The 58,835-nt window shown below is 32.7% G+C and overlaps 4 protein-coding genes and 1 pseudogene across 6 annotated transcripts in view; 4 read left to right on the top strand and 1 right to left on the bottom strand.

The window, feature by feature from the left end:
* The first annotated feature begins 384 nt into the window (after nt 1-384).
* On the top strand, nt 385-1,183 carry LOC132302371 (calcium-binding protein CML38-like). Its single transcript, XM_059799207.1, has one exon. It carries the CDS (start codon nt 543-545, stop codon nt 975-977), a length of 435 nt encoding a protein of 144 aa, XP_059655190.1. The 5' UTR covers nt 385-542; the 3' UTR covers nt 978-1,183.
* A 22,996-nt stretch (nt 1,184-24,179) lies between these two features.
* On the top strand, nt 24,180-27,289 carry LOC132304158 (uncharacterized). The gene is made up of 5 exons (XM_059801721.1): nt 24,180-24,398; nt 24,711-24,759; nt 24,852-24,958; nt 26,295-26,329; nt 26,969-27,289. The coding sequence occupies exons 2-5, from the start codon at nt 24,757-24,759 to the stop codon at nt 27,034-27,036; spliced, it is 213 nt and encodes a 70-aa protein (XP_059657704.1). The 5' UTR covers nt 24,180-24,398; nt 24,711-24,756; the 3' UTR covers nt 27,037-27,289.
* Nucleotides 27,290-36,209: 8,920 nt separating this feature from the next.
* On the top strand, nt 36,210-38,633 carry LOC132305461 (uncharacterized; annotated as a pseudogene).
* On the bottom strand, nt 38,349-44,340 carry LOC132304157 (F-box/kelch-repeat protein At1g67480). Of its 3 annotated transcripts, none has more exons than XM_059801718.1 (5): nt 44,103-44,340; nt 42,830-42,913; nt 41,840-42,728; nt 39,987-40,617; nt 38,349-38,472 (listed from the first exon to the last, which is right to left on the bottom strand). In XM_059801718.1, the coding sequence occupies exons 3-4, from the start codon at nt 42,367-42,369 to the stop codon at nt 39,990-39,992; spliced, it is 1,158 nt and encodes a 385-aa protein (XP_059657701.1). In that variant the 5' UTR covers nt 42,370-42,728; nt 42,830-42,913; nt 44,103-44,340; the 3' UTR covers nt 38,349-38,472; nt 39,987-39,989. The 3 variants fall into 3 exon arrangements, with proteins under 3 accessions (XP_059657701.1, XP_059657702.1, XP_059657700.1); XM_059801719.1 differs by having other exon boundaries at nt 38,376-38,468; XM_059801717.1 differs by lacking the exon at nt 38,349-38,472 and having other exon boundaries at nt 39,798-40,617; nt 44,103-44,339.
* Nucleotides 44,341-57,428: 13,088 nt separating this feature from the next.
* The window catches only part of LOC132304156 (small ribosomal subunit biogenesis GTPase RsgA 1, mitochondrial), a 3,950-nt gene continuing 2,543 nt past the window's right edge, over nt 57,429-58,835 (top strand). Inside the window, exons 1-2 of the mRNA XM_059801716.1 lie at nt 57,429-58,262; nt 58,618-58,835. The exon at nt 58,618-58,835 is cut by the window's right edge and continues 4 nt beyond it. Coding sequence (XP_059657699.1) covers nt 57,555-58,262; nt 58,618-58,835 — 926 coding nt within the window. The 5' untranslated portion in view covers nt 57,429-57,554. The remainder of the gene's footprint in view (nt 58,263-58,617) is intronic.

The raw sequence follows: 58,835 nt of genomic DNA, 5'->3' as shown, positions 1-58,835 counted from the left end.
TATGATAATTATGTTAATTCTCACAATTTTTTAAAATATATCCGGTAGTAACATATTAAAACACTCAAAAATATAATAATAAAAAAATAAAATAAATATTTTATTTTTCATTGACAAGAAACTCACAAACCTGCTTATATCTAGTGTTTGATTACCTGAGCCAAAACTATGTTTCCAATTCTTAGAATCTAGACAAAACATGACTTGTGGCTTCCTAGCAACTAGCAAAGCAAGTCCACATTTTCAACTTGTCATCGACCTAGCAATTTCTCATCTATTTATTCCATTCAGTGTATTTATAGTCTGCCCATGAAAAAAACGCAAAACCGTGGCAAAGACGAACTTTACAATTCAAACCGGCCGACACGCGTCCTAATTACACATATATAGACACGCACACACAATCCTCATACAAACTAACTCCTTAGCCAACCAAGCAGACACCAATACATCGATCGTGTCTCATTTTTCACTAAAACCTACTTCTTTTTTTCTTGCATTTTTTTTTTGTAAGTAAATTCGTTCAATTATTTTTTTTTACCATGAACAAAAGCATTAGTGAATATGAGCGTATGTTTAATTATTTTGATGAAAATGGTGATGGAAAATTGTCACCTTTGGAGCTGCAATGTCGCGTCGGGGCGATAGACGAGGGGTTGCAGGTGGAGGAGTTGCAGCTGGTGGTTGAATCTCTGGACTCGGACGGAGATGGGTTGCTGGGGTTGGATGAGTTTGTTGGTTTGATGGAGAGCAGTACTGAGGATGAAGAAGAGAAAGTGAAGGACTTGAGGGAGGCTTTTGGAATATATGAAATGGACGATTGTGAATGCATCACACCTAAGAGCCTAAAGGGGATGCTTAGTAGATTGGGCGAGTCAAGGACGGTTGATGAATGTGTCACCATGATTAATCATTTTGATCTTAATGGTGATGGTGTGCTTAGCTTTGATGAGTTCAAGGTTATGATGCTAACATGAGTTTTGTATGTGTTTGTGTGTGTGTGTGTTTATTTGTTAGAATCAATATGTGCGGCTTTCTTAGTTGGTTTATAGATGAATGTAATGTGGTTGTATTTGAAATACAACACATATTGGATGGTAATCTATATAGGTCTCTGAAATTCAATAATACTAATTGGGTTTAATTACTCTGTTTTGTATATTGAAATATATAATAAATGAGATTCCCCCTTCTCGTTTCTTTTAAGATAAAATTTTATATGTTTTCACGGGCATAGCGACGTTAGTAAGGATTCAGGAGGTAAGACGTTCTTGAAGTCTCGCTTTCGAACCGCACTCCTAATTTAAATGGTACATATGTTGTGGGGTCGAAACACATGCTCTAAGAAAAAAAAATAATAATTAAAATAAAAGATAAATTTTTATATGATCTAAAATTATTTGGCCCGGTTAATTATAATATGCAAATATATTTGTTAACTTTACTTTTATTTTACATACTCATCGTGTTGTGAATTGGCGTGAAGCATGTAATGCTGAACCAGAAGGAAGAAAAGTAAAAAAATTAGTGAAAGGTTTTATTTCCAAACTTCATTTATATTTTGTTGAAGATAGGGTAAGTTAATTTTACAAAGAAAATTTGAAATTAGGGGTGCACAAAGAATCGACGGAACCTTTAAGAATTGGAATCTGTGTTTCGGTTTCCATTCCAATTTTTAGAAACCGATGAGAATGATTTTGATTTCGGTTCCAAATTTCGGAACTGGAACCGAAACTGTAATTATTGTATAATAATTATATATATATATATATATATATATATATATATATATATATATATATCTTTGTAGGCATTAATAGGCATATATATTATAATTATAGGCATTAATAGGCATATATATTAGTAATTTTATAATTACTAATAGGCATATATATTAGTAATTTTATAATTATAATATATATATATATATATATATATATATATATATATAATAAACCTTTCTTCTTTTAAAAGATTAATCTCCATTCTGAGATCAGGGAGATTAGCAGGACGTGAATTCTGTCCTTGGTGTTCTAATCTGCTTAGAACTTCTTTCATGCTGTAATGATTTTCTGCTCTCAGAAAATCTGGATTATCAGTATCCTCATTAGTTCGTGCTAAAGCAGAACCTATTTCAAAGACTTTCATCTTGAGTTGAGGATCTTGAATGTGATCAATAAGATCCAATAAGGATTGTTGAGTTGAAGTCAAAACATTTAAGCTTAACCCATTCATTTCCACAATTGCCTTATAATAATCATCATGAGAGGGATTACAGGAGCATTTTGGATTTCCAACTTCTGCTTCAGAGGAAGAAGAAGACTGTAATTCCATAACAACATCCCCATAATCAGCTGATGATTCTGATTCAGAAGAACTAGTATTAAGTAACAATTTACTTAATTGAAGTCTTAGTTCATCTTCTATGTGAAGACTACTAAGTTTCTCCTTAGTTCTGCACTTATTTGCATAGTGGCCTATGCTTCCACATTTGAAACATTTAGCCTCAGCTTTGGGTTTTCCTTTACCCTTTGCTTTAGGAATATATTTCCTTTTAGGCTTAGTATACTGTCGAGAATTATCCTTTTCCTTTGAATAATTCTTTCTTTTGGAATACTTCCTTTTATAAGATTTTTCAACCTTATTTCTTTTCCTAGGTTTAGGATAAGATAAGGGAGTCTGGTAGGCAAATTGATCACAAAATTCACCTACTTCCTTTCTACCAGTTAATCTTTTAAAAGAAGAAATTCGTCAGTTAAAGTCTCGTCAGACTAAGATGGAACTGAAAATTACTCTTTTGAAAGCAACATCTGTAACTGAAACTTCATCATTCCAGATTGAAGTCCCTCAATCCGAAAGCAAGAATTATCTTCAACTCTTGAATCAAGTTACTTACCAAAAATGGTATATATCTATCAATTTGGTAATTAATCAAGAGTACACCATCACTAATGCTATTGCCTTAGTTGATAGTGGTGCAGATATGAACTGTATACAGGAAGGATTGGTTCCTACTCAATATTTTGAGAAAAGCCCTTTGTGCCTTCTGTCGGCAGGATAAGAGGAATCTTTGTGCTTTTAACTGGGACTGTAACTTCAGATTATTACAGAGAGCTAAACCTTCTTGGATTACAATATTAACTAATCCATCATAGGTATAGTTTCTGTAAGGGATAGAGATACCATTATGCATATCTCTAAGCTTTTTCCTGATTCTTTCAGCAAAAAAGGTTGGTAAACCATCCACAAATTTTGCTTTCCAATGTTCATGATTTGCATCATTGAGTTGGAGAACCTTTGCTAAGAATACATCTTTATACCACCGGAAATGAGTTAAAGATGGACATCTTAGATTCTGTAGGAGTTCATGATTCCTTTCACTATTAGCACCTTCTGGGCTAACAAAATGTTGGATAATAGTGGTGATGAGGGTGTAAACCGCATCGGGAGCAGGACCTGGTTGTTGGGTAGCTTCATTTTTCACTATCTTGGTAGCAGAAAAGATTTCAGCTTTCTGAATGTCAGTGAGAACATTATCCCACCATCCTTTAAGGATTCCTGTAAAACCAGCAACGACAAATTTAGCAATGGTTGGGTCAGTATTGTTATTAATTTTACAGACTTGGCTATACATCAACATTTGATGAATAACCTCGTAAATCTGATAATCAGATTTGCCATCTATATTCCATTCATAAATGGTCTTGCCATGAAAAGATTTCTGTGTATGAAAATAATTTTCTTCATACAAGATATCTTGAGGTGTAGGTCTGGGATAATAATATCTACTCGGAGCAGGGGCTGTATTGGAGTGGATATTCTTATCATAGACAATTCCGTTTAACTCAGGTAGCTGAGTGAAATCAGTTTGGAAAACCTCAATATGAGGTAACACATCATCAGAATCAGAACCTATGTCAGATTCATCATGGGATAAAGTCTGAATTTTAAGTCCTTGAATTTTCTGAGTAAGAAGAGTAAGAAATTCTTCATTCTTCTTAGGATGTGTAAGATTGAAGCCTTTAACTTCAATTGCAGGTTTGACCAATGCTTTGTATAAGGAAGCTTCTGGAGGAGAAGTCTTATCAGTAATACACTTAGTATTAATTGTATTTAATACAATGTCTATTCCTGTTTCAATTCTCCCAAGCTGGGACCCTACCGTTTGCAGACAGACATTAGTATAATTGTTTTGCCTGTAAATATGAGAAATGTCTTTTTTAGTAGCATTACAGGACGGATCAATTATTTTAGGTTGGCTATAAGCCTTGGTTTCCACTTTTGCACCACTGTCAGTGTCAATTCTTTTCAGAATTAAATGTTCAGTGGGATGATGGACAGAGTGATAAACCTTATCTTCAGTTGTAGTCCATGGTTTGAGAAAATCATCCAATATGTTTATGTTAACTAAAGAATGATTTGTCATAAAGAACCAAGAAACAAAAGGTATAACCATTTTGCGTTCTTGTATAAAGTCATAAAATTGATTTTTAAAAAGCTGTAATTGATTTTGGTCAAAAACTTTAAAATACCAATTTCTGAATTCTTTATATTGATCCTGTTGAAATTCAGTATTAATGGCAATTCTATCTGGGACAAAATCCATTAAAAACTAATATTCATGAGGGTCATTTATGTCTGTAGGATCATCAAATTGATCCTTGACAGATTCATTTCCGATTCCCATTTCGGATGGAGTTGGGCTGAATTCAATTCCAAATTGGCGACGAGACATACCTATTGGTGCTTTCTCGTAGACTCCTCTTGGAATTTGATTCTGAGATTGCTGTATTCCTTTCAGCTTGAGGTGATTGGAACCAACTACTTCAGAAGGGAGATCTTCCTTTCTGTAATCCGACGAGATCGAATGGCGAGAAGGAAGACAAAAAACATGATAAGGAAGATGACTTCCTTTAGATGATGTAGATCTGGGTAGATCTAATGATTTTCTGAAATTCAGAAAAACATCACCATCCTGGTCCTGAATAACACAGTCCAAGCTATGATTAGCAATTGGCTTTGCCGGAACTGCATTAGAAATTGTCCAATGTTCAGGAAATGTTATTTCACTCGAAGGAATCATCCTTTTTGTGGCAACATTTGATGTGAACATATTGGTGTCCCATAACGTTGTTACTCCTTGAGAGTCTTTGCGTATGGCATTTGGACACATAGTATCAAGTACTTTGTAATGGATGCGATAAATAACACTTATCACTTCCGATCCAGGTAAATAATCATACCCATAGGTCTGAACACGAAGACTAACTGCCTCAAGGATGTTTTTATCTGTTAAAGATAAGTTCAGACTAGGATAGACATTAAAATAAACCGGTCCATGACATAGACTGGTTTCCAGTGCACCCATCAAAGAAGGGTGAAATTTCAGACATCGAGCATCCCTAAGGGTTACTTGAATACAAACATCCATACCTAGCAAGGTTAAAGGTTTAAAAGCAATTTGAATTAAACCTATATGGATGTACTTATATTTGTGCATGTGCCTTTGAAGGTCACGGGAAGACAACAATCTAATTATTGTGTCTTGGGTACTTAATTGCATAGTCTGTTCCATGGTCTTAACAGTCCATAGATCAGTCAGATTAAGCATTCCGATTTTGTAAATGCTCTTAGCACTTACTGGAGGGATAGTCCATCTGTTCAATTTATTTTGAACATTGGTCCATTCCACTAATTCAGTATTTTTTACCAATTCTGAATCCTGGTTTTCCTGTACTCCTGAAGAGGAGGAAGAAGATGGTTTTAGCATGTCTGTTAATTATTGTTAATGCTTTAAGGTCTGTATAGTATAAATATTATAAAATTATATAATGAATAGTAAGTTACTATTCTGTCGTCGTTCTGCTTAAGAGAGATTCTATTACTCGTCTGTCAACGATTTACTGGAAACAATACCCTGTGCAGCAATTTAATGCAAAAAGCGGGCTAAACATTCCAACGCGACTTTTGGACGACCCATAATTGAATCAGGGATAAACATAAGTTAGACAGAATAGTAGTCGTATTGTTCATTACATAATTACGATAATAATCATGCTACTAGTACCGAAGAAGCATTAACAATAAAAAGTTAAGCCAGCATGGCTCTGATACCAATTTCTGAATTCTTTATATTGATCCTGTTGAAATTCAGTATTAATGGCAATTCTATCTGGGACAAAATCCATTAAAAACTAATATTCATGAGGGTCATTTATGTCTGTAGGATCATCAAATTGATCTTTGACAGATTCATTTCCGATTCCCATTTCGGATGGAGTTGGGCTGAATTCAATTCCAAATTGGCGACGAGACATACCTATTGGTGCTTTCTCGTAGACTCCTCTTGGAATTTGATTATGAGATTGCTGTATTCCTTTCAGCTTGAGGTGATTGGAACCAACTAATTCAGGAGGGAGATCTTCCTTTCTATAATCCGACGAGATCGAATGGCGAGAAGGAGGACAAGAAACATGATAAGGAAGATGACTTCCTTTAGATGATGTAAATCTGGGTAGATCTAATGATTTTCTGAAATTCAGAAAAACATCACCATCCTGGTCCTGAATAACACAGTTCAAGCTATGATTAGCAATTGGCTTTGCCGGAACTGCATTAGAAATTGTCCAATGTTCAGGAAATGTTATTTCACTCGAAGGAATCATCCTTTTTGTGGCAACATTTGATGTGAACATATTGGTGTCCCATAACGCTGTTACTCCTTGAGAGTCTTTGCGTATGGCATTTGGACACATAGTATCAAGTACTTTGTAATGGATGCGATAAATAACACTTATCACTTCCGATCCAGGTAAATAATCATACCCATAGGTCTGAACACGAAGACTAACTGCCTCAAGGATGTTTTTATCTGTTAAAGATAAGTTCAGACTAGGATAGACATTAAAATAAACCGGTCCATGACATAGACTGGTTTCCAGTGCACCCATCAAAGAAGGGTGAAATTTCAGACATCGAGCATCCCTAAGGGTTGCTTGAACTGTAATTGGATTATCAACTATATTGTGACAAGAGGAATTAATGGGCATTGATGCAGACATGCCTACGCCATGGTCAACTATAGTTATAATGGGACCAAGGGAGGAGCTGGATATGGCCAGGCCCAGGCAGCCGGAGGGCCATGGGGCCCTGAAGTTTTTAAAGGTGCATAAGTCCAAACATGGCTCCCCCAAAATTTTCGAAGTCTCTAGTCTTATTAATCGTTTACACCGAATAGCTTTAGTTTCTCAAAGTCATTTACAAATATACCGTATATGGTTAACCTTAATTAATTAAATAATTAAAGTTACTAAGAGTGCACACGGTTTGATTCGGTACAATTTTTACATAATTGAAATTAAAATGAACAATACTTTGCTATTCACGAGTGAGTAGTTTCACCCTACTCACTCCTTAAGTGTTTCAATAATAAAATAACACGTCAATTTTAACAACAAAATCGTCAAAATAATAAATAAATAAAAAAAGAAAAATATTGGATGGACCCGTTTTAATTACCTTCCTCTCTTCTCTCTCTCTTTCATGCTTCCCAGACCCGCGCCCTCAATGAAAGGTATAGGTCTGCTTCCTGGCCTTCTAAAGAAAGATCATCAATTCATTCATGGTAGTCAAGAGAAGTGCCCATAGAGGGGGGATAAACACCTTACAGATAGCTTGACTAAAGAAACCCTTTCCACCTTCAATCGTAGCCAATCTAAACCAGAGTCAACCAATCATTCTCTCTCTTTCATCACGATCGTGGTGTACCGGTTTTCAATCCCATGACAAAAATGAACCAATCGACGAAAAAATAATCAATTCAAGAAAGCAATCCCAAACGGGGGAGCAACCAATATTTTTTCTTTTTCTTTTTTTTTGATAATTTTGTTGTTAAAATTGACGTGTTATTTTCTTTTTCTTTTTTTGATAATTATGTTGTTAAAATTGACGTGTTATTTTGTTATTGAAACACATAAGGAGTGACTAGAATGAAGCTATTCGCCGGTGAGTAACTAAGCATTGTCCAATTAAAATCATTAAGTTCCTAAAAATTAGAATCAGAACCGTTAAAACATGGAACCCGAACCGAACTGATTCCACGGTTCTGATTCCCCTTTTTTTTTCTTAATAATTTTTATTTATTTTTATTTTTATTATTATTATTATTATTTTAGCAATACCTTGACTAAGACAATTCCTTAGGTTATATTTACATCCAAACAAGCATCAATAGACACACACACACATAATATGATAAATATAGGCATATATATAAGTAATTATATAATTTTAAAAAATATAATATATATAATTATTATATGGACTGGAAACGTTAGAAATCAGAACCGGAACCAAAGCACCAGTTGCAGTTCTGATTCTGGTTCCAAATCCTAATGGTTCCACCGGTTCTTTGTGCACTCTAAATGTAAGTTTTTTATTTGTTGTGAAACCAAGCCACTTGAAGTCTCAAACCACAAATTCTGAAAAACAAAATAAGCAAAAAAAATTTTGAAGTGTGAAAGTTCAATATTTATTACTTTTAATTTTCATTTCTCTTAAATTTATTGGTAAAAAGTAACTTTTAGTATGAAATGTCAATAATGTCTTACATTATAATATATGTATTTTGCATAAAGAAAAAATAAAATTGTTATTTAACAAAATTAAGTCAACACATGGGTGTGGGGTAGGGATGTCTTTGAGCAAACAAATAAAAATAAAGCTAAAGTTAAAAGTAGTAAATTTAGATAGGTTTGAGGTATAACTTGAGTTCAACCCGACATATAAAAAGTTTAACCCAAGTTCAACTCTAAACCTACCACAGCCCTAATTATTCAACCCGAGCCCAATCAATCCTTCTAATTTTAAACTCAGGCTTAAATTTCGAATTCGAAACTCGAGTTAATTTAAGTTACCCATATGACCAATTTGATTAAATTACTCTTAAAGAGAAAAAAGTTTTACAAACTTATTGCAAATTTTTAATAAAAATAAATTAAGATTTAACAAAGAAAGTTTAAAAGAAAAAGTTGATTATAATTTAAAGAATATATATAATGCATTTAAATTTAATATATATATATATATATATATATATATAAATATCAATTATCAGTCATTTATCATGGGTGCTTATGGTATAAGAGCCATCAAGTGGTGATTAAGCCCATTTAACCTTTCTACATTTCTTTTTCTGGACTTGGATCCCGTTTAGGCTAGGTGTGCCGCTTTGGGTTAGTCGGACGGACGGTCATTTAGGTAAGGTTCAATGAGTTTTTTCAACCGTAGCATGTCTTCGGCATCGTCAGCTCCTCTTGGAGGAAGAGTGATAGTTAACCAAGAAGAACAACATATTGATAGTGGTCAGAATGATCAATAGGATACTTGGAATATACCCTAGGTTCCCATTTGGGATATTTACAAATCTTCGATTTTCAACCTCAAAATAGGATACTCCATCAAAACTGTTGAACAAACTACTTCTCTCAAAAACCATTTTGAAGTCATCCAACTTTTGCAAAAAAAGAGCCATAGTAGAACACAAAAAGAAGTACAAATTCCTACATATAGGGCTTGTCCAAGTTGCAGTTAAACCTCTTACCTCAAGGGGACTTAACACTGCTATCATGCTTACTTTAAGGGATTGTAGGCATCTCGATTTTGAAACCTCTTTGTTAGGAGTTTGCCAAACTAGTCTTTTTGATGGCCCACAATACTTCAATTGTTTTCCAAATTATTCAGTAGCCCTTGATGATCTAACAATCCTCTATACTTTAACCCTTAATGTCTCAAGTAGTGGTTATATAACGATGGAAGGAGCCATACCCTTCAATGTTGTCTATAGAATCCACTACAAAGTCTATACAACCCAAGTCAGCCCCCATGCTTTTTGTGAGTCTCCCAAAGGAGAAACCCTTCTTCTTCATGCTAGTGACGAAAATTCACAAACTTATGTTCGAAAAACCATCACTTGGAATGAAGACACCTTTCCGGGAGAGTGGACTCTCGAGCATGCAGCTCCTCCTTCAAAGATCGAGAATAAAAGTTTGGAACAAATATCTCAATTTTCTGATGGAACGGTAAAGGTTAGATTTAATTCTAACAGGCCCAATAGACTTACTATCCAAGAAATAGAAAGACCTAGATCCTCTTTTTCTCATGCTACTCATACAAACTATTCAAAAGCCCTTTCCCAAAAATCATTTTCAGGAACGCCTACAAGGTATCCAAACCTCGTTGGTGTCAAAAACAAAGAAATTTCTAACCCAGTTTATCAGGACAATGTTAGCATACAAACTGAGGAAGAAGACATCCATCTTCTTCGCAGCACTCCTTTACCTACCCAAATTAGTTCTCAAAACAAAGGTCTACAAAACCCTCCCCTAAACGAAGATCATCATGATTCCCCTCCATCCCCAAATGATTCTCAATTTGAAGATCCCGATCATCAGATTCATCAGCTCTACATGATAGAAAAGGTTTATGAGATCGATAAAGACTTTTTACGCAAAGATTTCTACTTTGCGATCAATGATTCCAAAAGACAATGGTATTTCCAAACCTTTTCTGCTCAAAAAACCATCCTTATTAGAGAAAAGTGGTATACTTTCTGCATACAACACAAGTTCTCAGCCCCTTTCTTCACATGGTTTGAAAAATATTGTCTTGACAACAATATTGATTTTCCTTTCTCCACAATCAAATCCTTAAATGTCACAACCAAATCCAACATTACCTGGCAAACATCACGTGGTGAGGCTCTTGAAGCCATCCATCCCCCAGCCGAGGTAATCGAATTCAAGACAAAGGCGTCAGGAACAGTCACACTTATTGCTTCTCCTTTCAAGACAAAGGTAGTCGCCAACGACAATACCACATCCACGACCCGTGATGTCCGAAGCATCATGGAACAAAATAACTGTGATACCCCTCGGATCTGAGACACGGGTTGATCAGGCCCAGGCTCAAACCCGAAGGAAATATCAAACAATTAATATATAACCGAACATAGAATACAAGATGAAATAAATAATAACAATAAGCTGGAAGAATACTAATTGAAATCCTTAAAATATAATTAATGAAATCTGTTAAATCCAAACTCCAAAACTCCATAAGTTACAACTCGGGAATCCATCTAGTGGACCCCTTATTATAAAAAAAATCTCAATTGAAACTAAAATATCTGAAATAGAAACTTAAGGTAAATATAGAAAAGATTCCTACGTAGTCGGATGAATGAATGTATGTATTTGCTCTGCACGTCCAAACTCTAACCCTGTAACTGACGAACACTTGAAAAATAAGAGAGCGGGTCAGGCCCACATGCAAGTCCTATTCTACTACGATCCAAACAGTAATCCGATACGCAGATACATCATAGGAAGACTCAACAATATCTAGAGTAGTCCATATGTATATATATAGTACACACTATAGGACGCTCACTAGTCCAGTAGGTCTGTCTCAGCCTGAGTAGAGATACCATGCAAATCGCACAATAATGTGGTCATGTGTACCTAGACCTACCAGAGAACAATACATATGTCCAGTTATCCATCCTAGGCGATATACGCGCCCTAACCATGGTCCTGAGACTCAAGCTCATACCATGGTACCATATAATAAATATATAAAGTCCGTACTCCTCCTAATACAAAATACCATCCATTTGTGTAGTGGTCTAGTATATGTATAATCATCCGTCTTGAAACCATATTAAGTCATCCAACTATTTTGTTGACATAACACAAGTAGGTAATGGATTTAACCTATATGATTAATCCATACCTTAATCCAAATTAAGTAAGACTTAGGGTTTGATCCAGTCCATACCTAGTATGTCACCGTCCCATACCGGTACATACAATCCTCCTGTTTACACGGTTAACCAAATAGTGATAAGTGCAAATCAACTATACTCCAGAATAAGCACACATACAAATCTAATAAGTGTATGATCAAATTATACATCCAGTACGTGATCTAGAAGTCACATTCTAGTCCTTTAAAATGTTAGAGTAAAATACAGCATCTCCCTCCTCTAAAACAGTACCATAACTTGATGCAATAAATAGTATAGTTATACATCAATTAATTTCCATTTAAGCATATCTATTTTTCCAGAACATATAATACATGCTTATACAACAGTTTAACCATGAACAACAGTTTAAAATATACTATAAACCAAAGTGCTTTATAGAAACAGTAAACAATGTCAAGATATAATTCAACCTTCCACATGTAGTGTATTAATTAACTGTAGGTTATTTTATGCTTCAAAATTAATACTAACATGCTTCCCAATCCTTTTACATCTCTAGAATAAATTTTATAAACCATCCACAGCCCTTGGAACCACTCAGAAACCTTCCTACAAGCCAAACTGAACCCAAAACCACGTAAAAACCAAAATCAAAGGTTGGAGCCGCCTCCTTCCACATTGGAGCCGCCTCCACTGCATGTGGAGCCGCCTCCAATGCATGTGGAGCAGGCTCAACCTCTTTTGGAGGCGGCTCCACCCTTGGGGTGAGCCGGCTCTACTCCACTGTGAGCCGTTGCGCGTAATCTGACCATCTTCTTCGCCTCCGGTGAAGTTCAGAGGCTTTGTACAATTTTTATAACTTATTCTAGAGTTCAATTGATGTTCCAGAGTTAATTATAAGCATGATCACATCCCACATACATGAAAGATTTTCAGGTTTAAACATTAACGCAAACAGACTTTCAAGTGAGAACTACTTCCAACCAACGACAGAATTATGCAACGATTTAAAAATTGATACAAACATAATTTCAAGATGAATTATGATATTTATTTAATCCATTTGAACGTTGGTTTAATCCCTGGAGTCATCCTAAACATGCACAGATCACGAATTAAAGGGAAAGAGAAGAATAGTGACTTGCCTGTGAGTTTCAGATTTGAAACTCCTAACTGTCATCTCCTAAATTTTTCGACGAAGTTTCTGACTGTTGTTCCACCTTCGTCACTCTAGGTTTAGTCTCAGTTGTGATACCCCCACATTTCCACGTGTAGGCTGGCCAGGCCCACACCCGAAAACATGGGAATATCAAAACAATATAGTACTTAAACGAACACAGAATACAAGAGGAATAAAAAAAAATGATTAAATCGCTGAATGGAATTCTATTAATAAAATTAAATCTCTTTTACAAAAATATTTCCATGAGTTTCAAATTCTGAAAATATTATACAACTCGGAAATCCCATAAGTTAAGGACCCCTAAACCAAAATCTTATAAACCACCAGTTTATACAAAACATTTAACAATAATTAACTATACTAATTAAATGTAAATAAGATGAGTAGATGAATGACAGTCTCCTAGCTGCGGATCCTCAACCTCGAGACTGGAACTTCTAATAACTTGAAAAATAAATCGTGGGTTAGACCCACGAGCAAGTTCCCTCTACCAAGCCTCTGAAAACCAATAAATAAAGCATCGCTAACCAAAATCATCCTAATTAAAGTTTTAACCTTTAATATAAGATGATACAAATTTATATAAATAATTATATATAAATAAAATAATCCTATCTATTAATAGGTTCACTAAATTTGTTGAAACCAATCACCAACGATTAATTATCAATCATACCTAGACTAAATCCATCATTTATATTTATTTTCCAAAACCAATAATGATTATAAGTATTTACATCACACCGCTAGGCTTTGACAAATCATCCATGTCACCACTAGTATTATTTTGTTAATATGTATAAAGTAATACACTATCCTGAAAGTATTAGACTATTCTAATTTAAGAATATCTAATTAATCCTAATCCAACCTATACATGCAATACTTATAGATGATATACTTTAATCATCTAACACATAACAATAATACACTTTGGCAAATCAACCATGCTCTTATAAATATATTTATTTATATACTGGCAACTCAACCATGCCTCCTTTAAGTATATTCATGTATAACTTTGGCAAATCAACCATGCCCCTCTAAGTATATTTATTTATACCTTTGACAATTAAACCATGTCTAATTCATACATAAACATCTCATGCACATTATAAGCATATTACCATTTAATAATTAGTCTATCCAAATATATTAAATAAGAATAACTAATATTAATTATCTTAAATAATATATACCTATACACATATACTATATAATATATATGTATAATACCTTCCATTTATATATATACATATATATAAATACTCTCTTCCATACTAATCATAATTAAATCAAAACTCCATGTGTACACATATATACATATATATAAATATATATACACATATATATGCCACCCTCCATAACAATATAATACAATATTATATTTACTCCAAATAATTACTACTAATCCTCGTAGTAACACTCTATGGTTCTTAGAATACCAAGAACACCTCCTCAAGTGGTTATTTTCAACCCTCACAGGCTTAAAATCAATTCTAAAAATTCACCGGACCCCACAGGACCTTTTCGGGACTCCGAACACCTCCTCACGCGCCCCCATGCGCCGCCAAACGCGCCTAAAACTCTGGAATGCGCTTCCACAAGAAGCCACGTGGCTTCACGCGCCCCCATGCGCTCTCACGCGCCGCCCATGCACCTGATTCTTCCTCTGGCTGACGTGGCGCTCTCTCATTTGCTGGATGTAAACTGGTCCTTATGGGCGTGTCACATAGGATCAGTTCACCGCATCTCTATACACCTCCACGCATTAGCACCACATCACATCAACTCTCCTTTCAATCAGCCACATCTAAGGTTCAAATTTATGGTACATTGAACCTCCATGTACCCGCATTACACTGAATCAATCTAGTTAACTTTAAATAATCCAATGGCCAAGATCAGCTTGTGTACCAAATTCCTATGCACCGTATCACACCAGAACCTTCGCTGGTCATCAGGACCATCCCATGGTCTTGATTTGAGGTGCACCGTAGTGTAATGCACCTGACCGCACCGAATCAGAATCGTTTTTATGCACAGAGACCTCTAATTCGTGTACCCAGTATGCATATATATTATTTTTTTTATACACATACATAATTCTAAAAATATCATAAAAATATAAAACAAATCCAGAAAAATATAGAAAAAATTCTGAAAATTCTAGAAAAATTCCAGAAAAATAATTAACCCTTTTGGGTCACAAATTTACCTATACATTGATTTTAAAAACATATATACCACACCTATATACATAATTAAAATCCAATGAATACACAAATTAAATATAATAATTTATATATATATTTTTTTCGATCTAACATGATTTAATTAATAATTTTAAACTAAATTTTGGCACCCAAGGTGATAAATTTATGGGTCCTAAGAGGAGAGTTAGAGACAACTTGCCTGAAGATTTCGAAACGAAATCGAAGCTTTAACCTTTGATTGTCTCTTCCAATTTCGGTATCCGCTTTCTCAGATCCAGCTTACTCCTTGTCCGTTCTCTCTTCTTCTTCCCTCTTTGTCTCTTTTATTTTTCTAACGTGAAAACTTCTTAACCCTAAACCTTATGTGTATATTTATACGCATTAAACCCTAAATCCTATTCCTAGTAGGATTACAAAATAAAATAATAAACTAATATTATTTAAATAATATAATATATATATAAACATATATTATATTACTTATGCATATATATATCTCCCATAATTAACCATCGGTTAATTAAATCCTAAATCCTATATATATATATCCATAAACCTATATCCTTCTGTAACCCTTATCAATTAATTATATTTATATATAATTAAATCAATAAAAATGATTATTTAAATAATCAAATACCCATTGGCCTTTATTAATTAACCCATCAAGGCTTCATCCAAGCCCAAGACCATATCCTTTGGTCCAACATTCCTTAAGCCCAAACCAATTAATCTAAATAAATAAAATAATTAAATAAATACTTAAACTAAAATACTAATTACATAAAACACATAAACAAATAAGAATTTACAACTAAGTCACATCATTTTAATACGCCACAATTCAATCAATAATTAAATACACACACATCAATCATCATATCAATTCAATAAATATATAATCACAAAATAAAATCTAACTAAAATGAGACAATTAATCTAAACACTCAATTAAATAAAATAAATCATTTAAAAATAAAATAAAATTCATTAACCCCAATTAATAAATCCTTTCAATTATCGGGGTATTACATCAGTTGAAACCCACAACCCCAACTTCCTTCCTCTCTGTAACTCTCTCAAGTTCTCCTCTCTGCTTCTCCCAAAACCACAACTGTTGCTCCCTGTATGTTCTCTATTTCTTAGGTACGTAAGAAGAACTTTGTGTATTTTCTAAAACCCTAAACCACCGTATTACATATATTTATAGGTGTAAATTAACACTAACCCTAATCCATGTACAATAAGAGGCTAAGCCCTAATTCCAATTGTAACCAGCCCATGAAACTATCAGTTCTAACCTACGGCGGCTCTTATAACTGTAACCCTAAGTTACCTTAAAGAAATACAGTGCATCAAATAAATAAAACAATTAAAGCAGTATTAAAAAAAAATTAAACAGGTATTTAATCCACGGTACATAAATTCAGCACTTAATTTAATCTAAACAATTAATAATTACCAATTAAACAACTAATCTTTAATCAACACAATAAAACAATTAATCAAAGAAAAACCAAACAAATACAAATAACAAATTAAATAAAAGAAAAAATATAATTAAACAATTAAATAATTACCAGGACTATCCTTTTAAAATTAGGGGTATTACAATAACTACACAAACCAACACCTCCAGACACTTGGCGATCAGCTTTCTCGTGTGGAAATCTTGCTTCAGAAAGAACAAATTATCCCCATTCAATCTGATAATGCACCCCCTTTCATACCCCATAAAATCTCTATACACTTGTCTAAACAACTATCAAAACGTAGTGCCATTGAAGAAGCACAGGACAGGATTAAGCGTATCGAATCCCTTATGACCTCCACAACTACGATTCCTGATACGCCTGAAAGACCTCTTAGAGCCATCAATACTCTTGACCAAGAAATTGGTACTGATACTGAAATTGATGAAATTACTGAGGTCTTCTAGAACCAACACGTCAATACTTTAGAATCAACTTCTTCTCGAAACTACTATCCCAGACCAACTTTCCCTGACCTTCAGATTGAAGAACGAGGCCAGTTTTCCCAAGCTGCTTATCATGGTGGTACCATTAATGAATGGAACATAGATGGCAAAACTGAGTATCACATTCTCAATACACTTCAAGAAATGACAATGGTCAGCACTGCTTACAAAACCAAGAATGACTCTTCTGATTATGCTATAACACAACTCCTAGTAGGAGGATTCACAGGCCAACTCAAAGGATGGTGGGACAACATCCTCACTCCAGATAAACGACGAGCCATTCTTAACTCTGTCAAAACAACTCCTGAAGGAACAATTATCAAAACAGAAGAATGTGCAGATATAGAAGATGAAGTTGCTACTCTCATTTTCTCTATCGCCAAACAATTCCTCGGTAACCTCTCAATTGTTAGAGACAAGACCTCAGAAATTCTAGCCAACCTTCGATGTCGCAAACTTCAGGATTTCAGATGGCACAAGGATGTCTTCCTCTCAAAGGTCCTCACCAGGACTGATTGTAACCAAGCCTTTTAGAAAGAAAAGTTCATTGCTGGACTCTCCAATCTTTTTGCTGAGAGAATTCGCAAGCACTTCAGATCAAAACACAATAGCCATATTCCTTATGACTCCCTCACCTATGGTGACATCATCAGTACCATCACAACTGAAGGAATTGCTCTCTGTACCAATTTCAAACTCCAACAGCAAATCAAGCATGAGTATGCTACTAGCAGAAAGGAATTAGGAACTTTTTGCCAACAATTCGGCTTCGAAAACCTAACCCCCCCTTCCAAACGAAAAAGTCACACCCGCTACCGAAAACCTTTTCCCAAGAGATACGAAAATAGGTCACGGTATAACAAGAACAAACCCTCATTTGCAGATAAATATCTCTCATTTGAGAAAAATAGACAGAAAAATGTCCCTCCTCCAAAACATTTTCAAAAGAAACCTGCCACCTCAAATGCAGATATAAAATGCTTCAAGTGTGGCAAGATGGGTCACTACAAACGCGATTGTAGAGCTAAACAGAAGATCAATGAGCTCAATCTCCCTGAAATCGTCGAGAGCCAACTGATGCAAATTCTTTTAAACTCTTCAGATAAAGAATCCGAACATGATATTAATGGTATTCAAGAAGATGACTATCATGCTGATACAGATTATGATTCTGATTCTTCCAACCCATCTTTGGATGACCAACCTATCAAAACCAAATGCATCTGTATGATTACTAAGGATCAAGAATTCATGTTGGAACTCATTGACAAAATAGAAGATCTTGATCAACGCAAGGAATGCTTGATTAAATTCACCAACAGCATTGGCCAAAGGAACAACAAAGCTCCCGTTGTTATACCAAATACTTACAACCTTACTGATATCTTTGAAAGATTTGGTACACAACCCCAGATGCCAATTACAATTCAAGATCTCCATAAAGAAATCAAACAAACCAAGCAAGAGATTTCACTCCTAAAGCAAGAAGGTAAGGCTTTGAAAGATTCCACTGCTCATGATATTCTTACCCTCAGAAGCCAAATTCTTTTTCAACAATCCCAGATAGATGCCTTACTACCTAAGTCCTCTGCAAAACTTGAACAACAAGTTTCTGAAAATCCCACCAAGGACAATGAGACTTACATCAACCTTCTGACCCAGATAACATTTCAAAAATGGCATGTTAATCTAAAAATTGTCATCAACAAAGACTATACCATTCATACAGTGGCTCTCATTGACTCCGGTGCTGATCTCAATTGTATCAATGAAGAACTTGTTCCTACGAAATACTTTGAGAAAACCAAAGAACGACTTCAAGGTGCTAATGGTTCACGACTCACTGTTCAATACAAGTTAACCAAAGTCCATGTTTGTAATCAGGGTCTTTGTATTAAAACACCTTTCATCCTTGTCAAAGACCTCAATACCCCTGTTATTTTGGGAACTCCATTTATTTCTCTTCTTTACCCGTTCAAAGTTGATAGCCAAGGCATTTCAACAAGTCCAGTTGGACAAGAAATTTGCTTTCCTTTTGCTCATCCTATAGATACCAAGGATCTCAATACCATTAAGGATTCTTATGTTACTCAGGTCCCTGCTGTCAACAAGATTGAGAGCAAAACAAAGCATTTAGACTTTCTCAAATAAGAACTAATCTTCAAACAGATTGATGAACAACTCAATCAAAAAAGTCTCCAAGACTCTATTCAAAGGTTCAGATTAAGACTTGAAAGTCAGGTTTGCTCTGATCTCCCAAACGCTTTTTAGCACAGAAGACAACACATTGTTGAATTACCTTATGAAAAATCTTTCAATGAAAAGGATATCCCTACTAAAGCCCGTCCTAGCCAAATGAGTCAAAAACTTCTTGATTACTGTATGAAGGAAGTACAGGAATTATTGAACAAATCCCTCATCCGAAAAAGCCGTTCCCCATGGAGCTGTGCCACTTTCTATGTCCAAAAGAATGCTGAAATAGAAAGAGGTGTTCCTATATTAGTTATCAATTACAAGCCCCTCAATGAAGTTCTTCAATGGATCAGGTATCCCTTGCCCAATAAAAAGGACCTAATCCAATGTCTCGTTCATGCAACCGTTTTTTCAAAGTTTGATCTCAAGTCAGGATTCTGGTAAACCCAAATTGTTGAAAAAGATAGATACAAAACAGCTTTCACGGTTCCTTTTAGCCATTACGAATGGAATGTGATGCCTTTCGGATTAAAAAATGCCCCTTCAGAATTCCAAAAAATTACGAATGATATTTTTATTCATCTTACGAATTTTTTAATTGTTTATATTGATGATATACTAATATTTTCTTCTTCTATAGATGCTCATTGGAAACATCTCAATATATTTGCTCAAACCATCAAGCATAATGGATTAGGCCTTTCTTTATCAAAGTTAAACTTGTTTCAGACCAAGATTAGGTTATTAGGTTTTCAGATCCACCAAGGAACTGTCATCCCAATCAATAGATCCATCCAATTTGCTGATAAATTCCCTGATGAACTTAAAGACAAAACCCAGCTTCAAAGATTTTTAGGGTGCCTAAATTATCTTTCGGAGTTTTTCAAGGATCTTTTTCTTCTTTGTGCTCCACTACGCCAAAGATTAAAAAAGTCCCCTCCCCCATGGTCCGATGAGTATACAAAAACAGTCAGAATCCTTAAAAGCAAAGCAAAAAACCTTCCTTGCCTATCTATTGCCGATCCAGAAGCCTTCAAAATTGTGGAAACTGATGCCTCTGAATTAGGATATGGAGGTATCTTAAAACAAAAAACAGGTGACAAGGAATAACTAGTTCAGTTCGCATCTGGCACATGGAACCAAGCACAACAAAATTACTCCACAGTCAAAAATAAAATTTTATCTATAGTTTTATGCATTTCAAAATTTCAAAGTGATTTACTAAATCAAAAATTTTTAGTTCGTGTTAATTACCAATCTGCAAAAACTGTTTTAAAGAAAGATGTTCATAACATAGCCTCAAAACAAAATTTTGCCTGATGGCAAGCTATTCTTTCTGTATTTGACTTTGATATTGAATATATAAAAGGAGAAAACAATTCTCTTCCTGATTTTCTCACCAGGGAATTTTTGCAGGGAAAAGCAGGAGCTTAAGGGCGGTTACCATGCCTCCCAAGACAGGTAGAGGAACCTCAGTTGCAAGCATAAAACCCCACAAAATAAAAGATGCATATGCACAATCATCCTCTTCTCAAACCCTTTCCAAAAGATATCTTCCAAAAGATGAAGAAGATATGTGTGCTAGTCCATCTCCATTAATTACAAACCAGTTTTCAGCCCTAACCACAATTCCCTAACATGTCATAGACATGTCCCTAATCCAATATAACCCCATCCAAACATACTTACAATCCCAACAACCAGTTTTCCTTCCCCTTCAAAAAACTTATGTTACAATTTCTTCAGCATTAGATAAACAAATTTCCTCAAGATCTGTTTCACAGCAAGTGGTGGTCAACAATCCCACTCTCAAAAAATCTAGTTATTTTCAAAAACCAAATTCATCAACCATTTATGTGGTTGAAAAAGAACTTTTTAACCAAAACCCAATTTTACTTTCTTAAAATTATTTTGTCAAAGGTTTTCATTATCTAACATTAGATTTTCGAAAAACATAAAATTTTTATGAGTTTATTTTAGTGGACACTGATTCCATCAAAATTCGAACTCATTCAAAACCAGGTGATGACTCTTTCATTTCTCACACCACATGTACCATTCAAAATATCCTTACCCGGCAACCTGGGGTCAAAACATCAATGCTCCGAGGCAATTTTCTAAGCCTCGCAACCCTCAAACTTTCAATTACTGGGACTATCAGGATGCCTGGTACAATACCTTTTATTTCCAAAATTAGGATTATAGCCATTCCTGGCTTATCTTTTCCAAAAGAATTTCAATCTAAATGTCCCCAAATGATTCACTGACTGGTGGCATATGTTTGGTCCCTGCCAAGAAATTATCCCTGAAACGATGTCTAAGGGATTTTCAATTTTCAATGAAAAATTCCAAGCTCCTCCTGAGCTTTCCGAATTTCCCAAATCATTCTTATTTTTTGCAAATTTCGCATTGTCATGGATAGTTCTATGGCAATTCTAAATCCTCAAAACCCCTTCTAATCTTCCTCTTCTAGGAAGGATTTTCAAAGTCAAATGGTGGGACCAATTCTCTATCAAAGATGTTACTCCAGAAGCAATTTCAGAATGGTTCTCAAAGCACCCTACAATATCATGTTCTGGCTTAGGAGAGTTTTCGGCTTTCCTCCTATCCAAAAGCCAGGCCCAAGTAAAGCTTTCTTCAGCAAAATCCTAAGATGAATATGAAGCCTTCCTCATGGAAACTTTAGCCCAAGTCAATCCCAAAGCCTTCTCAAAAATGGGCTCCAACAGAAGTGAAGGCTTAGGTTCTTTCTATGGTTCCCAAACAGATCTAGCCCAACCCAATGAAGATGACTGTTTTGGTATTTTTACCCAACAGCTCCAGTAAACAATATTCTCAAAAATCATCATTTCATTTCAAAAAAGTTTCTGACTTCGGTCATTCAATGCCGCTGCATAGCGACAAAAAAAAAAAAAAAAAAAAAAAAAAAAAAAAAAAAAAAAAGGGAAAATCTACAGTTTAAAATTTTATTCAACAGTTCTCCATTTTCAGGCTTTTAGCACCTTTCGGTGCTCATGACAGACAAGCATTTCAAAAAAAGAATCCAAGGCAAGTCAGTGGCCGTCACCTCAATTCATCATTTCAGGCTTTGCACATGGCCTTCAGCATCATTCAAAAGACATCACCTCAAATTAGCCTTTCAGGCTTTGCACATGGTCTCCTGCTGTATCCTTATCACCAAGAAATCCAAAGCTCCCCAAGGCTCCTTCGAGGCCCTATAAATAACAGCTCCTCAAGACATTGAAAGGGGACTCATTTCAAGTTTAGTTCTTAGTTTCCATTTCAAAAGTTCTCAGTTCAAATTGTAATTTTTAAGTTTAAGATTTTAGTTTTACTTCATCCAAGGAGCTCGACTCAGAACAAAAGTGTTGTATTCAAAGATCAAAGTTGTAAGTTCCATGTTTTAATCAAAAGTTCTTCAAAGTTATTCATGTTCTGTTGTTTATTATTATCTTGCATATTTTCATATTTTATTTCATTATTTCGTTGATTATTTAACCTTTTCAATATTCTGTTTTTCTCATACTTCATTATCAGTCATTTATCCTAGGTGCTTATATATATATATATATATATATATATATATATATATATATATATATATATATATATATATATATATATAATATTATAATTCGAGTTCGAGTTTGCACGGCTTGTTAGCACCTCAACCCAAACACAACCTAAATTAAGTCGGATTTAGATTTTTCAATTTAAACCCGACCCTAATTAAAAAAATAATTGCCCAAATCTATGAATAATTAGGCTGGGGCGCAAATCATCTGTTGTGCGATTTCTATGTTGTCTCTTTCTGTGAACGTTAAGTGGTCTTGGTTTGGCCATGTTTTACTCCACTTAATAAACACTAAGACTGTGTTTATCAATTACACCACTATTTATAAGTAACATTTCACCACCATTTATAAGTAACATCATAAAAGTCTAAAAGTAATATCACAGGAGTTTAAAAAGTAACATCACAATTTATAAGAGGGTAACATCACTACTTAAAAAGTAAAGGTTGTTGACAACCTCATAATTCCCTTCAAAATCTTCTTTAAATTAACATGTGATAATTTTTTTTGGATGTTCTATTTTTATTATAAAATTTAATTTAAAAAATATATAAATAATATGTTGAATTGAGTTAGATTTATGTGTGACAATTAGTTTTTCAGCACTATGTGAATACCTTTTATTGATGGTGAAGGTGGTGAGTGTGACAATTAATATTAAACTTTGTCAAATTTTTTCCTTTGATGGTGAAGGTAATGTGTGTGACAATTAATATTAAACTTTGAAAAAAAAAATTCAAAGATATGTTAAATAATTTAAAACTAAGTGCATGTTTTTTTTTTTTTTTTTAATATTTTGAGTAAAAAAAAGAAGAAGATGTGGCTCTTTTCGTTATTTTTGGAAACAACGAGTATTTTGTTTGTTGTCTAAATTTAATCCAAGTGATTTTAATTTTGACTACTTATAAATGATGATGAATTGAGTTACGTTTGTATGTGACATTACTTAATTTGTATTATGTGTATACATTACTTAGCCTATATTATGTGCATATCTTATTTTGAGGGTGAAGATATTTATAAATAGTGATGAAATGTTATTAATAAATGATTGTGTAATTGTCAAATACAGTCTTAATATATATTAAGTGGAGTAAAATGTGACCAAATCAAATCCACTTAACGCTCACAGTAGGGCACAACATGAAAATCGCACGAAAATCGCACGGTAGGAGATTCGCGCCCATTAGGCTAAGTTCGGTTGCCCAACCCCGAGTTGCACCTTTAAGGAAATATACAGCCTTACTATTAGTGTAATTTACTGCCTATGTTTTAGACATAAAGTACCTTAAAACGTTTGAGTAAAGGAAATCCCAACTGTGTCCCGATTCCCCCCATTCCTCTGTACAGTGCATACGACGTGGCAACGATCGTTAAATTCGCTGGCTGAAGAAACCCTGAAGAAGATCGGCTAAAATTGTTGGGGTTTCTTCTTTTCTTCCTTGGTTAAGCTTCAACGATTCGCCAGATCTTCCCTTTCTAGGTAAACCATTGAAACCCCATGACAACAATATATATGTGTGTGTATTATATGTGGATTATACTTTCAATCGTCTGATCTATAAGCTAGAGAATTTTCTGCAATTGCTAATAAGGGTCTTTTTGCCCGTTTAAATGCTGGTTTTTTTTTTGCCAGATCAAAAATTTCTGTTCTTTGTGTCACATTATAAAATCTTGTGTATGATTTAAAGTTGGTGCACAGAATCATCACATATGTCTTCCCTTGCACATTGTTAAGGTTGTGTGTATGCTCATTGGAAGCTAATAGATGTTTCCTGTGTTTGTGAATTTGAAGGAAGAAGGGGATATAAAAAAGCAGTCAATACAGGGAGAACCAAAACATGGTAAAGCATATTTCCGTTTTTTAAATGCATGGAACTGCTATTGATTTAATTCAATTTAATGACTTATAAGATTATTATTGTTGGATTTTCAGTCGGCACTCTTCAACTTCAATTCATTTCTTACTGTGGTGCTGTTAGGGATTTGTACCTGCACTTTCTTAAAGATGCAATTTCCTGCACTTCTTGAACAGAAAACTGGGTATGTGCTCTCTGATAAATAAATTTGTTTATGGTTCGATGTTTGATTCCCGCGGATGATTAATAAATAGTTTGTTGGTTATTAAACATATTTTTTCTCCCTTGATTGCTTGTTTTGGGCATGCAAAATGAGAAATTATATTATTTCAGCATGCCAAAGATTTGAACAATGTAGTCTTCTCAACTATATGGGGTCGGTTATGTGAATCTTATTTTTCCATTATGCTATATCTAAGGCCATATCCTCAATAAAACCACATGTTATCATATTTTTCGTTACTAACTCTACCCATATTAGTTTTTGTCTTCCCTTCCCATGCCATTACACTCGATGTGGACCATGTCACTGTTACTTACTAGTGTATTTGGTAGTCTTTTTTGCACGTCTATACTACGATAATTACCTTAATTGATTTCTTTTTATCTTCGATGGATGCTATTTCAACCATCTCACGATTGTTTTAATTTCTAATTCCATCCATTTGTCTTGCTGCACATCCATCCTAATTCGAAATTCTGCCACACTCACTCTGTGCACATGTTGTTTCTTAGTTGCCTAATATTCGGTCCCATAAAAGAATAGTTGGTCTAATAGTTGTTTTTGTAGAACTTCTCTTTCAGTCTTAAAGGAATATGCTAATAGCACAATATTTCAGATGCACTTGTCCATTTAAAACCCATCTGCCTTGACTCTATAATTCATATCATTTGTGAACAATTGAGCATAAATAAGGAAAATGTTCAATTTTTCACATAACTTGATCCTCATTCTTCACTACTTCCCTATTTGTATTCTTCTTTTTACTAAGTTTACACTTCATATAATTTAGCTTTATGAGGGTGGGCCTTGGCACAACTGTTAAGTTGTTCCATTGTGACTTGGAGGTCACAAGTTCAAAATGGAAAACAGCCTCTCGGCATGCACTAGGCCACATGCCTTGGTGGTGCCAAGGAATTCAAACTCTGCACCACAATAGGGTAGCCTAATGATAAGGCTCTCACATAACATTTTGGAGGTTGGAGTAAAATAATGAAATGAAAAGTTTCCTCGACATTTTTGTTGTCTAGCCTTCTCTATAAATATATTTCAATTTTTGTGATAGTAGACTTGTGAAGGCTGGTACATGATTTTGTGGGTAACTGTTGAGAATAATGTGTAGAAAGTGTTGACCATTGGGACTCATCTCTATATGATGCTTATTGCTTCCATTTTTTTTCCCACTTTTCTGCCCTTGCTTTTAAAACTTCATGGGATAGTTTAATATGTTTATTATCTTTTTAATTCATTTTGTAATCTATGATTCAATTTGCATTTTGATGAGGCATGCATCGGGCAGGTTTCGAGGTTTCTTTTGGAAGGCTGCTAGAATAGGTACGCCTTTGCTTTACCAAAACACACATAAATATTGGACTAGTCAACAACTGCTATATCTTTTAAATAGTTCAGGTGTCGTTTTTGTTTAATCTTGCATGTGTTTTCACGCTGTAAGTGAATGCCTAATAAAACTCTGATAAGGGTGCACATTTCTGAACTGTTTCTAATAGAATTGCATGCCAGGTCCATGTACTATTTTTTTAATACCCTTAACTTTTTCTTTTTTTTTTGATAAGTAAAAATAATTAAATATTTAATACTTCTTAATCTCTGATGATAGAGTCATGTTGACAGGGGCTATCACCGTTAGAGGAATATTTGTTGCTGCTTGCGATTTTCTTTCATATGAGGATGTCCTAGACATTTAAAAGGCAAAAATATTTTTTGTTCACTAAAACACAAAATTCAGTTATATATCAACATTGGATTGATGCTCTATGTGAGCTTTAGTAGTGCACAAAGTAATATTTTTCCTTGGTCAAAGTGTCAGTTTTTTGAGTGTGCAGAATGGCAACATTCTTGCTGATGGCATACATAACATATATATACTCACTTTATGCCATGGAGTTTCTTGGCCTACACCATAGTGGATTATACGCTAACAGTCTGAATTTGCCTTTCTGCTTCGTCAAACAGGTGAGCGTTTGAGCCCTTGGGTAGCTGTAGGATGCTTCACAATGGGTGTGTCAGTAACCTTTTTCTGAGAAAGAGATGTTTGTTTATATAAAAGTAAACCCAACAGCATGTTATCAGATGGCTTGTGTGATAAAAGGTTATTTGTTTACTGTTCTCATCTTGGAAGCCTCTACTGGTAGTGTTGAGTGAATTTGTTTACTGGTGACAACTTTAGTACAAATACAGTTAGTCTGAATTTGTTTGCTATGATTGTAAAAGATGTTTCTGACTTGCTGAGCAATTTTTTTAACACATGTGCCTAAATTATTGGTTGTGAATTCACTATATCAGAACAAAGTATAAGAGTGACCTCATATTCAATGACAAAACCCTTCTTTTTTGTACAGACACTCACCGTTCTGTTTCCACACTATTGAGTTGGCACATAAGATTAGTAGATATATAGTTGTAGTTATGCTTATTACAGTACACGTACATAATATACTTGAAGGGAAACAGCGAAGACCATGAAAAGTAACAGAAGTCGAAGGAGAAGGAGGTTATATTGCTGAAATCATGGTAGTAGGAGGTTTAAACCCAACGGGAAGACAAGAGATGACGTAGAATGCAACCTTATGCTTAAACCTCTTGAAGACGAACACCCTCCCTTCGCCCCAGTGGAGAAGTGATATAATCATCTTCTTTAAAGGCTTTCTCCTGTCACCTTTGTCGGTAATTTCCACATTCTCTTCCTTGTTTTCTTTCTCTGCTTTGTTTTCTTCATCTTCTTCTCCCCAGTGAAGTGGATAGCTCCTTAAGAACACTCTTCTAGTATTGTAGTCTTCATTCCGGAAGCTCCTTGCCCTCATCTCACTTCCCTCCATATCTTTGGAATCCATGTTCTGAACATTAAGAATTGCTGAAGTTGGGTAGGGGACACTTATACACGGCAAAAAGGGGTGTAAGAGTAAGTTTAACAATTTTATAATAAAATGATTTGAGTTGTGAAGAGAGGACAGGAATATAGTAGAAAAATAACAAAAGGTAGGAGGAAAAGTTGGTCCTAGTAGTGATGTTATCCCTAGTATTTGTCTTCATCGATGATATTTATGCTATCTTCGTAGTATCTTATAAATACCATGTCAAGGTGCTTTGTAGAACATCAATTCCTCTACTCTATGGTGTCTGATATTTCGTAACGTATTTTGATGATGGAGATTATAATTATGCTTTAAAAGGTCTGATGGTATTGTTTGCTTTCAAGAGTACTCGATTAATTTCGTAGATAGGTTAGATTACTATATATTTTAATTCATATAGTATCATTGAATATGCCCCTCATTTTCTCCTAACAAGAGCTTAAGATGGTGTGTTGGACCTATAAACAATAGGTATACTGAATTAACAAGAGTTTACAGAAACGCCCCGAAATCTGTTTCTTCGACGATTAAGACTGTCTTGTTTTTAGGTTCGATTTGTACTGTTTGTCTTTATGTCTTCCTATATGTTATTAGGGTTTCAAAAAAAAATTGATCTGTGTGTGGAAGTTCTTCTGTAATGGTGTAAATCCTTTTATTACAGATAACTGAGATGTGCGTAGTAAATTATGCAGGACTTGTAGAACTAGAAGCTGCGGTTTAGAACGATTTTATTCCATAATATTATTCACTGTGACATTGAACCAATCTTGGTTGAAGCATTCGCAGCTAGGGAATTAAAATTTTTACTTTTTTTTCTTTTTAATCTAAAATTAGGTATGTTTTAATTCAATTTTCAAAGAATGATTTCCGAATAAAATTTGTAGTTGTTTTATATATTATACTAAATTCTTCAAATTTGATATTGAATTTGTTGGTAGCAATAAAACAGTTTGCCGTTTTGGGACTGATAGTGGATCCATAATATGGGTAGGATGACTCCAGTTTATATGCTTCCATGAGATCCACCGGCAAGGCACGTTGAAAATGATGGCAAAAATAGAATAAAATAAAAAAAGTTTAATGCAAAGAAATATTTGTTGATGTGGATGTTGTATAGATTAATATATAAAGAACTGATGGACCCTCAAATGACATTAGAAAATTTGAGGCTAATTGGTTTATTTTTTTGTTTATAAAAAATTTAAAAATAGAAAATAATATCAAATTTCGTTTGATTAATGGTTTACTTAAAATTATTTTTGAAAAATTGAACTAAATAGGTGTTATGACTCTCAACTGGTTAGATATTAATTATTGTATTTTATTTTGAGTGAAACTAAAATGTAATAAACTGTGATGTATGAATTAATAACTTAGACTGAATATTAGAGGTAAAGATTCGACTCTAATAAATTGAATTTAGTATAAAATAAATCTGTTTTACAGTGCCTTGAAATTTTAGAAAAATTAGTGGAACAGACACTCGAATTGGGAAAAAAAAAAATAATAATTTAAATTTTCAATTCCAATTTAAATAAATGAATATGAATATTATAGTTTTATATACTTCATATGCATTTTTGCAAGGATTGTAATTAACATATTTAACTAAATTCATAAGTTGCCTACCATTCAAGTGACTTCTTGATTTTGTGGATTTTAAATTCTCCTGAAATTGACAAAATTCAGGAGTTTCAACATCTTTTTACAAGACTTTTTTTAGCTCAATGGATTTTTATATTTTTATCTCACCAAAAATATGTAGATTAAAGTATGTGAATTAATCTCTTCTTTCAAAATAAAAAGTAGAGGGTTTGAGTATCCATAAATATTGTGAGATTATAGGGAAATTTTTTTTTGATATATTCATTGATTTGTAGACTCATCATATGGAATTAAAACAAAAATGATGATATTGATATATATATATATATATATATATATATAAAAAGTTGAATTCAATCTAAAGAAATGAATAGAGGCATGCAAATAAGTAAACCTCAACAAAAGAAAAAGAAAAAGAAAATTAAAAAATTCAAATTGAGACAAGCATAAAGTATAAAAATAATGAAAAAAAAAATTAAAATCTTTATCATTAATTTGATAAAAAAAAAAAAAAAAAACATCATTTCCACTTTCAAACAAATACTTTTCATTTTCATAAAAAATAAAAAATAAAAATAATAATAATATATGAACGTGTCATTTCAGATTAATGGGGTAAAATGAACTAAATAGTAAAAAGAGATGATTTGTGTCGCATAGTCAACACAATTCCAACTACTACTTGATCAATAGTCTCTATTTCGTCTCCTTAGTTGAGACACCCTACCAACTATTACTTAATCAATATTCATAGTATTTTCTCTCCCTCTATATTCATAACACACCATAATGGTTGAAATTACTACCTAAAAACATGGAAATATTAGGTGATCTAGGCTTGCACGTACTCTTGGTTCACAAGAAGAAATAATGCTCATGTCTCTCATTCCTAAAATTTGTTAGGTTTAGAGGACTACCTCGGTTCTATATATCCGCCTCCCAAGTACAAATATTTAGTAACTTTACAAATATTTAGAATATATTTTACCCTCCACAAATATTTATAATCTCTTCACTTTTAGAATATTTTCTAATCTCCCCAAATATTTATAATCTCTCCAACATTCTAGAGTTTTTTTTGTTAGATTTTCTACATAATAAAGTTTTTAAAACTTAACTACTGAATGGGTGTGAATAAATGTAAAAGCATACGAAGAACGGTTACGAAGGGACATAACCTTAAAATGAGACTATAATCATCAAGAGGGGCTCGAAATAATTTGGGACCTTGATGAAAAATAAAAACTTTTCTTTTTATAATATATTATTATTAAATGATATTTATTTAAAAATCATCCTTCTTACCTTGTAAAATGCAAAATTATTAATTAGATTCTTGTATTTAAGTTTGATAAGAATATACAAATATGTGAAATATATATACACAAATTTATAATAACAAAAGTTAATAAAATTAAAAAATAATTAAAGAAAAAGAACAATAGAATTTGATTTTAAAAATCCCAATCGAATACTCCTACAAATTCTTCATTAGAATAACAATGGGTTCAAATTGTGAGTAATGAGTGGAAAGAAAGAAAACTATAAGCTTGTAATGAGAGTGGAAGGAGATGATTTGTTGAGACTTTGACTCCATCAAATAGTAAGGATAGGTCATTAGCACCGTTCATATGTAATAATCCCAAATGTGTGTGTGTAACTTTTGGAGTGGGGGGAAGTTTCACCACTTGAAACTTTTGGAGTGGTGGTTAAAAACATATTTAATAATTAATATTTACGGTGGTATAACTTACTAAAATAAAATAGTATTATTGTAAAAAATGCTAATGAGAGAGAGAAAAAAAGTTATTTAAAAATATAAACCTTCGAGACCAATATTAAGATTATGTATAAGGAGAGAGAAGAAAAATATAAATATTCGGGGCCCAAAATTTTTGTATTAATTAGTGTTTAATTAAAAAACGTGAATGATGAGGAGAGAGGCCCTATGAGGCTTTGTCAGGACCGGTCTACCAACTCCACTCTATAATTGCGAGAGCCTCATGCAAGTTAGTCTAAATGAAGTCAGACTTAACCTTTATAATACTTCATCTATCCCAAAATAAATGTTCCTTTTAGAAACTAGGATTAATAACATGGTAATTTTGCCCATCCCGGTCTCAAAAAAGGCAACTCATAATGTAAGTGAAAAACCTATCCTATTTTGAATCCCCTTTTTCATAGTTTTTCAAAAAGGACATTTATTTTGGGACATAAATAGTACTAAATTAAGAAGATCCTTAATATCTTATTATTCACATACGTTCTACTTATTAGCCCATCATATTTCAACGAATGGATCACACGACCAAAAGCTAATATATCTAAGTTATTGTAAACGAACCAAGCCCTCTCAAAATCTAATAATCCCTATTTGTAATGTAAATAAGTATTTCGTAAAAGTCTATTGATTCGAAAGGGCTGAATGGACTTCTTGAAATTGGGAAATAAATCGTTTAAATTCTACTCCAATTCCAAATCAATGCATCAATTCAATGCTTTCGAAATAAATGCATTTCTAAAGGGTACAAGTGTAAAAAATACCCCTAAAATATACTTCGCGTAGCACTTTTACCTCTATCTAAAAAGTGTAATATCCGTTTTGCCTTTTTATTATTCCGAAAATGTCTAAAGGGATATATATATATATATATATATATATATATATATGCTACTAATCTCATAGTATAGGGTTGTTTTGTGCAAATTACTTTTTTTTTTTTTTTTTGAAAACATGGAAATATTAGGTGATCTAGGCTTGCACATACTCTTGGTTCACAAGAAGAAATAATGCTCATGTCTCTCATTCCTAAAATTTGTTAGGTTTATTATTCCTGACAAAATTAGTGATGTAATATCCGTTTTGCCTTTTTATTATTCCGAAAATGTCTAAAGGGATATATATATATATATATGCTACTAATCTCATAAATTACTTTTTTTTTTTTTTTTTTTGAAACTTTTTTCTCTATGTATATCTCTACACTTTTTTTCTTTTCCTATTTATTTATTTTTTTAAACTCTGAGAATTTTTTTCTTTTCCTATTTATTTATTTTTTTAAACTCTGAGAATTTGTAGAACAATGATTTGAATTTGTTGAGATTTCAATTTAGTATTTTCTACTAATTTTTTTTTTTCTTTATTATTATTATTATTTTTTTGTACTAACATTGTTAAACAAAAAAGAAAAAAGGAAAATAGGAAAAAAAATCTCAATATCAGTGTGCACTAGTTTTCAGAGTTTAGAGCAGATTTGTTTTCTTTAGTTTGCACTTTATTTATTATTATTTTTTTTTCTATTTTTATCTTTACTTTACTTTTATACTTTTATTTTTATCTTTACTTGTACAACATCCTCTAATAATGTCATTTTCAGTAATTTTATAAAATTATTTATTTTAAATATTTTATTAAATGGTTCAATAAGGGTAATTTAGTCAACTTAGGGTTTAAATTTGTCAAAGGAGCCTATTTGTACCAAATTGAAACTTTAGGGGTATTTTTTTGCACGTGAGGGGGCGTCCTCCAATGGTATCTTTTTCGGTCATTTTACAAAATTATTTATTTTTATATATTTTATAAAATAGTTCAGTAAGGGTAATTTAGTCAATTAGGGTTTAAATTTGTCAAAAGAATCTATTTGCACAAAATTGAAATTTTAGACAATAATATCTTTTTCGGTCATTTTACAAAAAATATTTATTTTTATATATTTTATAATATGGTTCAGTAAAGGTAATTTAGTCAATTTAGGGTTTAAATTTGTCAAAGAAACCTGTTTGTACTAAATTGAAATTTTAGGAGTGTTTTTTTTACACATAAGAGTTGTGATATATATTGTAAACATATTTTAAAGGTGATAAATCAGATAGTCAACGAACAACCAGTATTCACCATTCAAAATTCCATATGTATATGAACAAATCCCAAACTTTTGTGTGTGTAAACCAAATGGGATTTTGGTTGCAAAAAATCGAAAACCAATTGTAGGCAAAACCCACAATGATAACAATCAACGAGAGTCGAAGGACCAAATCTTTGGACAAAAAAAAGTACAAATCTGTTTTTGTCAAGCACAATTAAATTATAAAATATCAAAATAGTTCTCATCTTTTCACTATTTTTTTTATTAAATAATATAAAAACCATTGATGTAAAAAAGATAAAATAACACTTCCTATTAATAGAAAAATGACATTTAGTTCGAGAAATTCATCAATAGAATGAGCCCAGAAGTCACAATGATATCAGTAACGTCACACTAACATTAAATCAGTAAAAATTGCGAACTCCCTAATCTACTCATATTCATATTGTAAATGAAATATGTATATATATCTATATTATTATTAAAAGTATAAAGAGTTTCAGTGTTTTAGTATTTTAATGTTTATTTATTAATATAAGAAAATATTTATTAATTGATATAAAATGAATTAAAATAAAAGAGTTTCTATAAAACTATTAGTAAAACAAGTTACCTATTAAAATAAAATAAATAATTGTTTAATAAAATAATTTACTAAATAATAAAATAAATTACCAATTAAAATTAAATAGATAATTATAGATGTTACAAATCATTAAATAAATTACCAATTAAAATTAAATAGGTAATTGTTTAATTGAAATTCAAGATGTTTCAAATCACTACGTTTGGTGTATATGAATGGAATGAAATGTCCATTCCAACCATTCATTTGTTTGGTATGCAGGAATGGAATGGTTCCATTCCATTTGAATAAAAATCCATTACAGGAAATGAAAATTCATTCCATTACTAAACCTATGGAGTAGCCTCCATTCCAGAGTAAGATTAAATATTTTTATAATATTCCCAATAAACCATTCATCACATTTCAATAAGGCAAAAACTTTCGCATAGACAAAAAAAAATCTTTCATATTCCATTTTTCAAGTTTCTTGAGCTTCTTTATTAGACATAGTAAAGGTCTTTCACCTTTTCTCTTTTTTGAAAATACCCAGGGCTGCTATTGACAAAAAGTTGCAGGACCTTCAACCCGTTTCTGGATAAAATTGTACTGACAAATTTATTTGTGTGTCTCCAATCATGGTGGATTGGTTTAGTTGTAAAACTTGAATCTGTCAAGGATTTAAAGTCAATTTTAGAACACTATTGTGACCATGGGGCTGGGAAGTGGCTACGGTTTTGTGCTTACGTCTTTTGAGAATTCAGATATTTTGCCTTTTGCAGTCATTTATTAAGATTAATATCTCATTAAAAATAATATTTTATTTTATTTTAAGGTTTCTCTTTATTTTTTTTTAATGGCAATATTAGGCATCTTATAACATTCCATAATTCGGTATCTTATAACAAAAATCATTTTATTCCAAATTTAATGATAGTCAAACAAACAATAGAATAATAATAATCATTTTATTTCATAACGATTCACCGCGTCACACCAAACAATGGAATTAGAATAGCCATTCTATTCTAATTATCATTCCATTTCAAGTTACATTTCATTCCATTCCTGCACACCAAATGTAGATTAGGTAATTATTTAATTGAAATACAAACAAGATGTTTCAAGTCATTATTAAAACAAGTTACCTATTAAAATAAATTAGGTAATTATTTAATAAAATAATTTACCAAATAATAAAATAAATTATCAATTAAAATTAAATAAATAATTATTTAATTGAAATTCAATCAAGATGTTTCAAATTATTAAATAAATAACTAATTCAAATTAAATAGGTAGTTATTTAATTGAAATTCGATGTTTCAAATCATTTATAGATAAAGTAATAAAATAATTTACCAAAAAAATAAAATAAGTTACCAATTAAAATAAATCCTATTATGCTCGAAAAATCTTCAAGGTTTAAAACAACTTTACTTTTTCTCTTTGATTCTATTCCTAACTCTTTCCTAAACATATATATAGATCTAAATCTTTCCAAATAATAAAATAAATTACCAATCAAAATTTATTAATTGTTTAATTGAAATTCAATCAAGATGTTTCAAATCATTGTTCTTCAAGGTTAAAATCAACATGAATTTCATTAATCATGTTGATATATATATATATATATATATATATATATATATATATATATATATATATATATATATATATTTGTTTAATTATGTTTTATTCTTTGAATTGCATTAATTATGTTGATTTTTTTATTTTTTTGTGTTTGTTTAATTATGTCATGTCAACATTTATTAATTAAATAAATGAGTTTTCTAATTTTATAAATTTATTTCTTATAAGTTTTTAAATATTATATATTTCATTCTCTATATATATATATATATATTATACAAATAATGGCAATCCATAATTGTGACAACACATTTTGCTTCATAAATATTTAAAATTTTAATAATAATGATTATAAAATAATTTTTCATCATGCGTATGTTTTACTTATATATATATACACTAAAATTTAGCTCAAACTGCTATAATAGATTATGGACCCTACCCACATGGTCCATGTCATTTACTTGGCTTTTCAAGACAAAAATCTACTGCCATATTCTAAGTTTCCATTAAAACCTAAATTGGGGTTTATGTACTAAAAACTACGGTAGCATCTTCTTCTTCTTTGGCATAAAGCCAAAATGTTTCCTTTATTATCTTCTGACTTCCGATAGCCTTCTATTTAAAAAACACACAAACACACACAGCCTCTTTCAAGCAGAGTTTGAAGCTCTATGATGAAAAAATTATTGGTCTAGAGTATAGACATGGGTTCTTGCGTTTCAATGCATAAAAACTGTATGAAGGAAAGTGTATTGATTGAATCAAGCAACAAGGAGAATGCAGTCCAAGGCCAAGAACTCGAGCCTCAATTGTCGTCACTCGCCAATGCAACAACTTCAAGAGACCCAAGTACGAATCTCTTTTTGCAGACTAAAATTTAAGATTGTTTGATTAAATTGAAAAGATGACATGGATAATACTAGTTCGATCTTATTCTTACAGTATTTTTATTGCATATTTATTTGTACTTACTTGAATCTAACTGTAAGTCTACACTGTCCTCGCCCTTTGGTGTTCTAAAGAGATCCTCCGGTGAGAACCCGGATCCTCTCCGGCTTATTGTGTTTTACTGTGTAGATGTGCAATACCATTACATCGAGAATACATTCTCAAATGCAACTCGGTGTTACATTTTTGAAGTAAAGTTGTTGAAGTATACATTTATATATAATGTATTACATGGGTGTTGCATTCTTCAATTAAATGTGCCGGCTTCTTGTAAATTTTGTATTGGTCTTGAAATTTTTTGACTCATTTTTCTCTTGCGGATTGTAGGCTCGGTTTTAGAACTCTTATAGACCAAATATATAAGAACGTTTAGGGTGAAATTGTTGGCTAGATGTTCACCCTCAATATAGGTTTTACACCACATAAATCTGCATTCTTTATGTGTTTGTTTTTTTGTGATTTATTAATTTGTTCTTGGGTGTTTGTTACAACACATCATGTTAAATGACCCTAGTCTCATTTTGTTTGATAGTACTGTATGAAAGATTAAGTGCCTTAGTTTGTAATTCTGAAAACAGTTTTTGAAAACTCGGAAAACAGAAAATAATTTTTAGAGAACAATAAAATTAGTTTAAAAGAGAGTTTGTTTTCAATAAACTGAACCAATCAGTAATTTTTTTGTAGAGTTTTCAGTTTTATGATAAAGGAAAACTGTTTTCAGACTAAGCAAGCCCTAACTAACTACTATTTTTTTTTTTTTTTAAATTGTTGGCACTCTGTTTGGTTGTTGGAAAGATTGAGAGAAAAGAAAAGCTACTGATGGAAAATTCATACGCGCAAGCCAGATTTAATCATTTTCCATCATTTCTTTCCAAAATTTGTGTTACATTTTGCAATGACCAGATGATAGACTCTATAATTATGTTATCTCCCATCATTATATACCATGTTAAATGGAGTAATTGTGTTTTTCTCTCTCTTCTTACCATAATTACCAACACTCTTTATATTAATCTATATTTTCTTACAGTGAAACTGTACTACCATACATGAACTATAATAGGTATGCACATTAGATCATACTTCACTTAATTTCTCAGAAAGTGGATACAGATACATCACTTATTTAGTAAAGGAGGATTTGTGATTTAAGCTCAATTTGTTAAATCAAAGTGCAAATTAGTCTTTCAAATTGACATGCATAGAACAAGTTATCAAACACAATAACCTACTGGTTTGTGGTCTTGTGTATATTCAATTCCTTTCATTTTCACACACTGTTCTTGAGTTATTCGACGAGCTTCAGAGGTTCCAGCTGAAGTATGCCTGTAAATTCTATGCAGATAGTAGAGAGGAGATGTTTTTCGATTCTAATCTCTGGTTGGAATCTGATTGTGAAGATTTCTTAAGTGTCAATGGTGGTAAGATTACCCTAAACATATTGTATCGACTTTCGGTTTCTCTCTCTCTTCGTTTCTGTTGGATGTTGTCTTGCAGGGAAGAATTCTGCATTTCAGATCGCGCTGAAGCTTTTATTTCTTTACCTTCTTCCTGACAAGCTTGTGAAATTCGTGCAGATTTCACCCCGTCTCGTGGAAACACTCCAATCCATCAGTCCAACTTCAAACAAGCTCCACAACTTGATAAATCTCTCAATAAGAACAGAACATTTGACTCCTTGCCTGAACCTTCCGAAACTGATGCAAAGAAGACCTTACTTGAGCTCCTTTATGAGAGCTTCAGTGGTGAACAAGTTGATGTTGATCAGAACTTTCAAGGAACCAAGACTGCTGTGAGAAACAGAATGCTGGAAGCCAAGCTTTCGATCCTTCTTCTGTCACCAAAATCCACGAATGGAACTCCGTTGTCTGTGGTAACTTCTGTTTGCAGTAATGAAATTACCCCAAACAGAGCTTCAAAACCCGAGAGAGAGAAACTGTGCCGGTCAGTTTCATGCTGTCTTCCAGGTGTGCCTCGGAGCCTGAGCTTTCGTGACAGGAAGAAGCGGCTGAGCCCTGCCTACATTGGAAGAAAGTGAGCGAATTTTCCCCTCTAAAAAGACTATTTTTTGAAGTTCATACGCAAGCAAAATTTCGAATCCTTAAAAGTTACTTGTCAAATTATTTTTATGATATTACTAGTGATTCTATTATATCTACGAATCAGCCAGAATGATGAAATAGTACCCCTCAATTTTTATGTGTTTTTTGCTGCATCTTTGAAGTCCAATAATCTTCAAAGACTCTTGTACAGTTGAAAGATGCACATATACATGGCAATTCAAGGTCAATGTCAACTTTAGAGGAATGGTTATGAGAGAAACTGAAGAAAGTAACTGAAAAAAAAGGGATCAAACACAAGGACACACAGATTTTACTGTTCACCTAAAGAATTAGGGATGCATATACGGGTACAAGGATTTCCCTATATGAGAAAACGGCAGAGAGTAAAAAGAGTTCAAAATAAATAAATACTCTCAGCATTAGAGCAAAATAACAAGTACGCCAAAAAAAAAAAAAAAAATCAGAGCTAAGGTGAACAGCATTTATCAGGTTCCGCACTACTCATCGGTAACCTCCTTAAAGAACCCTGTATATCACAGTAGATTCACAATACGTTCTATCATGTAGTCTGAAATACATAAATGTTGGAATAGACGAACCATGATAAACTAGCAGTTCCAATTCTGAGTTGGTTTGAGCTTTTTACTACGGACCATAAGCACGAAACTTAGTTGATGAACTATTGCCTAAAAGTTGTTGCAACCTCTGAGATTCATAGTTGTGCAGATTAAAATGTTTTCCCCTCGCAACTACTTTTCTGGACATAGCCATTCCTCGATAGCACCAGTTCATCATATAGTCTTAAGAAGTCATTATATTGACTCGAATTATTACTTACAGTGAGAAGATAAAATGCTCTCACTATATTATACTAAGCAAACTCCAAATACCAACTCTTGTATGCAACCTAAAATAAAAGACCAAAAAAAAAATAATAATTATAATCCATGAGAGATCCTGCAAATGAATATAGGATGGGATGTCTTTCCCAAAGAATACTGCAAAGAGTTACCATTTAATTAACTCAGTAAGTTATCCTGTGCATGTGTCTCATCTTTACAGAAGTCCTTCAACGAAGTGAGTGATCTCCGAATGGAGAAAGAGAATTCATGTGGCTAACCCCTTTTCCATGTGGGATAGAAGTAAGGATGGTGATAACGAAGTATATTTTTTCAAAGAGTCTTAATTTTTAGAGCTTCTCTCCAAAACCTAAATCAGTATCGAAAAATTGTAAACAGAAAACAATCCATAACCAGGAAAACACAATTACTTGCAATCGAGTTACAGAACTAAGCAATTAAATTAACACCTGAAGAATATTTATGCAGACAGATCTGAAACCTAACAGGACCTAATGAAACAAGCAACTGACTGTCAATAAGAAGAACAATTCAGTCAAGGAAAGAACACCCAGCAAATCAACAGAATCATTTTAGACTTAAGATCATCATAAACATGAGGGCAATGCACCTTTCATGCCTTTATAGTGACGCTGCACAAGCACAAACCAGACGGCTTAATCTGAGAGATCTGCCACTCTGAGCCTGGGGCCGCATTTGGATCATACAGCAGGGTGTTAAAACCAGGTTCCTCCTCCAACGAGAATAGCAAAAGCTTTCCGTCCAGTATGCCAAACCGGAACCCGATTCTTGAGCTCCCAGTCACAGGAACCGGTTCCATCTTCCATGAATTGTCCTCTGGATTGAATATAGCTAGTTTCCGCTGATTCTTCCACTCCATACAAAAGAGTTTTTTTCCCAACACAGCATGAGCAGTGACCATAACGCAACCATTTTTCATCTCGCACCAGGCGTGCCTCTCGGGTGAATAGACATCAACAAACTTTGAGTTTCCAATTGTGAAGCTTGACCTTCCACCCATAACATAAAGCTTGCCCTCAAATCCACAGGCAAAGCAACCCCATCTTGGACGGCGAAGAGATTCGATTAGGGTCCACTTGTTAGCATCAGGGTTGTACATCTCAGCACTAGAAAGGGACTCACCATCCATCCCATAGCCCCCAACTGCATAAATTACACCATTAACTTCTGCACAAGCAAAATCATAGCGAGCCACGTTCATGTCTGCCAGTTTGCTCCACCTACGATTACACAAATACATGTTAAAAGTTAGTCAAAATGAATATAAATGATAGTATTCTTAGATGAATTACCTTCACAAGAAGCAGAGAAAAACAAATTATGTTGAATTATTTGATCACAATGTCATGTAGTTTGTTTGGTGAAACTACTGGAGCATAAATTGGCCATTACGAGACAATTCCCTAGGGTCCAACCAAATTCTGGCCATTACGAGACAATTCCCTAGGGTCCAACCAAATTCTAGTTTTATGAAGGATGATGCTCGCAAAATGGACATGCATTATTAATGCCATATGATATGACAGGCCTAATGAGAAGTCCAGAAGAGAGGAATTTCTCTATCTGATGGTTGGAAGGTTGTCAAATCTGTTTCACAACCACCACTTAATAGAGGACCTACCAAATGGATGAATATAACTAGGGGCTCAATTGAAGAACCCAAGCACCCCAAAAAGCAATACAAAATTAATCAAACCTTTTAAATCTGAACTAAGTTGCCTAGGGCATGTTTCTAGGTTAAATAACTAAATCTTCCAAAACAATGAACTTCAACTGGGTTCGTTCAGACTGGTTTCGTACAGACTTCAGTTCCATTACGAGGAAACTTAGATTGAGGCTGAACTCATTCAACCTAGACCAATTTGCACATGCTATCAGCTTCCAAAACCAGATTCAAACTTCTCAATATTGAACAGGACTACTCACATCCATGCCAACAATTTATATTAAATTCTAAATAAGCAACTCAGATATTGAACAGGATAGCTATACATGTATAGTTACTGAAAAAACAAAACAACCAACTGATTCTACTCAAATGGTGACATCTGATAGTGAATTTCTCCTCCTTTTAGTTTTACAATCGAATTTGAGGCAGTCAACAGCATAAGGGAAGGGATGGTGTAAGAAGATTGGAAATCAACTGACGAACCAAATCAAAACAAGTTCGCAGTTGAATGTAATGCAACTTTTGCTGCACTTTTCAATGAAGGCACCAATCTTAAGCTGATTTCATTAGAATGTCCCAATTGAAAAGCTTTCTCAAGGATATACCTCCTTTACCAATCAAATGGCACAGTTACCAACATAATACCCCAAAACTAATAAATGAGAAAACTAACCAAAGATATATTAACTCCTAACTGGCAAAAACGGTAGACCCTACATAACATAACAGAATTGCAACTGTGGTAAAGAGGGAAAACAGTGGAACGAAAATACCTGTTTAGGCAAGAATCATATTGGTAGACATCTGCTGAGGCAGATCCAGTTCCCTCGATCATCGAAAAGCCAGCAATGACAAGAAGCTTTCCGTTGAGAACTACCACCCCAAACCCAGCCTTTACAGGACCAGGCATCAGAGGGAGAAGATGATGTTTATGTCCCAAACAATCTAAAACCTCCCAGTGGCTCCCCTTTCCTTCAGCATCCAAAGTCAGAACATAGAGCCATTCCTCAAGCATGCCAGCCAGTTTTCGAACAGTGATGAACTCTTTGCTTTGGATAAAGGACCTCCATCGCTTGCAGACGCCACCCATAGAAGGGAAGTTAGAACGAGGAACAAGAGCAAGGCAATTCTTTGCCACATCATCAGGCAGTCCAGGTAAGATGGGGCTGATCAAACGATCAGGAACCAGAGAAGTTAAAAAGGGGTTGCTTTTTGAATGGGTTGGGGTATCTTGCTGGACTGAATTTGAGAAGCACATATTTGATTCTGTAAGTCTCTTTTTTGCACAAACAAAACCGGGCATTTTCTAGATAACGAAGCTAGTAAAGGTTATGAGAGATTGACACAACTCCAATGTTGATCAATAATTCCTCTCAAAAAAAAAAAATAATCGTATAACTGATTAGAAGGCTTTTGATTAAAGAAATTCATGATATCCTTTGCTTATAGGTATTTTCAAAGACCAAGGCATGAAAGAGGTTGCAGAACGGATCACGTGGGCTGTGAACGCAGATGATTTTCGGTGTCTTGTCCAATCAGATTCAAATGCCATGCCAGTTGTACTCTTCCTAAAGTAGTTCTTGATAGTTGTTCTACCCAGTGTAATGCCAACCTCTAATGTGCCTGAATTGTTGTTTTTTCCCCCACACATTGCCCGAATATCTACAGACAATTATACAAAGTTAAAGCATCCAAGCATAATGCAAAACTTCAAATAATAATCAACAAAATCAGAAACTCGGAGAAGCTAGAAGAAAACATACAAGCCAAGGCCATAGAACTTGATAAGTTTTAGCCTCCAGTAACTTCCATTTTATAATAGTGAATAATCACCTGCAATGAATTACCTAAAGAGAAGAGAAGTAGAGAACTGAGTACAATAGCCTACAAAATCAACCCAAATACAATGGAAAATCTCTAACTAAAATTTGTAGATTCATGAATACTTTGAAATCTTCAAGTTTTTTTTTTTTTTTAGGTAAAATGGGTAAGCTGTAGAAATCTTCAAGTTGATTTAACTATTTGTTTTATCAACTTGGCAATATAAAAATACAGCACATTTCTAAGGAGTAGGACTATCTAAGTCTAATATATAAGTCCATACAAGAGGAAAAGTTAAGCCATAACTTGAACTGGTAGGCGGACGGAAAGCAATAATCAATTGAAAGTTAGGAACAGACCAAACATATTGAACCAAACTTCCAAAAGGGTGAAGATCAAATTCTACCAACTCACCCACCATCCAACACCCCCCCCACACACACATATATATAGATCTATACTTGAATGTAAAGGAAAAGAATAAAAATAAAAATGCATATATATCTATTATGAAACTATATAATCATGAGAATCATAACAAAAAATGAAAATTAATGAAAAACAAACTAAACCAACAAAAACATTTTAAGTTGCTCACAGACTAGAGGAACAGATTAGATCTAAAGCCCTCAGCTGAAATCAATTAAATTGTTATGGAGAGATCAAATGCAAACCACCAAATAAATTAAAACATATCAGACTACGGAAAATGATAAGTGATGGACATTGGATTTAAATCAATTCAAAATTGGGAAATTGAAAAAACCCAAACATACCCAAACAAGTATAACAAAATTTGCACATAAAAAAGTTTTTCTTTTCGGTGTGAATCTAACTTCAAGAAATGTTTTTTATCTCAATCTTCACCTGGAAATTAATAAAGAGATTTTGGAGATAAAAGAACAATAATTTTCTCGAGAAATTCTTTCCAGGATCTAAGTTTGAGCTGGAAAAACAGAGTCTTTGTCAAATTTACCATACGTGAATAAAAGAACTATCTATCTTAACAAAAATGGAGTAAAGCTTTCAAATTTCAAAACCCATAAACATTATAGTAAATAAAAATAAAAAATAAAAAATAAAGGAAATCATAGAAGAAAAAGTAATAGATTTATGGAAGAAGAACAATTGAAAATGAGCATACATACATGTTTGCTCACATTTGGGAACGAAAGCGTAGAAGACAGATGAAAGATTAGAAGAAGCTCAAAGTACCTGATAAATAGTAGTAAACCTCCGAAAGCTTCGAGGATGTGAATCGAATTTGTAAGGATACAGATATGGATATAATCAATATATATATAGTATAGAGAGAGATAGAGAGATGAGGAAATGTTGGGATGAGTGAGGGTCTCGTGAGCTGGGAATGAGGTTTAAAGACCCGATTTAGCAGCGAAGATAGAACTAGCTGACCACCACCACGTCAGATTCAGATTTCTGAATCGGCACAACCGGTTAGGACAGTGACAAAACGGGTTCTTTTTACAAAATCCTATATATATATATATTTTCTCCGTTAGTGTTTATGGAGTATATAAAGGGAGAGACGTGAATATATAGATAGATTGATAAATTATATATATAGAAGATAATGAGATTAATTTAATAATTATTTTTAAGGAAATATATATAGTATATAAGGGAGGAAAATTTTTAAGGGGTATTTTTACACATTTCTAAAAAATATATACATATTATAGGAATATATATATAATAAGGGAAAGAAAAAATCTATGGGGGCATCTGCCCCCGGTACTATACTACTTTCGTCTCTATTTGTGTCGTAATCTTGTCGGCACGAATTGAGATGATAATTAAATATATCGTATTCGTATTTGAATTGTCAGTCCATTTATAACTCATTTAAATAATCGTGTCACATAAGCATATCGTGTTCGTGTCAAAAATTACTTAAACGTGTCTTATCGTGTAGTTTCACATGATATCTAAGTTTTGATCAATTTATTAAACAGATTAGATATGTCGTGTCTTGTTCGTATCCGAATTTCTTAACATGAATAACAACCGTGTCATATTCGTATAGACCCATACAACATAATGCCCATACTCATAGTACTTTGTCACAACCCGCCAACTATACAAAAGTCTCCCATTGCACGCTGATAATATAAAAGGAAATGACCAATATTCAAGGTTGCTTTTCTTTTTATAAGTTTTATTACAATCATTATCTCTATAGATAAAAGACGACATTTATGGGAATGTAAGATGTTTTTTTAAGGATATATTATCATTTTGTTTCTACTAAAATAGAGTATACACGAGAAATGGTAAGCACTGCTCATAAATACCGACACACATGTTTTGTGTCTAAAATCTGAATTAGATCGTGTGGCTGTAAGAACCCAATCATGACGATTCTTTGTCTAAACAATACTAAAGTGGGCCCAGCCACGTATGCACAATCAGGCAAGGTTTTGGGAGTAGATGGTTAAATGGATTAGAGATCCAAGATTGTCTCTTGATTAATTATTTTGATCTTCATTTTAATAAATGTTAATTATAAAACTAATAGACTTGTGGTCACTTTCTCTAGTCCCTCTCTTTGATTATTCTTGTGTTAGTTGGAGAAAATTATTATTATTATTTTTATTTTTTATAATTTTTTTTTTTTTAATACCATTCATAAAGGGTGTGGTATTTGGACTATTCATGCCCGAGTTTGATATTACATAAATGGCTAATATTTCTTCACCTTTTTCTAAACCCATCGACTTTTATGAAAAATCAGACAAATGGATAGTGACAGATAAAATTATGTGAGGAGGTTGGCCTTTCAATTTTAAAAAATAAAAATAAAAACCAGTAGGTATATAATGTTGTGTTAATAGTGAGATTTTTTTTTTTTTTTTTTTTTTTTTTTTGTAATTTTACTAGAGATAATTTTAAAATTTTATATGTATATAATTCAAAAAAACAAAGAAAATTAGTAGATATATTATAATAATAATAATAAATACAATGGGGTCAATAAGTCCGTGCTTAAAAATGGAATATGAAAAGTAAAATAAAAATATTATACAGTCACTGGCACACCCCTTTTGTTAAAGAATGAGACAAACAACATAAAAGAATTCCACTCTTTTTTTTTTTTTTTTTAGGGTACGTGTATAGATATTTTAAAGACTTACTTTCCGAATTCCTATCAAAATCGTTATACTCTTGGGGCAAATCTCACTCTCACTTGATGAGTTAGTAGATGACATTAAATATTTTCAGAAGGGTGGTGTTATTCTTGTTAAAGAGGTTAGCCCACTTATATAAATCAAGTTAGTAGATGCCATTAAATATTTTCATAAAAGGATTGTTATTCTGGTCGAAGAGGTTAGCCCACTTATATAATTTGGGCAAGGCTATCATACGGACTTGAATTTTTTCTTTTTTTTTTTGGCAAACTAGGAGAGGGAATGACTCAAACATAGATACACTCGTTTGGAGAGTTGGGCTTTTAACCAATTAAGTTGTGGAGTGATGTCTTGTAAACTTAACTTAGCAATCTTAAAAAATTATCTCTAGAGAAAAAGTATAAAAAAAAAAAAATTTTGAATGAATTTATGTCACAATTTAGAAATAAAAAATTAAAAAAAACTGTCAAATCTGGAAATTTCATGAACAAAGATTCAATGACAAACACCTACTTATCATCGATTTGCTTGATTTTAAATAAACAAAACAAGTGAAATGGACTTGTGGTTTTGTGTGATTCCACTAACCAGATTCCGATCAAAATGTCATTTTTCACAAGAGAATGACCATTCCGATGTGATAAGTAGTGAATGCCACACCTCACATGCCATGGAAAATCAAAATGTGGCTCCCAATCTCGGACTCACCATCACAGCAATTTAGGACGTTGGATTATTATATTAAATATAAAATAACAGATAGGGTTTGGATGAGCGTGACTACAACAATACAACCTGTACGTGTCAAGTGGTTGGCACTGACGTAATTTATAGTTAAGATTTGTGGCATTTTTTGAGTTAATGTTGAATCTTTTCTTGTTGGCGCCTGTGGCCGTTGGATTGGTTGAATGGAGTCGAAGTTGACGGCGTATGGGCCATTTCACCATAATGGGACCCGCAAGAATGGGAGAGGTTTTGGATCTCCTCCATCCCTGTGGAAGGATCAGAATGTAGAAAGGGTGGCGCATATATATATATATTAGATTAAATGAGATTTTATCAGTCTAATTCGTAATCCGACTCTTGAGATATAGATTCAATTTTTTTAAATACATCATCAGTTCATGAGTGTAGCAATCTGATTCAATTCGATTCACAGATCGGATTGAATTCGCTGATTATTTGCTCACCCCTAAAATTTAGGTTGTGAGTCCAATAATATTATAGCGGTTGCTATTTGGCTCGGTAAGTCCGCCATTATTTTTAAATTGACATCGTATGAATGATGTTCTCGTAATATAACATGAGTTGATGAGCAATTTTTATTAATAAATCAATTTGTGAAGAGAAATTTTTATTAAGTGGTGTGAACAATTTTATTGTATAGTAAATTTTTATTGGTCGGCCATATTAATGATATGTCATGCCTCGGCTCATTTAATATCTTATTATAAAGAGTAAAGATATTGAACGAGGCAAACATATATAAGAGCATTTTCATTGGTGGACATACCAATAACATGATAAATTCAGTTTTACAATTGCTTAGCATAAAAATTTTGTTTAGAGCAAGCTAGTGATTATTGAGAAAAATGTGACTTTTTCCCGTTGAAATAATAATTGAATTTATGTAATAGGTGAGAGATTTCTCATTTCTTAGCGGAAAAAGATTTATGACCATGAAAGAGAGAGATCAGACGAAACATAATCGACTAACTAAAGGCTAATGGTTAGTTTGCCCTCTTTTTTTTAATTGAAATCAATAAACAATAACATTATTAAATAGGGAGTAAATATGAGTTACCAGGGGATTGGTGATGGTGGTAAAGTAAAAGGATTGGGTTTTAATATGTTTGGATTTCAAACCTCAATATTCTTATTATGATCCCTAATTTAACGGTGCTATTGTTATGGGGCCGGTTGCAAGCTTAGAGTGGGTCCAAAGGATCCTATCTAAGGGAGTTTTGATATATGAGAGAGAAAGTGTTCGCCGTATCAATTGGTCCGTAACGAATATTTAAATTACCGATACTGATATTCATCCGTATACCTGTGAATTTTACCATTCACAATAGTACCGGCGGGTACGGATTTATTACCCGCGTTATGCTCATTGACATTTTTTCCCGTACAGGCCATATTGTCTTTTTCATGTTTGTACTTCGCAGACTTGCAGTCTCTTTGCAGGATTAAAAAGACCCAAATAAAAAAAAAATAAAAAAAAATTGGAAGTTTCAATGTAGTTATAAAGCTGAGTACATTAGACAGTGAATTTCAACAAAAAACAATGATTGTCTTTTGGAGTCTACCCTTGATTTGAAGAAAGTGGGTTGTATTACCGTGTGTTACGGGCCTATGGCTTTGTAGTTTGTACACAGAGCATAAGTTTTGAGTCTTGTCGAATTATTCATTAAAATTCACCAAATTTCATTAAAAATTCAACTTTATCGAATTATATTGTAAAAAGTCACATATTTGTACATTTTAGTCAATATGTGCGTGTTTAAAAAAAATTCACGATTACAATAATTGTTACTGTTACATAATATCGATTTTTGTCTGAATTCATTACACTGTTACTGCAAACAATGGGTGAGAGAAGGAAAAAAAAAAAAAAAAACAAAAGTATCTATCACATCCTTCTATGAATTCAGTCATGGTAACTTTTACCTACAAAACATAACCTTTGCCAAAAGATAAATTAAAAAATTTAATAAAGGTTGAATTTTATATTTGCACCTTGGTTGGACTACATTTACTCAGCAATACTATATACGCATCAACTATATTATATATATATATATATAACATATTAGGGGGAATATTTATTGTCACAGTTGTCTATTTAAACCCACGTTGTAGATCTTGTCGGCTTATGATGCGTGAAAAATGAAACCCAAGAAAAACATTGCAAAATGCTCACAATCATATACTAGTATGATTTGATTTGCACTTGTGACATTAATGTGTCACTCGTACACATACATTGCAATTATGGACCGAAATTAAAGTTGCACAAAGGCCACAACTATTGGCACCTTAATACTTTTTGTCATTTTTAATGACTAAAATATATAATATATAATATATGAAATGAAGAAATAATTTTTTCAACCGTGCACTATTTATTGTTATCAAAGGATATGTAATCCAACCGTATAATTTTATAAAAGGACTACATTAGAGTATTATATGAAATATGTGTGATTTTTAAACGTGACATGCGTACTAGGCTAAAAATCATTAGAAATTTATGTTGGTTGAACAGAAAGTTGGCACATAAAAATCTACCTATACCTAAATGTCTACCATTAGGCAATAAACTACATTTGGTGATCATCTTTTTATCTCTTATTTTTTTTATTGTTAGATAGAATAAGTTGTGTTGATACCTTTTTTCTTGAGGACCAAAACAAAAAAATAAAAATAAAAATAGTGTTATGCAACTATAATTTATAATAAAATTTTCATATGGAGTTAATTTTTAAATAAAGAACCATAGCAAAGACTTCTAAATTGTCAAGTGGATTCATTTGGATGATCATTATTCTAAACAATACCACTCACGAATTTCCTTTTGTTTCATTTGTATCAAATATGATATCATGTAAATGTAAGTATGTGTCGACTTTTGAACTCTCTATCCGATCATTGATGCATGTGGTATAACTTTTTATTCTTAGCAAGTATGTTAGAGATTTGAGTCACAAGAGGAACAAATTTGTATTAGAACACGTGACTTGTTAATTGAAAAAAATCAATGATAATAAAAAAAGAGGAAACAAAATAGTAAGAAGTTAAGAACTCATCTAAAGAAATTGTGACCATTGTGGTAAAATTATTAAGTAGTCTAGGTTTATAAACACTTAGTAACCAATTTAATGCAGACTCTTCGGACTGAGAAAATGACTCCACACAATTGTATTAATATATTATAAGAAAAAATTTAATTTTATTAATCTGTTAACCGTCACATGTCCAATAAACTTGAATACGTGTTCAATAAATCTAAATCATCTAATAATTTCTCAAGGATAGTATCCAAAATTATTGGCCACATTTCACGTTGAATTGCGTACCACACTTTTTGTGTATGGATAAGAACTCCTATTTGGGCATTCGGATAAAATATGAAAAGAAGAGACAGATATAGATGGAAGAGCAAAGCATGTGGAATGGTGCTGGATCCAAGTAGTCATAGTCCATATGAGTGGACATTTTCCCTCAATTGGTGTGTGTATCTTCTACATATTAAGTAGATGTAAGATCATAAACTAAATTTAACATCTAAATAATCGTATTATATTATATTGTTTAAATTAATGGCTACTAATCAAAGAGGGATTATTATTATGTAACATATCTTACATGGAAAACGGATCAAAATAATACAACATCTAAATCATTGTATTATATTATATTGTTTAAATTAAAGACCAATAGAGTGATTGTTATGTGACATATCGTGCATCGATAACGGATCAAAATTTAATACTATACAAGCTAAATCGGTTTTTATATCAAAATTTTCAAATGAAATGGAAATGGTTGCCATATTTTTGGATGATTTTTGTCTTATCTCCACAAAAAAGAAAAGAAAACATACTCTAAACCTTTTATTTAAATATATACCAAAAAAAAAAAAAAAAATTGATTGATGATCAGTTTGTGACTTCGAACCTTCCTAAATATTCCATCAATCCATTTTGATTGGCTGCAAATTGAGTAATGACCAAATAATCATCATTAATTATGTTTATGTTTATATATATATATATAATTACAAAAATGATTTAAGAAAGTAATATTTTTTCCATCCAAACCTATCTTTTTTAGTAAAATATGAAAAGTTCAAGACTTAAGAGTATTATTGTGTCAGCGGTTTGTGGAAAAAAAAAAAAAAAAAAAAAAAAAAAATGTCAGTTTTTTTTTTTTTTTTCACACTTTTACTCCCAAATTCGTTCCGCTTTACTTGAGTTATGATACAATCATTATTATATGTGTGTGTCACACACACAACACGCGTGAATGCCGAGGTGGCGGTGGATTCATCCATTATATGTGTGTATATATACACACTCACAAGTATATATATATAGGCAGACTTTTGGTCCTAATGTACCATCCCACACAGTTTTGACTTGGGGAGGTCGCATCTGTTCATCTTGACTTGGAAGATGAGGCCGGCAACTTTGTTAATAGGTTATCCACAAAGAAAAAATTTAGGGGGAGAGAGAGAGAACAATTTTGATCGGTCATGACCCACCTACCCAACCCTATTAGTCTCACATTTTAATTTTAATTGACTTATTTTACAATAGTAGTATAATATTGGATTAGGAGACAATTTATATCATATCACCCTAAGATACCTTACCCCCATATTTAATTCATTTATTTTTTGATTTATAAGTATGGGTTCAATATGAATATTTATACTCAACTCGTATTAAGACCTTGTGATTTAATAGTATCTTTTTTATTTTTCAAAATGAATGGTGATGATTTTAGACTAAAATAAAAAATAAATAAAAAATAAAAAATAATAACAATAATAATAATAATAATGTTGAGTGAAGTGTGTGGTTTTTGCCGATGGAAATAAATAAATAAATAGAGTAATACATATATATATATATATATATATATATATATATATATTCAACTCATATTAATATTATTCATTCATATCAATTAAAAAATGATGAATATGAACAGATTGCTCAGTTAAAAACCATTTGCTCCCTCTCTCCCATATTAGTTGTCCTTGATTCATTATCACCTTTTATTTTTGAGTCATTTGAGATTATTTTTAATCATATTTCTTTATATACTTATATACTACCGGTGTATTATATTAGATGTCCACCTCATAAACTCATTTTTAATCATATTTCTTTATATACTTATATACTATCCGTGTATTATATTAGATGTCCACCTCATAAACTTTGACTAACAAAAATTGTGAGATCAAAGTTTTTGAAATTGATATCTAATATTGGAAAGGACGGAGGTAATACTAAGAGTGACAAAAATCTGATTAAAGGGATAAGATAGATTCAAGATGACTCATTCGCAATCATCTTATCCAATGCAATTCTAATTGTCAACTCATTTCTAACCAGTGTGTGTTCTAAAGGACCATCGTCATTGGCTAGATATTGGATGTGAATTGGATCAAAATAAGTCTGCCATTACAGTAAATATATCATTCTCTCAATTTGTAGAATCAGTCACATGAATATGTTTTTACCATTTTCACATTTACACTCGTAAATTTCCTCCTAGTATTCAACATGACATGAGCTGATTACTTGATTAGAGTGTTCATTGTGAGCTTGGATTATAAGCTGTTTGAAGAGTGCGAATTTACGTGAAAGTTTTCTCATGATAGCCTTTTACTTTAAAAAATGCATGTACACAAGTAAAGACAATTTTAAAAGAGCAAGTCTATTACGAGAATGCTAAAATTCAATTTATGTGAGTTTGGTGGTAACCCAGCCATGACTTGAATTCAATAACTACTTCGGTCCTAAATCACTACTCTTATCAACTACATTACTCTTATCAACTACTCTTATTAGGAGTGCAAACGGCTATGATGGGCTGAAAATTTAGGCCCGGAGCCCAAGAACCTTTCGAGCTCTCCCTTCTTTTAGTTGGGGGAGTATTTTGGGCTAATCCGAGGTCCTAAAATTGAGTCCATTAAAGCGAACCGGCTCTCAATGTGAAAATGGTGTCTCATGCCAGGCCATGGCTCGCTAGGCCCATCCTATTGGACTTTAATTTATGTGTGCGCTTAATTAGATTATGGGCATAATTTGGAGAGGAGAGTCAAATCCTGCCTCCAATTATCCCAATTAGTTAAATATATAGATTATAAATAACATTTATTATTTTTATTTCTTAAATTTCTAACTGCAAAATTAAGAATTTCATTCACTTTTAAATTTTCGTTTCTACTTGTAATTTTTTTTGTACATGAATGACTTTTTTTTAAAAATTTATTTTCTAAAATTACCCCAAAACAAACAACACGTAATGAGCTTGAAAAAATTAAACATTTTTCTTAATGAAACGAATTAGAATTATTATTATTTATTGACAATAAATTCACATGCCAATTTGTCTTAACTGGAACTCGAATCTTTACATTTCATTTTGAAAAATAGAGGGGATATCACTTAGAATCCGTTTGGTTAGACAGAAATGTATGATAGAAAGTAAAAGTGAAAGAAAGGAAAGTGAAAGAAAAGAAATTAAGTTTTCAATATGCATTTGGTTAGCAGGAAAATTTTTGATGAAAGTTGTGGGAAAATATTATTTTGTTAGTTTGGATAGTATGAAAGAGAAAAGAAAATGATTTACTTACCATAATTACCCTCATGATTTCAAATACTTAAAAATAAATTAATTTTGTGTTAGATGAATTATTTTTATACCTAATTATTTATATTAATTTTTAACAAATAAATTGTAAAATGATGGATTATTAATAATTATTATTTATATTCATATTTAAATTAAATTAGGACAAACTAAAGGGGCTGGATTTTAGTAATCAAATATTTTGTGTTCTAAATAATAATTATTTATATTCATATGTAGGATGTAGTTCATTTATCATAACATACTCATATTTTTATTGAAATAATAAATATATTAAATATATCTTTTTTGCAAGCCCCACGAAAAAACGCTAAATGACAATCCTCGAGGATAAAAATGGTCATGCAAACATATTTTATAATTAATGCATAATAATTTTTGGTTCATGCATAATTTACTAGTCCCACTTTCATATTTTATGACTATGAACCATGCAACTTTTTTTTATAAAAAATCACATATGATTCAAGTGGAGATGGCATGTAGATAATAGGGTAAAGTGCAAAAAACCCCTTCAATTATTGGCCATGTACAATTAATCCCCCGAACTACAATTTGCCTCCTTGAACTATTGAATTTGGTGCAATTAACCCCTTATGTGACATCTCCCACTAATTAGTTATAATAGAAATAGTAAGAGATAATTTTACCCCTATATAAAACCACCTTGTTTCATAAAATTTAAACACTCTCTCTTCCTTCTTCACATGCATCTAAAACTAAGTCGTTTGGTTACTCCCTTAGGCCATTCTGTATACACATATATTTATATATATACATCTTAACTGTTCATCTTCTTCACAGCACATTGCAGACTCCAATTTTCTATTTGTGGAATCTCATATTGGAATTGGGTTCCCCTACACGAACTGACTAATACATCCTCTGCTCTCACCAAATTGGATGATGGGTTTGTGGGTAATTCAATAATTAATCATATTTAAATCACAAATTGCAATCATTTTATTTTTCTTATTTCTTAATTTTATATATTCAACTTTTATATATATATATATATATAGCTGAGGCTGCCTACAATTTTATGGTGAATTGGTTGAAAATATTTTGACAGTTCAAAACCCATGATCTCTTCATATCAGGAGAGAGTTATGAGGTAATTGATTAATATACCCTAACCTCAAGACTCCATTGACCAAACAAATTTTCGGTAAAAAATTTGGGTGCCTTTTTTACAATGCCAGTGAGGACCGAGAGACCAAAGTGGCGACGGAAAAAGTCAGCCGGAAGTTTCGACGAGAGCGATGACCGGCAGATGTTATGGCGACGGTGAGAGAAAGCTCCAACGATGAAGATCCGACGGGTTAGTGATTTATCAATCGATTTCATCATCACCAATTTGAGAAATTTGAATCGTCAGAGCCAAAGTAGTATTATAGTATAGAACAGGGGCATTCATTTCTTCTCAACTGGGTGTGACATGGTGCCTGTGTTTGACTCGGGGCGAACAAAAATCCCTCGCAGACAGTGAATCCCATAGCCGACGGTTCCTTGTTGCCGGCCGATCGCATCGCCATCCCCGTGGCTGCAGTACTTTCACCTTCTGGGTTTGCAGAGACATATGTGATTGGATTGTTGAGAAAACATGAGTTGTGATATTTGTGGTCATTGGAGTCCGCCAGGTAGTCATTGCAAGGATTTTACCCACAAAAAAAAAAAAAAATGTTGCAGAGATACTTGGTCTTTGCTCAGCTATGGCGTGAATGAGGAAAGAGGAGGAGGGTAGGGTTGGTTTGCCACGTCACGCCAGTAGTTAGAGACAAAAAATAAGTCGTTTTATAGTAAGGGTGAGGGGGCATTGTGGTCTTTTAACTTCATAAAAGGTTGTATGGTCATTTAAAAAAATTTGAGTTGTCATGTGACCGTCACGTCACGTGCTTCTTCACTGTCAAATTCAACCGGCTAATCACCGGACTGGGGTTAATTGCAACAAACATGTTAGCTCAGGAGGGTTATTTGTCAAATTATTAAATCAGAGGGGTTTTTGCTGAATGGCCAATAGTTGAAGGGGTTTTTTGCACTTTACCTGCATAATATGATGACTCTAATTTATTAAAAGTAATATAATTCTACTATTCAATTCATAATTTATTTTCAAAATTTTTTAAGTAACAAGAGTATTAGATATGATGAATCTAAATATGTGTCCCAGATATGTGTCCCGGTAAATAAATGTAGCATAACTTGATAACCTAGTTAAAAAAATTGGAAAAACAATTCAATTGGGACATAATAGAAAATTTAGAAATAAAATTACAGTTTTGAGCGAAAAAGTAGAGTTTCTTTTTTTTTTTGCAGGAAAATATTTTAGGAAAATTATTTGATACGAGAATCTACTTTCTCCAAAATTTTCTCTTTTTAGGTAACCAAAATCTAAAAAACTAAAAAAAAATTCTTTTCTTTTGCTTCCTACCTACTTCACACTAACCAAACAAACTCATAGCTACTTAACATTGGATTTTCGTAAAACAAAATTAAGGGATGGATTTATTTATTTATTTATTTATTATTATTATTATTATTATTTTTTTTTGAGGGTCCGTTTGGTTAGACGAAAATTTATGATGGAAAGTAAAAGTGAAAGAAAGTGAAGTGAAAAAAAAGGAAAATCAAGTTTCCTGCATGCATTTGGTTAGCAAGAAAAAATTTCAAGAAAGTTAAGAAAAATATTATTTTATTAGTTTGGATGGCATGAAAAGGAAAAGAAAATAATTTACTTACCAAAACTACCATCATGATTTAAAATATTAAAAAATAAATTAATTTTGTATTGGATGAATCATCTTTATACCCAATTATTTATATTAATTTTTAGCAATTAAATAGTAAAATAATGGATTAATAATAATAATTATTATTATTTATGTTCATATTTAAATTAGACAAAGTAAGGAGGACTACATTTTAGTTGTCATATTCTTTTTATTTTCTGTTTTCAATAATAATTATTTATATTTATATGTAGAATATAATTCACTTATCATAACATACTCATGTTTTATCATAAAATAATGGATTATTAATTATTATTATTATTTATATTCATATTTAAATTAGAAAAACTAAGGACGACTGCATTTTAGTTGCCAGTTTTTTTTTATTTTGTGTTTTCAATAATAATTATTTATATTTATATGTAGAATATAGTTCATTTACGATAACATACTCATATTTTATTGAATTATTAAATATATCTTTTTTTAAACCCCCTCGAAGAAACATTAAATGGCAACTCTAGAATAAAAATTGTCATGCAAAAGTAACATATTTTATAATTCATGCATAATAATTTTATGGTTTATGCATAATTTATCAGTCCCCTTTCATATTTTTTATGAATATGAACTACTTCTATGTAAATTTTTCTGTGCAAAAATTATACACTATAAAACGTTATTTAGTCAAAGCTGTGTAAATAGTAAAAAATAAATATTATATTGATTTCCATCCATGTAAAATTGTTATGTCATAAAAATAATATGATGACTCAAATTAATCTCTTCTCATATTTCTATTGAGATATTGATAAAAATTAAAAATTATATTATTTAATATTCCACCCTTTAACTCTTAATTTATTTCCAAAAATTTTAGGTAACGATGTACTTCATATAATAAAATTATGTGTCCCAATATATAATAATTGTTGGAATATTTTCTAAGTCTGAATTTAATAACTATTATATTTGTTATGTGAAAAAAAATGGAGAAACAACTGGGCATAATAGGAATTTTGGAACTAAAATAACACTTTTTGTACGAGAAAGTTAACTTTCTTGTATATTTTGGGAAAAAATATTTTAAAAAAATTTATCGATGCAGGAATTTCACTTTCTCAAAATTTTTTCCTTTTCACGTAACCAAACTTTTAAAAATTAAAATTTTTTCCCGTTTCTTTTTCTTTCTATCTATTTTACGCTAACCAAACGACCCCCATTCAAATTGGCTCGGGAGTACGAAATACGGAGTAACATGTATACAAAACAAATTCACATTACTTACAAACACTCTCTCCTTCGCTTACTAAAAACTAAAATAAACAGGATTCTTCTCTCTCTCCCTCTCAATTTCCCCTCTCCAAACAAAAAACCCGCGAATACCACAAAATCACATGCCAATCTCTTCAATTTCCATGTTTCTCCACCGAGCGACGCCGTTGCTCCCTCTCTACAACACCTCCCTCCGCCGTGCCTCCCCCTTCCGCCTCTTCTCCGTCGCCGTCGCCGTCGCCGTCGCCGCTCGACAACCAAACCCTAACAATGTCTGGAAAAAGCCCCAACAACCGCTCAAGAACCTACTTAAGGCACGAGACAACGCCAAGCACTTCTCTTCTCTTTCCCAATTCCTCTGCCCCGAAGACGAGACTCAGCTCTCTCAAAACCAAGCCATCGGCATGGTCGCTTCAGCTCAAGCTAATTTCATGCGCGTAGTGGTCGAATCAGTGTCTCCAGAATCATCTACGAGCGATTCGAGTTCGTCGGAATCTTCTGGCCAAGAAGGGCAGAGAATTGGCGTGGAATTGCTGTGTGTGGTGAGGGCAGTCTTGAAGAAGATAAAGAGGAGGGTTTTGGTTGGTGACAAGGTGGTGGTTGGGTCCATTGATTGGGTGGACCGGAGGGGCATGATCGAGAATGTATTTCAGAGAACGACAGAGATTCTTGAACCGCCGGTGGCAAATGTTGATCACTTGCTGGTTTTGTTCTCGATGGAGCAGCCGAAGTTGGAGCCCTTCGCGCTTACAAGGTTTTTGGTGGAGGCAGAGTCCACAGGGATACCGATCACTCTCGTATTGAATAAGTCCGAACTTGTTGATGAAGAGGTTTGAATTTAGATGACTTATTGATTGAACTTCTATTTCGTAACTTATTCTTGTTTGTTGAGCTTAATTTTTTTATGGGATTTGAATTAGGGTTAGATAGGATATTTTTACAGATTGTTGAACCATAATTGAAATTATGGCATGTGAAGTTAGGGTTATTACAAATTATAAATGTTGTATAAGATATGATAACTTAATGTGATAGATTAGAATGTTACAATTGATCAATTTGAATTCATTGAAATTGAATGTGAGATTTACAAATGTGTATGTGTGAATAGGTTACATGTAATTGAAGGTGTTCTGAATTTAGATTCAATTCATTGTGACTTATTGTGACGCGTTGATTATGCAGACGCTTATTTCATGGAAATCTAGACTTCGTAGGTGGGGCTATGAACCAATTTTCTGCAGTGTTGAATCCAAACATGGACTAGATACTCTTGAGTTCATTTTGAGAGAACAGAATTCTGTGATAGTGGGCCCAAGTGGTGTTGGTAAGTCGAGTCTGATCAATGCTTTGAGAAGCAATCAATCTATTGTTGGTACTGCAGAAGGGGATAATTGGTTTGA

This window comes from Cornus florida, unplaced genomic scaffold (genome assembly GCF_030987335.1).
Source record: "Cornus florida cultivar Cherokee Brave unplaced genomic scaffold, ASM3098733v1 CherokeeBrave_3.0.0_Hap2_Chr04, whole genome shotgun sequence".
Classification (NCBI taxonomy): domain Eukaryota; kingdom Viridiplantae; phylum Streptophyta; class Magnoliopsida; order Cornales; family Cornaceae; genus Cornus; species Cornus florida.
The sequence above is the reverse complement of the archived record's forward strand: the minus strand, read 5'-3'. Positions and strand labels throughout refer to the sequence as shown.

What these genes read in the sequence shown, in the direction of transcription:
- LOC132302371 (XM_059799207.1), top strand. Translation starts at nt 543, where the DNA reads ATGAACAAAAGCATTAGTGAATATGAGCGTATGTTTAATTATTTTGAT.
- LOC132304158 (XM_059801721.1), top strand. An exon ending in CTTCTTGAACAGAAAACTGG is followed by an intron (nt 24,959 to 26,294) that starts GTATGTGCTCTC and finishes TGCATCGGGCAG; the next exon opens with GTTTCGAGGTTTCTTTTGGA. An exon ending in TTGGAAGGCTGCTAGAATAG is followed by an intron (nt 26,330 to 26,968) that starts GTACGCCTTTGC and finishes TTCGTCAAACAG; the next exon opens with GTGAGCGTTTGAGCCCTTGG.
- LOC132304157 (XM_059801718.1), bottom strand. Translation starts at nt 42,369, where the DNA reads ATGCCCGGTTTTGTTTGTGCAAAAAAGAGACTTACAGAATCAAATATG. An exon ending in TATGATTCTTGCCTAAACAG is followed by an intron (nt 40,618 to 41,839) that starts GTATTTTCGTTC and finishes GTGTAATCGTAG; the next exon opens with GTGGAGCAAACTGGCAGACA.